The 60,694-nt window shown below is 40.6% G+C and overlaps 1 protein-coding gene across 1 annotated transcript; it reads right to left on the bottom strand.

Moving 5' to 3' along the window:
* Positions 1 to 29,446: 29,446 nt before the first annotated feature.
* On the bottom strand, positions 29,447 to 47,448 carry LOC139638488 (galactosylceramide sulfotransferase-like). Its single transcript, XM_071512632.1, has 6 exons — positions 47,333 to 47,448; positions 44,966 to 45,126; positions 34,542 to 34,689; positions 33,432 to 33,542; positions 30,990 to 31,752; positions 29,447 to 30,265 (listed from the first exon to the last, which is right to left on the bottom strand). The coding sequence occupies exons 1-6, from the start codon at positions 47,446 to 47,448 to the stop codon at positions 29,447 to 29,449; spliced, it is 2,118 nt and encodes a 705-aa protein (XP_071368733.1).
* Positions 47,449 to 60,694: the final 13,246 nt, after the last annotated feature.

Here is a 60,694-nt window from a genome sequence, read left to right as displayed (position 1 = left end):
TACCTTAACTACTAGTGGCGCTGGCTGGGTTCATGCCAGTACAGCAGCCAGAGCTGAAATCTGTAGGTAAAACACATACAATTCAGTCTAGCAAGGAAACTGATGATTGACGTTATGATTTCGCGCAGTGTTTATGCTGTGCTAGCATCAGGTTCAGTTTACCCTAATTGGGCAACTCAACCGAGCAGTCACACAATTTTTCCGGGGTAAAATAGAGATACATTTTATTGTCACGTTTCTGCCATTCAACAAAAATATAATCGTTAGGGGGTCTAGAAATGAAATCCGATCAGATTTTTTTCTTATCTCAACTTTCAGTGTCATTTGAAGTCAATGTCTGAAGAGCAGCGTCACGCAAATACACCAGTTTTTTCTCAGCTTTCAGACAAGGATATCTTTTTACAACATTGCCACCCAGTGGATATAATCGGCATTACACACTTTATTCAATGAGGGGAATAAGGACAAACAGCCAAAGATGGGTTTTGCTCTTATTACAGCAATTTGATCGCAAAAAAAGGTCAACCGTGCAGTTACAATGCACGTTAAAGGGCTAACCCTTTACTTAATAAGATATGAGCTAGTAGTACTCATTATTTCTGCCAAAGCCATCGTAGCTGAGCCTTATTGAATAACACTATGCATTGAATAGCTATAGCTACCGCTATCTAGATGGGTAGCACGGTTTGTCATTCTTGTGTATAGTAATGTTTATTATGTTCATCTCTTTCAGGCGTAATGGACTGTCACACATTTTATGGACGCAGCAGGCCTACAACTAGCAGTGTTGCACTTTTACCCGCTGATCCATGTGATTCCGAGGCTGAAGATCTCAGTGATCCAGAGGATGGAAATGATGCAGATTATGTCCCTCCATGCAGCGAAGATTTACTGCCACCGCCAAAGAAACGGAGGAACAAGAACAGGCTTGTTGAGGTCTCTTCAGACCTCTATCAAAATCCCTCCCCTCCTGCAAAGTCCAAACAGAGAAAGTGGGTCAAGAAGGAAATTCCAACTTTCACTGTGCCCGAGCCTGTCTTTACGGTTCCAGAGTCAGTCCAAACGCCCTTTGCATATTTCACAAGGCTCTTCACTGACCAGATGATTGAGCACATAACTGAGCATATTAACCAGTACTCAGTTCAACAGACCGGGGCATCTGTCAACACCACAACTGCTGAAATTGAGGATTTTTTGTCAGTTTTGCTGTACATGGGTGTTTTTGAACTTCCCTCTCTGGAAGATTACTGGGCCTGTGAGTCACGCTTCCCACCAGTGGCTGATACCATGTCAGTGAAGCGTTTAAAGTGCTACGAAGATTTGTCCACTTCAAAGACAACTTCCAGATGGAGGGCAGCACTGACCACTTCCACAAGATCTGCCCTCTTTTTAATATGTTCAGAGAACAATGCCTCCTCATTCCCCCCAGCAACAGGCAGAGTGTTGACGAAGTGATGGTGGCGTACAAGGGCACCAGAGCTGGCAAACTCCGGCAGTACATTCAAAACAAGCCGGATAAGTGGGGGTTCAAGATCTTCTGTCGGGGCAGCTCCTCTGGCATCATCCACGACTTCATACTGTACCAAGGGGCCACAACATTCTTCAACATTCAAGAGGAAGAGCATGCACATCTGGGCTTGGAAGACCTCCTCCTAGGCGCCAAGGTTGTCTCAATACTCTGCAACACTGTCACAAACAAAGAAGCAACTGTGGTGTTCTACGACAACTTCTTTACTAGCTTCAACTTGGTGAAGACGCTGCACACCAACCTGGGAATGAGAAGTGTGGGTCAGGGCAAACCGCTCAGGTAATGCACTTTCAATGATGTGTTAATCATTATACAATCACAACCACACACGTACACACACACACACCATGCATGTATGCACATACATTTTCTCTTCTGATGCTGATATACTATACACATTCTTGTGCTTTTTTTTAATAGGAATTGTATTAGTGTTATTAGGAGACATACTCACACAAACAAATGATCTCATATTTCCATGTCTTTCAGGTGGTGCAACACTGATGAGCGACAAGGAGATGGTGAAGCGAGGCCGAGGTGTTGTCGATTTCTGTTCATCAGAGGGACTCGTTGCAGTGAAGTGATTCGACAACAAGTGTGTCACCTTGCTGAGCAGCGCTTGTGGGGTGGAGCCGCTGTCTTCAGTGAAAAGATTCACAAAGGAGGCACAACAGAAGTTTGACGTCCCCTGCCCATCCATCCCGTCCTGGCATACAATCAAGCCATGGGGGGCATCGATCTCTCAGATATGCTTGTGCACCTCTATAAAACGCTAATGAAGGCACGGCGCTGGTACCTGCCTTTGTTTGGGTACATCATCGATGTGAGCATTGCGAATGCATGGCTCATCTACAAGAGAGACTGCGACCTTCTCAAAGAGAAACCGATGCCCCTCAAGAAGATCCGTCTGTCAGTGGCAGCTACGTTGAAGCCAACAAGGTACCAGCCAGGGTTGGCTGGCCCCCAAGTGCAAAGCACAAGCCACAAGTCCGTAGCCATAACTACATTAGTAACTTCTTCAAAATTACAATTAAATGTAACCACCACAGTTAACCTTATAGTATGAATGTTAATAAATGAACTTGATAATAAGCTTATCGAGAAAGGTAAGTAACCATAGTTACATAAAGTACAAGTTAATTACAATAACATATAAAATCCTCAGAGGCAGTAAGCTACAACAAGTCAAATTAGCCTACAATGCATGCAAAGCATGTGAAAATGCTAAAATTAGCTTCAACAATCAGCCTCACAAAACAACACAAAATAGTGGCTAATACACAGTCACACTGAGCAATTGGGTTGAGCTCTATTCAATTCCCATACGATCTACATGTATAGCAATCCTCTATGAGCCATGTTTCTTCTTATTTATCACCCGCTAGCAATGTTAGCATAGGCATATGGCAATTTGCATGAGCCACGTTAGCATTTTGGCTAGCAGACTTTTTTACCGATTTAGCTAGCTTATAAACTCACCGCTGGATCTCAGAGTTCACTGTTCGCCATTGACAGCCAATTCGGCCTCGATTCGGGTCGTGCTCTAGGTTATAATGAACCATAAATCAGTATCAATCACATTAAGTTAATCAACTTTGTTTAAGATAATATTTTTCTTACCGACAGGCGACGCGTTCTTGCTGTTCATTGCGTGCGAGAGCTCAAAAGAAATGGTGGAGTGTGGGAACGAGACATCAGAGGTCAGCAAGGGACGGCTGATCACTCCCATTGGCTGACAGCGTTCCAGACTCAATCCGATTCGCCTAGACTCCTTTCCATCAACCAGCAATCACTCTCTCTACTGCTGTCCATCTGCCCATTGTATTTCATGTTTGATGTCTTTTCCTTCAATAAAAATACGTAGGTGTCATGGACCATGTTTATATCTATTAATTCATTACTAATAAATTCAATATTTTGTAGCGTGATCTAATGGCCATTATTTAACCTGGTTACACAAAGGTGGAGTGTCGCGTTGGCGATGTTCCAAGTGTGGAGATGGGAAAGTTGTTCCTTTGTTTGAACAACAAAAAGCAGTGCTTTGTTGCATATCACCAGAGGTGAATGTATGTGTTTGATAGGGTCATAGGGTCACACGTTGTGTTCCAGTATGTATAATACATTTTTTATACAGATGTTGTTGTTGCATTTGAGCATTTTTGATTATATTCTATTCTGTTTCTATTATATTACATTGACTGTTCGCCTTTTATAATACATTTTATACAGATGTTTTTACTAGATACATTTGAGCATTTTTGATTATATTCTATTTCTATTATATTACATTGACTGTTTGCCTTTTATAATACATTTTATACAGATGTTTTTACTAGATGCATTTTAGTATTTTGATTATATTCAGTTCTATTTCTATTATATTACATTGACTATTTTTCTTTTACCATACATTTTATACAGATGTTGTTACTAGATTTATTATTTATCATTTTTATTATTATTATTATTTATTTATTTCGTTTTGTTATATTTGTTTATTTTATCATGTTACTTTTATTTTTAGATTTCTATTATATTACATTGACTGTTGCACTTTTTACAATGCATTTATTGTATGTGTTATAATAAGAAAATGTTTTTTTTTTAACAAATTGATGAATATTGTTAACATATTCTACTGTCTGTAATGTTTTTATATGACAAAACTTCAACTTTAGTTGCACAAATGAAAAAATTCCATTGATGCCTAATACTTGTTAGTTCATGCCTAGAATTACCCTAAGTGGGCAAGTCAACCGGCTGGTTGACTTGCGTATCCACTGCCTGAATGGGTCATCTGAAAAAAAAAAACTGAAAAGTTGCTAAATGTTGAGCCAGGAACACAATTTGACCAATAAATATTTTTTTGCAAATGTATTTCTTAGTGTGACTGTTAAAGGGTTAAATCATTAATAGATAAATGGCCTTAGGATGCTCCATTGTGGGACTCCACAAGTGATGGAAAGCCTCCTATTTACATCAACCTTTTGAAATCTGCCAATAAGATAGCATTGCACTCATTTAATAGCCATATCGCTAAAACCTACTGCTTTTAGTTTGACCTCAAAAAGGCATTCGACACGGTGGATCATCACCTATGGAATGCCTTTTGGAGGTCCAACATGACCGTAATACATTTGCCTACATCAGCCTCCTTTGTGATAAGGTCTGTTAGATACAGAAGGATTGTTTCAGGGACTGGGATCTTCTGAATCCTGACTGTATAATTTTGGCTTGAAATATATTCCTCAATCTGCTCATGAATGATCTTTTCCATGACCTTGGACAGTACACATAGGATTGAAACCGGCCTATAATTTACCTTATCTAACTTGCTGACCTTCTTATAAAGAGGAATAACTCGAGCACTCTTAAGCTCATCTGGGACCTTACCTTGCTCTATTGAGCGATTTATTATATGGGCTACACAGGGAGCAATAATTTTTGCTGAGTCGCTGAGAAACCTGGCAGGTATGTTATCTAAGCCAGTTGCTTTGTTGGGACTGAGTCTCTTGAGGACAGCACTTTCATTTACCTTTTTAAAAGAAAAAGAGCCAGGCTGAATCCTACATAGGGAATAATAACTCTGCACCTGACTTTCGTTATAAAGACCAGAATGCCTAGGGAGTAGACCTTAGATCAAAAAAACAAGCCTGACCCTACCCGAGCCTGTGCACGTTCTGTCTGAGCCCGGCACGGACCCGTCCCATTGGCTGCAGTTATGGGCCTGAGCCCGGTTTAAAACCAAAATTTTCTTAGTAAGTTGGCTGTTTATAAGTAAATTAATTCCGAGTTGTTTGAATGGCTATTTCCTCTCGCAAAGGACTCGCAAAGCGAGTGGTGCCGTAAGCAGCGAAAACCTGACACTTACATTTCAAATCATAACTTTTGATTGACTGGTGATAAAAACATAATTCACACAAGGAATTAACAAACAGACTTTGCGGGTTACAGAGAAATTTGAATGACAGAAATCTGTTCAGAATGATGCACGGGATCTTAATGAATAGCGACACGGAAGCGAAACTTGTTTCAGTTGGTTCAACAAACCCGAGCAGCCTTTGCACATGCCTATATATATATACAGTATATATATATCCGGGGTCTACATATAACATTCTGATTATCACACCAAATAGCTTACCCGAATTATAAAAAAAAAAAAAAAAAAGACGTTATATCTGACCACGAGACCGGCCCGGCTCTCGGGTTCGGGCAGAGAATCAAACCTCTGCTAGGGAGTTGCTCAATGAGATTACTAGCAACTGTAGTAGTGTAGCTTCATTTAAGCATTCAGCCACCTCACTCTTATCTGACATAACCTTACCATAGACATTTAGACTAACAGCACTAGACTTTAGACTTTACACTACTAGTTTTTAGATTCTTGATATAGCCCATAGACTGTAAAAAAAAAGATGGATGTAGTGAGTGTGACGTCACCCACAGGTTTCTGAAGAGCCGTTTTGAAGCCAAAAGTTGGAGTTTACAAGCGCTGTCATATTGACATTTTTTGGAGTTGGAGCTGGAGCAGTCAGAGCAAAGCCTGCTATTGGTCTGTAATCGGCGACCTGGCGATCACTGGACAGGCGACCTGTCAATCATTTTTGTATGCATGCAGCGTAGTTTACACTGTATAACTTTTGCGTATCTGAAATTGATGCGGCCCGGTTGTAGCACAGCATTTTAAGCTGTACCAGGTTTTATTCCGCCCACAGTTTGTTGGTTGTGTTGCATCTATCTGCACTTACCTACTTACACACAGGTATCTACACTTACCTGTGTGTAAGTAAACACAATTATCTAGTATTGCTTACTGTATTTTTCCATAAAAATGTATGGAAATGTATGTATTTTTATCCATAGATAACATCGCCTCCAAATTGATTTAAGTGACATTGGTTCATGTATCCTCTATTTTCTTCACTGACATGGTGATAAATGACTATAATAAGCGAAATGTTGGCATTTCTATACATTAATATTGCTCAAATACGCAACAGACCGCTGCGCAAAAATAGAAGTCATGCATTTCTCCAAAGTTGCAGCTCTCTTCCGGCTCCATTTCAGATCCTGCAACATGCTGCGTATGTAAATGGCTGTGTATCTGATCAGACCCTTCTGACACAAACAGCTGGACTTTTAAAGGTGCGTTTCACAGGGGTGTCATTGTATGGAGGGTTTTAAGGACAGAAACTAAATACATAAATAATTATATAATTAAATGTTTAAATAAATGAATAAAATAATTATATAATTTAATGCTTTCACTAATTAAATGAGACATTAAATATATACATGTTAAATTTATTTGTGTATTTATTTATATATATATTTATATATTTACACATTTGTATATTTATTTATTAATTTGTATATTAATTTATTTATTTACTTATTAATTTATTCACTCATTTATTTATCTATTTATAATTGTATTTATTTATATATACTTTAATTTATTTATTTATACTTTCATTTATCCATAGTGTAACTTGCTGCAGCGAAATAAATAAATAAATCTTCATTCATCAGTCATTAATTTATTTAAGGATTTAATTATATAATTATTTATGTATTTATATATTTCGTTTCGGCCCTTAAAACCCTCTATATAATTGGACATGGGAGATCACACTGCTTCCCAATATTGGACGCTTGATGGGCGTGCCATAAATTTCTCCTCCATAACTACAGACCAACAAATAAAACATACAGGCTACACTCCCTACACCCGCGCAAACACTTCCTGGCTGCACCTTATTGGACGAACGCTTTCACTTGTTGGGCTGTCCTAGGTATTTGGAAACTTTCTCTTATATTGCAAAAATAGTTCACTGAAATGTGTTTCTGAAAACATTTGAGACAAGAAATAAGCCATGCAGGTGCTAAATCTGAGTTTCAGGAGTTTTGAGAGCCAGCGAGTCACGTTGGACGCCCCTGATTTGCATAAAGTAGACTAGACCTCAACTTTTATGTGAAGTGGCCAACCTGACATGCTGTCTCTCGAAATGCACCAGAATGCATTGCACGGCTGCTTACATAGAAAATGAATGGGAAGTGTGGAAATGACGAAACCTGTGAAAACACACCATAACACCAGAAGCACATTTCTCTGTGCCGGCCAGCTGATCTCCTGCACTACAGGAGGAGAAACACCCCGTGAAAATAGGTTGTAGGCTACTTTATATAGTAGCTACTTTCCCCTAAATTATATTAATATGTAGTCGAATCTAATCTAAAAATTATAGGTAGGCCTATAAAATGAAATACAATATGAAATTAAACAACATTGAAATATCAAATTGGACCCTACCCAAGTAGTTTCTTTGTCCCCTGGGATACTACAGGGTAGTTTAAAGGAATAGTTCACCCAAAAATAAAAATTCTGTAATCATCTACTCACCCTCATGCCAAATGAAACACAGGTGAAATTTGTTAGTCCATATAACACACAGGGAGGTTGCCAGCACAACTTGGTGGCAGCCTTCTCCAAAACAACTGAAGTCAATGGGGACCTGTTTTGTTCCAAGACAAAAACAGCCAAACAATCACACTGTGAATAGAAAGACCTATACACCATTATTTGTTGCAACTTTATTATTTGATGGACTTTAAAAGGACTATTACAGTGTGAAAACTCCATTAGCCTTCATAGCTGAAATGTGTTGAGACTCACAGTCTCACAGCACAGTCCTCCATCCTTGAGCAGTTGAATGTCAGGGGTGGGGGGGCTGCCAAAACAGTATGGACCGGAAAATTACTTTTGAAAGCCAGAAATCTCAGTGGCTGGCAAAGTAAATGTTGAGTCATAGTATTCGCCTAGGAAAATATAAACATAACAACAACAAACAGGTTTAGAGTTGATGGTTTCACATAGGACATTGCAGATATTCTGACACAAGACACGTAGGGCAGCACAAAGATAGTGGCACAGTGACAATTAAAGGGGAACACCACCCAGCCTAAGAACCCATAACCCACGGCCCAAAACAACATATTCTAATTCCCAACTTTCAGTCATCAAGTTAATGAAAGGTTGCCAGATTTTCAAAAAGGTTTCCTCTCTAGTTGACATTGTGCATTGAATTTTCTCCAGGTGTAATACATTCCCTAGCTCTTTTAGCCACATTTCAAATGTAGGAACCTTTTCAGATTTCCAGGATTGTAGCAGTAGCTTTCTGGCTGGCAGTGTTGAGAGAGATGTCCCGAGCCTCATACCCATTCTTCACGCCACCTGGTTCGACGGCCCCAGATAGCCCGGCTGGGAAAACTCCCTGCTGAAAGACCCGAGAACGAATGTAACTTGGGACATAGTAAGAATTGATAAGACAGCGGTCCTTCCTCATTTAAACATTTCACGCAGAGGGGTGAAGTCTTTGGGAATATCTTTTGCAGTCTGGCCGGAGAGAAATGCAATCTATGTACAACCTTGAATTGTATCAAATTATGTCTTGTATTGGGTGTATATCAGGGCGGGAGCGTATGTACAAGGCCAATGGTTCCAGTGCTAAAGAAAACAGGAATGGGGAGATAGGGTCCCTCTGGCTTATCCCCCTATACAGGCGAAAGGGTCTTGATATGTTTCAATTTTGTGTATTATCTTGAGCCAATTAATAAATGATTCACCAAAACCCAATCTGTCTAGCATGGACAACATTTAAGGCCATTCTATTTGGCCTTTTCAGTGATATTATAGTGTTATATATATAACACTAACACTTTTTACTGTACTGTTGTGCTGTCTGTGCTGTGCACTGCTGAAACCACAATTTCCCTGAGGGAACCCTCCCAAGGGATTAATAAAGTTTATATCTATCTATCTATCTATCTATCTATATAGTGATATATTATTCAATAGTCATCTTTATAAATTATTAAATAATGTATAAATTAATACCTTAGTTAACATGAACACCATAAGCATGAACTAACCCTTAACTTAGTGTACCCTTATTGTAAAGTGTTACCAAAAATATATATATTTTGCTAACAAAGCCATGAAATTCTGGAATGCTAAGCTAAGCATGGCTAGATATTTTTTTTATTTTTTGTGACAGCTTCAAAACCCATCAGAATGCACCACCATGTAAGGCACAAAGAGGTTTTCATTTTTTACAAGCACTGTTAGGCAGCTTCCCACTCGTACACAGTTCAATCAGGAGAGACAAGTGAATGAAGTAAAGATAATAGTTTATTATAACAGATGATTTGGTGAGAATTAGGACTTAACAAGAGTCTTTGGTGCTTAGACTCTACAGGGAGATTTTGAAATCGAGGGGCACCAGCCCTGAGCAGCAGCAAGATAAATCCCCCCGTGGAGTCCAGACACTGGTGGTGGTGGCTGATGACTTCTGCTGAAACTGATAGCTGGTGCGGTTGATGAGTGACGAAGCTGATGAAGCTGATGAATCTGCAAAGACTGGGCGGAGACGGGGAGGTGGAGGGGTGCGTATAACAGCAGCATGGATGGACTACAGCGGAGAGAGAGACATATTTAAAAAGACAGCAGCAAAATGATAGGCTAACGATAGAGGTGTGTCGCTGTACTATTGGATAGATGTGACCAGCTGATGTGAACAGCTGATATCTCAATTGACAGCCCGGGAAAAGACAGCAAGGAAATAATGAGTGAGCATGCGTGAGAGAAGTGAATGGCAGTATGGAATGAGAAGTGAAACTACAGCATAAGCATGCAAAAGATAGTCTTCCTGACTGAACCTTCGCTAAAGCTCCATTTAATGAATAGCATGGTATTCAATGGTATTCTGATTTGGCCATTTTGGTCAAACCTTTAGTGAATCAGGATCCCTATATTCGTGTAACTTACATTATTAGTTTGATACAGCTTACTATGATGTACAGAATAAATTCATGTCATATAGGTTTATGATGGTAAACTGTATTCAGGGTTCCTACGCAGGTGTGTAAAGTCTGGAAAAGTATTAAAAATGAATTTGATCATTTCCAGGTCTTGAATAGTTTGGGAATTTGAAAACATGTCTGGAAAAGTATGGAAAATGTTGCGGTTCAGGTCCGATACACACATAATTCTAGCTTTTATGTTGTTGTAGAGCCACTTTAAGTCCACAGTTTTTGTTGATGTGAAGAATAATGTTCAGATAGAGGGACGCTCTTATTACCCAGCCGCTGTCAGCATGCATTATATCAAATACCGAGCAAAATCAAATCCAGTCAAGAACATAGGGTCTGGGAAAAATATGGAATTTTAAAATGGAAACCGTGTAGGAACCCTGCCAATCATCTCACATATTCTGATATTTGTCGCTGTGAAGAACAATCTTCATCTATACAGTGATATGACCTAGTTAGCAGGGGCAAGATGTCTGTCTGCGTAAATCATATTGAACACCAGACAAAATCTTCAAAACAAATAAAGGTCTGGAAAAGTATGGAATTTTTTAACTGAAAATGTGTAGGAACCCTGTGTATTGTGTAAAAGGAAAGGTAAACTGAGTTAAGGTGGGTTCACTACATCTCTGCGGGGGTGAAAACAATTCAGCTGCTTCTAGATGCTGGTTGAGGGAAAATACCAACAGCAGACGTGTGAGTTTTGATGTTTTACTGAAGCAGAGGAGGAGGATTTTCCTCTCAGTGGAGCTGCTTCATCTATCTGCCTACATACCTGCAGAGTACTGGAGTAATCAATTGCAAGTAATGGGATTATAGTAACCTGATAACAAAAGTAGTGACTGTAATTTATTATGCTTACTATAACAAACAGATCAGATTACAACTTCTAATGAAAACTCCCCCCCCAAAAAAACAAAACAGATGAAATAAGCGAGCACTCATGCATTCGCATTGGAAGAGGGAAATGCATTAAGATTGTGAGATTATGAACACAAACATCCTCTTACACATGATGAAATCATTTCTGATCCTGGTTGTGGTTGATAATCAAATTATAGTTTGTAAAATGGGATAGTTTGTTTCGTACATATTCAATGGATTTTCAGTGCAACAGTACCAAAAAGAAAATGAAATTAATCCGGGGGATTACATTACTAATTACAATTTTTAAGAAGGTAATTAATAATCTGTAATGAAAGGAACGTTTCCCATCCTGCCTGCCTATCGCCGATAGCGATATTTTTGGACTGAAGCTGCTGATAGCTATTTTGTGCCGATATTATACCAAAACATCCAAGTATTTACTGATTCTCACATAATTATATTCATTTAGACAGTGGGACACTAAAACTCCTCAAAGAAACCCAGGATAGTATTTGTACTACGACTACCACTACTAGTACAATAACTATTACTACTACTACCAATAATAATAATCAATCAAACTGTATCATATCCATATCAGAAGTGGACCACACTGACTGGACCAGAAGGACAATATCAGCTCCATATATCAGTGTAACCCTATTGGTGTATGTGTGTTAATGTGCGTGTTGTGTCGTGTGTGTGTGTGCTATGTGCAGATATGTGTGTGTTAAACCAAATGAAACATGGAGGAAACATAATTGATTGCTTTCAGAAGAAAAAGAGCAGTCTCTCCTCCTGCCTGGCTTTTACATTCAAGCTTGCATAGTGTCAGGGCCATCCAGGACAGCATCCAACTGTGTGTGTGTGTTCTACTATCAGTGAATGTGTGTGTGTTCTAGCATTGTGATAACTGTCGGACCGGGTCCAGGCAGGCTGGATGGATAGAGAGATGGATAGACGGACGAATGGAAGGATGCAGGGATGGATAGAGGGACTGATGGAGGAATGAAGGGATGGATAGAGGGGTGGATGGATGGATTGAAGAGTGCAGTGAGGTGCAGCGAGGCACAGCGGGGGTTGTAATGGTCCAAATGTGGTTGGTGAGGCGTGTGTGTGTTAATCTGGCCATCCTGGATAAGGAGGGATGCATAGCAAACACAGATTAGAGCAAGAACGTCCATATCTACCTGCTGCAGTCCAAACCAAGTCAGACCAAGCCAGACCAAGGCAGGAAGTAGAACTGATGTCTGCAGGGCTTTGAAGGGCTACTGTCTATGGCCGACCAATATAACACAATAGTGATTCACCCAGCCAGGACCTTTGTCGCATGTCATCCCCCTCTCTCTCTGTCAGTCTTTCCTGTCTCTCTCCTCTTCCATTTGTCTAATAATGGCAAAAAATGCCTAAAATATAATGTTCAAGCAAATAGTAAACATGTTGTCCCCCACCAGTGATGCAGTTCCACCAGTGATGCAGTTCCACCCTTGGGTCAGTCAGTGATTGCTGAGTGTAATTGAAATATGAGTGAAATTGTATAAGCATTTTCGTATGGAACAATGAAAGGACAGATTGACCATATATTTCTGTTGCCTACTCTCCTCAGAATTACACTTACAAGTTATATATTGAAATGTAGAACTGTAATTGTCCTGTTTTTACTCAATACAGTACAAAATATAAGAACTACAATACGCAATAAATACAATCCGTACATTACACAATGTATACTACAATACAATTTATAATACAATATACAATATAACATACAACACCAGGAGCGTGAGTGTTATGAGTAATATAAATGCTAAATGATAAGTGATATATGGTATTGCACAGTAGGTAAGTGGTAATATGATATAAGTAGTCAACACTGATGGCACAGTGGTAGTGCAGTGATGAGTGCAATAACAGTACAACAGTCCAACAACTGTACAAGAACTACAGTGTCTTGTGGTTAGAGGTTTGCCCAGAAATTCTCCATTGACTCTCACTTCAACACATCAACCCAGTCTGATGTCTCCAAGTGTGTAGCGTGTGTAGACTATTATGTTACCTATGATAACTTTAACTGTATTGCTTTACCACTGAGTCCCCCATTCATTGTCCCCCACATTGTATGATATTATATCGGACTTTGCCAACTCTGAATACAGAACAACAGCGAACAGCGACTGTGTTAACTTTACCTGTAACTTGCGGCTACATCCAGCGGCACCGTTCAGCACTCGGTAAGTTGATCCACAGAACGTAACTGACTCCAGCGCACTGGTTTGTTTTATGATCCTTTGAAAACAGGTGTGATTTATCCAGACTCGATGAGAAAAAACATTTTGTAAATGAAAATAAACCTCAGTAAAGAGATGTAATGCTGCTTTGTCTCTGCTAACTTTGTCTTTGGTGCTACACTGACCGTGAACGCACCGTAAGAGTCAGTGACGCGCCACGCATTCTGGTTGTTGTAGGATGCCCCCTTAAAAGCGATATGGGGAATCTACAGCCGTTTTCTCAGTTTTCTCTGGTCATAGGGCTCCAATTTCAAAAATAATTGCAAATTTCTACTACATGGGCGACCTAGTTTTAATAAATCATCATATTCACTGCAGTGAAATAGGCCTTTAACTGTATGACCTGCTTTACCACTGAGTCCCCATTCATTGTCAATGCCGCCCCCTAGCGGCACAAAGTCAACGTTACAGTGTGAATAACGAACGAACGAATGAACGAACGGACGGAGACTGATCCATAGTCCCCCCTTTGGTGGGGGACAAAAAGAAATACTAGTAGTTAGCATGAGGAGCGACAGCCACCATGACTGAACAGACAAAGAAAAGAGCGCCACCTACAGAAACTCAAACAGCCATGGTCTTTACATTACCATTGAGTCAAGGTGCTGCCTATAAAGAATATCAGTAAAGGGAACAAAAAAGTAAAAAAAAAAAAAAAAAAAAAAATTAACTGTATTTATTGCATGAAAAACATGACGTTTCATCAGATCCAGGCTTCATGTTTTTCATGCAACAGAGTTTTTCTCCTGAGCAAGTGTTGTGCCTAACTTTTTTGTTCCTTTTACATTACCATGAAAGAGAAGAAATGAAAAGACAATACCAGAAAGGAGAGAGAACAGTAGGTCAAAATGTCCAACCCGGTCTCACAGCAGTTTGTGAAATAGTCAAGGAGTCATTTAATCTATTGATTCGTGTACATGGACACGATTTTTCCATTTTTTATTCGTGACACTCAGCACGACTTTCAAACTAATGTATTTCAATTGGAAGAATCTTTCGTGCCTGCAACACGTTTTTTTCCTTCAGTCAGGACTCAGGAAGTAGTGTGACATTGAAATAAAACGGTGGCCAGTTAGGGTGATGTGGTCGGGGTGGTGGATGGGCGTATACGTTTGCGTTCAATGCCGACGACCGGGGTTCGATTCCGATGTTCAAAGTACATTTCAACCGTAAGCCACATTTAAATTTTAACGAACGTTTTTCTTATTTAACCATGACCAAACCATTTCTCTAACCTTAACCAAGTTGTTTTAGTTGCCTAACCATAACCGTAACACAAGTAGTTTTATTTGCCAAAACTTACGTTTTCAAATTTGTGGTGGAGGAACGTAATTAAGGTCGTTGTGGAGGCATGTTTTTTAGGTTGTGTTCATTTCACGAAAAAAATGTCAAAATCGTGTCCATGTACACAAATCGATAGATTACATTTTTGTGACTATTTCATGAACTGCCTTGAGACCGTGTTGAAATTTACCAGCGAGTATTGCCACTACAGTAGTATAGTACACTCCTATTCTCTCTTTAGCTAACTGACTGCATTCCTACTGTTCTCTCTCCTTTCTGGTATTGTCCTTTCGTCTCTGCAGACATGTACACACACACAAAAACACACACACCATCATTAAGGGCAGTGGTATTAGCAGCCGAGGCGGACAGATTGGCAGGAGACTGGGGGAATAGAGCAGCCAAGCCTGACCTTGGTACAACCTCTCTCACACACACACACACACTCACTCACACACACACACTTACACACAGGGTTGCCAATTCTCATCTATTTGTCAGGTTCTGTCTCACGCTCTCATGCCCATATGCCAAATCACATGCCAGTTTAAAATATAGCAAGCATCTAAGATATACAATATTATTTCCCCACATGATGACATCAGATTGGCTCACAGACAGTAAGAACAGACTGGGAATCGGCTCATTCTCTGCGCGGGACTGCTGTATGTTGCCTTCTGTGTGTGTGGCACTTTCTGAAAAAATACAGAGTTCTCCAGATGGTGGTTAGAGGTAAGAACCTCCATCCACAGATAACCTATTACCTGGGATATAGGGTATCATCGTTTCAATTGTTAGATAGTGCTGAGGCTGTCACCCGTCCCATATAATATGGAATCGTCATTAATGAAGAACAAGATGTAGTGTTCCTTACTGAGTCAATATGGACTTTGATTTGTTCCGTATTTCTCTACTTAAGGGATGAAAGTGAGAATAACATGACCAAATACTGTAGGAAAAGTCATGGAAGGACAACAGCACTCGCCTGCATTTGCAGTAGGGGAAGAATCATTTTCTTTGGAAACATCAGCGCCCAGTGGCCTCAGCAGCCATTGAAAATACAGCTGCTGTGTGGATTTTCTAGGCTGTCAACAGGCTGCTTGGAAGCCTCGCCGTACCTGCAGAGGTCTTAATGCGCATCAGCCAGCACACAAGCCCTCATTGGCTGCCCGCATTCCATGCACCACTGCTGCTGATATTGCGAAGGCCATCGATGCAGCAAGGCGTCTTGTCAGTCATTTGTGCCACTCAGCACTGGTAACCTGCGCCCTGAAGAAACGGCAGGAACAGCTGGGCATAAAAGCCGATAAACTCCAAAATTACTATCCAGTTTGCGGTGCGCCAGCAGATGGAAACTCGCATCAAACTGGAGTCCGATGGCCTGGCGGAATCCATCCCCATTGTGGCCTGCATGCTAGACCCCGCTTCAAGCGTCTTCAGTTCATCCCAGAGAGGAGAGCGTGAGAGGGGACGCCCGTGACCACCTGAATAGGCTGCTGCGAGATGAGAAGGAAGTGCCTGCAGCTACAGATAGGTCTACCCAGTGTGCTGGGCCAGCATTAAACCAGTCTATTAATCCAGTTTATGTCAAGACCGTGAAATTATTGGTTTTGCCTCAGTGACATGTTGAGTTAGTTCTAAACTGTCCAATAGGTTGATGGATTCCGTAGCCTTCGAATCAGACATATTATTTATGTGAATGTTTAGATCACCATTCAAAATTATTCTATCATATCTGGTGATAAGTGATGCCAATTCTGAGAATTCTGGGAGAAAGAATGGTAGTTGCCTAGGTGGCCGATAGAGTGTTAAGATAACAACTGGAGCTTCAGCCTTGAGGACAAAGGCCAGATAGTCAAAAGACGAAAACTCTCCTAGGTCAACCTATTCTACCCCCTTGTCTGCCCTGTCTTCTAACTGACTGATAGAAGTTGTAATTTGGAGGACATGCTTCAATAATTGTAGCATTGCTATTTTCATCTAACCAAGTGTCTGTTAAAAACATGAAATCAAATTTAAAATGAACAGTAAGATATAGTATTTATATGTATAAAGAAGCACAGATTGAAGAAAACAATATTATAAACGTAGAAATCTCAACAGCATCTCTGAGCATAATGGTAAGGTCCTCACATTGTCCTCACATCATCCCCATTTGCCCCCATTAATTTGTTTTTTCTTTTGCCTTCCTCTTATCAAATACACATAGGAAATTATGTATTAGGGAGGACGTCACCCCAATCAACCACTGTAATAAAATTCTATCCATCCAATCATGCGGGGTCCCTTTGAATAAATACACCAAAATCTTTAAATCGTTAGGAGTACTGATGAGTGAACTCTGGAATTTTAACTTGTGTCCCACGGCAGAAGGGTGGGAGACCCTACCTACCTAAACTAGCTAGCTATTACATAGCAAGCTATATGCATAATTCAGACGACATTGTGGGTTTTTTCTTGGCAAACCCATTCGATACACTGGAGTATAGGGAGAAAATTTTAATCAAAACTGCTGGAAGACCATGTCTGAGAATTAAATTCAAGAAGACCAGAAGCTGGGGGTTTTTAACACTTTGTGGTATGACAAATGTGCATGGCTCACTTGCAGCTTTGCTACCAATCGCCTGTATTATTGGCCCTGTCTTGTCATGGAAGAAGCAGTCAATTGGACTATCCAGGGATTTGGAGACATCCACAATTTGGACCGGGCAACGAGGCGCCATAACCAATGCAAGGAGCATTTGCATGCAAATGTGCATTATAGATTGCTTGGAACAACGCAAATAGACCAAGTCATTAACAAGCAAATAGTAAACATGTTGTCCCCCACCAGTGATGTAGTTCCCCCCTTGGGTCAGTCAGTGATTGCTGAGTGTAATTGAAATATGAGTGAAATTGTATAAGCATTTTCATATGGAACAATGAAAGGACAGCTTGACCATATATTTCTGTTGACTTCTTTCCTCAGAATTAGGCTTACAAGTTATATCTTGAAATGCAGTAACTTTAATTGTCCTGTTTTTACTCAATACAGTACAAAATATAAGAACTGCAATACGCAATAAATACAATCCGTACATTATGGTATTATATATATTATATATATGGTATTACACAGTAGGTAAGTGGTAATATGATGTAAGTAGTCAGCACTGACGGCACAGTGGTAGTGCAGTGATGAGTGCAATAACAGTACAACAGTCCAACAACTGTACAATAACTAGAGTGTCTTGTGGTTAGAGGTTTGCCCAAAAATTCTCCATTGACTCTCACTTCAACACATCAACCCAGTCTGATGTCTCCAAGTGTGTAGCGTGTGTATACTAGTATGTTACCTATGATAACTTTAACTGTATTGCTTTACCATTGAGTCCCCATCCACTGTCCCCCACATTGTATGATAACTTTAACTGTATGACTTGCTTTACCACTGAGTCCCCATTTATTGTCAATGCCGCCCCCTAGCGGCACAAAGTCAACATTACAGTGTGACTAACGAACGAACGAACAAACGATCTAATGGATGGAGACCGATCCATAGTCCCCCCTTTGGTGGGGGCAATGAGAGACAGCATTTGCAAACTGTACAACACAACGAGAAGGTAAGAAGAATCAGGGATGCTCTTATATGTTTGATCGACACTCCAGCTTTTCTGGGAATGCAGGAGTTAGCTTTTAGGGGAAACGATGAACGAGAGGAGTCCTCCAACAGGGGCAATTACAGAGAACTGGCAGATGTCATTGCAAGATATGGCGCTTTGCTTCCTGATCATTTGCAAACATCCAGCGCATTCACTCGCATGTTAAAAACCATTCAGAATGATCTGATCTCTGCTATTGCTACCACTATCAAAAATGAGATCAAGAGGGAGATTGCCGCTGCTCCATGTTTGTCATGGCAGATCGATGAGATAACAAACAAACTTTCTGTCACAGTCAGATATGTAGATGAGCAGGGTGCTATTCAGGAGCGCTTTTTGGGTTTCTTTGATGTGTCATGCATATGCGATGCCCAGACCTTTCGTTTGAATTTGTACAGAAAGAGATGGCAGAATTAAACTTTGCAGAAAACTTCTCATAACTCAAACATATGACAGAGCTGCTGTGATGTCTGAGCTCTAGAGGCTCATGTGCCTGATTGCCACAATTGGCGTGACATCAGAGCCACTGATACACACACTCAGCACATTCAAGAAGCATCTTAAAACACATATTTTGACCATTGCTTTTAATTAGGTGGTGGTAAATTGGTGTACATGTATTAAGTGTTTTTTTCTTTTACTTCTGTGTATTTAAATTTGATCCTTTGTTGTCCTTTTTACTATTGTTTTTATTGTTTTACTCCTTTTATTTGTTTGTTTTTATGCCTTTTTATTCTGTGAAGCACTCTTGTTAAAAGGTGCTATACAAATAAAGTTATTACCTCCGCCAAGGAGGTTATTTTTTCGGTGCCGTTTGTTTGTTTGTCTGTTAGCAGGATTACGGAAAAAATACTGGCCCGATTTTCATGAAACTCTCAACTGGTGCTCGCTCTTGTAATGTTTGTGCATTGGTGTGTTTATATTTTCTAGATAACCAGCCACCTATCCTGCTTCAAAGTACTCCTGTACTCCTTTCTAAAGCCTGTGGAGCAGAAGTAGCCGAAGAACTGATCCTTAATTAACAGTTAACTAATGTGTCTGGTAATCATTTACTAATGGAGTTCATGTTAACTAAGGTATTAAGTTATACATTATTTAATAGTCATCTTTATAAACTATTAAATAATATAATTAATACCTTAGTTAACATGAACACCATTAGTAAATTACACATTAGTTAACTGTTAATTAAGGGTTAGTTAATGCTTATTAAGGATTAACTAGCCCTTATTAAGCATTAACTAACCCTTAACTTAGTGTACCCTTATTGTAAAGTGTTGCCAAATCGATACAGTATCATGGAAAAAAATATTGCAATACTCAGCTGTATCAATTTTTTTTCACAGCCCTAGTTAAGTGGGCATGAGAGCAACTCCATGGGTAAGTCTTAAGGTCCCGGCCTGTTAATGGTGGACAACACAGACTTAAGGCAGAGGAGCTCCAGTTTTTGCAGCATCTCCATGGATTTAATTAGCTGCTTCTTTTCAGGCGGCAGTGCCTCCAATTGTTGCTGGAACATGGTATCCAGATCTGCATCCAGAGGGGAGAGGAAGATGCTCTCTAAGCTAAACAATTCTTCTCAGTGTCGCCTGTCTTCAGCTGAAGGTAATTGTTAACGGTTTTGATTTCCATCAGTACATCATCTCACTCAAAGGCTGTGCTGTATAGCAGTGTTCAGCATTTGATGCTAGAGTGAAATGTAGTTTGAGTGAAAATTCTTGATCAATGTAATCTGCTGTCACTAACCACTAACCTGCTTTCACACTTTGTGAAAGCAGTTTGAGCGGACAGCCCCCATTATTGTCTCGTCGATCAGTGATTCTCAACCTTATTCATATCAAGGACCCCTAATTTAGTCCACATTAGAGCTACGGACCCCCATTTGATGAGATTTTGTCTCTCGGACCCAAATCTGAGAATATTTTTATTGTTTGATATGATTTTGTCCAGAGATTTATGACTATTTGCGTTGTAGGTAGAGAGATAACAGTGAAACTATGATCAATACAATCATTCTTTTACATTCTCTAACTGTGTTAACTTCTTGTAAATGAAATAATGCTTAAGTTTAACAATTCATCAATTTGCTGAGGACCCCCTGGAACCCTCTCAAGGACCCCTGGTGGTCCCTGGACCCCATGTTGAGAACCACTGTCATAGATAGTCTAATAAACGTCTTGGCGCTTGGCTGAATGGGTTATTCCCTTTAGTTGTATGATCATACAATGCACTATAGAAGTCATGATTTTAAAATCCCAGCCAAATGATCCTAAACCAGCCCAATATTTATCTACTCGCCCAACAATTTTTTTTTCCAACCTATGCGATCAAAAGAAGCCCAATTGGGCGAAAAAACGCCAAAATACTTATATAGCCTACACATGCACCTTTATTACGCATTTGTAGTTAGACACTCCATCATGAATTATATTTGTAAAGGAGGTTCGCTAGGAAGATGCAGGACATCCATATTTGTTTGTCGTTTGCCTTGCAGGTTTGATTTTCCAACAGTCACATGAATGCAGTGCTTTTTAGCAGCCGATTTGGACGTCCGGGATGTCAGACTTCAGGGGCGATGTTTCAGCACAAGCCAAGGTATGGCAGTGTGACATCACAAAATACCTCAACTACCCAGAGGGAACGTGAGAAACATAAACTTAATTTCGAGCTCACCGTATGCTGTTAGTACCACTTTTAGCAGAAATAATGCTATCCGTATACCCCAAAACAAATGAAGTTATTATTATTATAACTAAGGTTCGGGAACAGAGAGCACGCCTCAAGCATACATTCAATTTCCTGCTCCACCCTACCCTATAACGCCAAGTGAATCATATTTGATACATGAGTTTTTGAGACCTCTACATCATCAGTGTGATAATTTTTTTCCTGAAAAACCTGATGTATACAATTAGATACATGCAGTGCACGGATAATCCACCAGGGGACAGAAGGCATGCCCCAGAGGACCTTCAACTGAGACATCCAAAATGCACACCGTCAGTCAGTGACCCAAACGTGATTTTGCAGGGATATTTTTACCAATTTTGAAAATGTTAAGGTAAGAAAAATATTCAAATTGTTACTGATACTTCAATATGAATATATACTGGATTGATGCAACGTATAATTACTTAATATTTTGTGACTTATTTTATAGTAAAATCGTGTTGGAAATGTGTGTATCAAATTAGATACAGCAGGTATATAAGGTAATTTATGTGTAAATCCGTCAGTCGTCATTTTATTGCATTTCATGCATTATGCATTCCATAAAGCAACATACACTCTTTTGATTATCTAAGTGAACTAATGGTTTAAATGACATAATTAGATATATTAAGAGTAGAAATTGAGATATTTATAGCCTATATTGTATTTTTTATATATGCAACCTGCTGTATCGTGATGATCGATGACTAGTTGGATGTTGCCATGGCTCACTTGCTAATAATTGTCTTTTGCTCACTAAAAACTGACCAATTCAGAATAGAAATACACAATAATTTGTTTTTGGTGTGTATTTTTTAGATGGCAAAAAAGTTCAGTGTTGAAGATGTCCTGAAGATGATTATGGATGGCGATGCAAGTGACATGGAGCAGTTAGGGGAAGATGATGATGATGATGAGGAATGGACTCCACACTCCTCCACAGTGCATTGAACCTCTACAGAAGAGACCAGAAAAAACTGAAGCCCAGGCAGAAACCCATGGCCCTGCGAAGATTTCAGGCTGCTGTTGGCACTTCTCTCGCAAGCGCAGGAAAGGGCAAAAACTATCCTCTCCAGAAGTATGTCCGTATATCTCAGTTTCCCCCCCCCTCCCCCCCAACCCCTTACTCTTTCCTCTCAGTACAGGAACCACAGGGGGAAATGATGGAGCCAGAAGACTCCCCATCAGCGAGACAGTGCCCCCACCCTGAGTCTCGATTCCCTGGTTACTCGAGCAAACCATCGACCCCAACTCATCCGACCCCCTCGATTCATCCCTTCATCTCGACCCCTGATTCATCCCTCCACCCTCGACCCTTGTTTCATCCCTCCATTCTCGACCCTTCTTTCCCTCAATAAACTGTCTAAATACATCTCATAGTGGCGTGGTCTTTGTTTGTGAACAAGGTGTTGTAATGAAATGCATTGATTACTTCGACATGACCCCTCTCTCTCTCTCTCTCTCTCTCTCTCTCTCTCTCTCATACCCCATTAGTGCATAATTCAGCAGCACCTTGGACAGCAAAGGCCTAATTATACCAATTCTAGAAAAAAAAGGGGCAGATATAGCATATGAGCACATTTATTGCCATTTTAAAACAATCAAGCATATGCTGAACAAATTTTTACAAAATTGCCTCCGTGCCTCGTTTCAGTACACAGATGAATGCACAATATTCAAATTTGGATGCTGCAATAATTACTTGAAATACATACCTTATGCAGTAGTGCACGATCTGTTTGTTTGTACTTCATGGAAAAATAGTATAATTTCTTTTTCAATACACTTTTAATACACAATATACAACTACAGAAACACTGCTGAACACATCTGAACATTAAAGAGACACTGAGGTGTGACCACACATACATACATACCAATACCCAGTCAACAGTTTGTCAGACTCATTTATGTGTGTATGAGTCTGTGATAGATGTGAAGCCAGAATGTTTGTTTGTCTGTAGCCTTTTCAGTTTGATTTGATTGATGAGGAAATGATAAATGGATCCCAACTCTGTCTGCAAGCACTGCACAAACTGATTAGAACTGCTGCTGTCAAGCATGCCTGCTCACACGCACACACACACACAGCTAACACAAATACATATACACAGATAATCCATCACACATTCACTGATGTCATTTGCATAAACACACATCATGCACACAGACGCTAATAATATGCAAAGCACATATCGGTTTGGTACAAACATCCAGAGACTTGAATGCACACACACATATACACATTACTAACTTTGCATTTATGTATTCAAGCAGAGAAAGACATGCCAAACCCTGTCTGTCCCTTTTGTCTGTCCCTTCCACCTTGTCTAAATAATAAACGGTGTAAATCTAATCAGATATTAGTGATTGGACTCCTTGGCAGAAAATAGTGTTCAGTGCATCTGTTATTACTGCTGGCAAACACAAGGGGTCGGACTTGAGCTTGGTTTATGACTGCAACAAGGCTACCAGAACATGGACAAGAGTTCCATCTAGTGGCTGAAGTATATTACTGCCTCATTCAGACCATTCATTCCTTCACTCTCTTTACCTTCTTTTATATGAATTTTATCTTTTAATCTGTCTTTTATCTGCCTTTTATTGATGTAAAGCACTTTGAGCTGCATGTTGTGGGTGAAAGGTGCTATACAAATAAAGGTTATTATTAGGGGTCCAAGCACGTAGTGCTGGGAACCCTATTGTTTTTGTTCGGATTATTATTCCACTTCTTCTTCTTCTACTGCCCTAAAAGTATCTGGATCTCAGAAACCGTAAGAGCTACAGCGACCAAACTTGGCAGATAGGTCCAAAGTCTCAGCCATTACTCAGGTTATGAAATCCACGTCAACTGGCATCATGGTGGCGCTATAGCAAGCAACTTTACCTTTTGGCCTATAACTTCTGAACCATATGGGCCACAATCAAAATTCCACTGTCCCTGGATTCCTTGGTTCATTCTGCATCCATCCATATAGGCCCCGCCCATTTCCGCCGAACTAGATTTTCCGCCATTTTGAATTTTGTCCAAAACTGTTTTTTCGCTACTCCTCCTACAAATTTTGTCCAATCGTCACCAAATTTGTGACACAGCATGTCTGGACTGCCCTGCACAAACGTTATTGAGCAGTTTTTTGATATTCCACACCGTTTTCATATAATCGACTTCCAAAGTTTGGTCAACTGTCGTGGGTGGGGCCTATTTCAGCCATAACTCAGGAACGCATTGTCCTATGGTAACCAAACTTGGTACACATGTGCAGGTATGTAGTCTGAGCTAATATTAAAAAAAATGGTGTCATTTTGCCTATAGGGGGCGCTATAGCAACATTTAATTTTTAAAAGGCCATAACTCCTGACTGTAGATCATAGGAACAAACTTCCTTGATTGCTGGATTCCTTGGGCCAAGTCGCATCTATCCATATAGGCCACTCCCATTTAAGCCCACAAGGTTTTCCGCCATGTTGAATTTTGTCCAAAACAGTTTTTTCGCTTCTTCTCCTACATATTTTGTCCAATCTTCATCAATTTTCGCTCACAGCATGTCTGGACTGTCCTGCACAAAAGTTATCAAGTAGGTTTTTGATAGTCCATACCGTTTTGCTACAACTGGCTTTCAAAATTTGTAGGCAAGGCCTAATATACAAAAATTGCCATAAGTCAGGAAGTTGTTGGCCTACCTTAAACAAATTTGGTACATATGTGCACAGGTCAACTCTGAGGTAGCATGCAACATTTGGTGGTATTGTAACCATAGATGACCATAGTTAAAATACTCTAAGGCTCTGATTAGCCTATAGCTTGGACAGTCTCATTACTTGGCCCTATTTTGTTGTGCTCCCACCATTTCCACCTGTGGACTCAGTAGCCTAATGGTTAGTGAATAGGTCTACCATGCAAAAGATCGTGGGTTCAAGTTCCCTCAAATCTTAAGTTTCAAATTTTTGGACAAATGACCATATGAAAAGATGAACTTGACAGAAGTCACGGGCCAACACAAAAGCCGGTGTTAGACTACATGTCCAAACATGTTATTTTTTGTTTGTGTCTTTCTACTTTCTGTAATGTTTTGTCTATCTGTCTGTCTATCAAATTGTGCTTGGACCCCTCAATCGCCGCTTGCGGCTATATTTGTCATTATTATTATTACCTTTTCATTCCTTTCCAGAGTGGCAGGGGGCTGGAGTCTATCCCAGCATATATTGAGACACCCTAGACCAGTGGTTCTCACCGTGGGGTCCGGGGACCACCAGGGGTCCTTAAGGAGGTTCCAGGGGGTCCCCAGCAAATTGATGAATTGTTAAACTTCACCATTATTTAATTTACAAGAAGTTAACACAATTAGAGAACGTAGAAGAATGACTGTTTTGATCATAGTTTCACTGTTATCTCTCTACCTACAATACAGATACAGAATACACGGAATTCTGGACAAAATCATATCTAACAATAAAAATACTGTCAGATTTGGGTCCGAGAGACAAATGGGGGTCCATGGCCCTAATGTGTACTAACTTAGGGGTCCTTGATATGAAAAAGGTTGAGAATCACTGCCCTAGACAGGTCACCAGTCCATCACAGGGCAAACACTGAGACGCCATGATGTCCTCATTCGGACCAGTCACTGGAAACATGTTTTCCAAAGAAAATGTGGTGAGGAGAGGAGATGTGTGCCTATATTCTGATACCAGGGGTTCTCAAACATTTTCATGTCCTGAACTCCCAAATAAAGCCACATTAGGGCCATAGTCCCCATTTGATCAGATTTAGTCCCAGAGAGCCACACTGGAAGATTTTTGTTGTTGATTTAGTATTGAATTGTAGAATTGTCAACACTGTACAGGGGGAAATAATAATGGTGATAAGTGTAATCTAGGATTGCGGTCATTCTCTAATTCGGATAAATTATAGGGAATTAAATTACATTACACAATCCAACTCTTCCTCATTTTGCTCTTCAACCCCAAAGGCTTCTGTATATACACATATCTATCGCCATGCAATGGTTAACTTGACCTTATTTGACATCTCATGTATATGGTGTTGGACTTCTATGATTATGATATTGTACAAAATAATTGCCTGATATGAAAGTCATACACCAGGGTTCCCAAACATTTTCAAATTAAGGATCCCTGAGAGACACTTTGGACCACATATCCCAATCCGATCAAGGTTTTCACACCAGGACCCCATCTAAGAATATTTTTGTTGTCTGTCGGTAGAGAGATAATAGTGGTGACAGTAAAATCTGTGATTAGAAGAGTCATTCTTACACATTCTCCAACTTTCTATTCAATTTAATTCCAGTGAAATTAAACTATTTCCCATTTTGCTGGGGGACCCCCTGGAACCTCCTCAAAGACCCCTGGAAAGTCAGGTCAAGGACCCCACACATCAAGGGACTTGGGAAAAGCAAAGCAAAGATTCAATCCAATGTCGCTGGAGAGCGTATTGGTACTCCTAGTTGTCCCCCACCAAAGGGGGGACTATGGATTGGTCTCCGTCACACTGTAACGTTGACTTTGTGCCGCTAGGGGGCGGCATTGACAATGAATGGGGGTCATACAGTTAAAGGCCTATTTCACTGCAGTGAATATGATGATTTATTAAAACTAGGTCACCCATGTAGTAGAAATTTGCAATTATTTTTGAAATTGGAGCCCTATGACCAGAGAAAACTGAGAAAAGGGCTGTAGATTCCCCATATCATTTTAAGGGGGAATCCTACAACAACCAGAATGCATTGCGCGCGTCACTGACTCTGACGGTGCGTTCACGGTCAGTGTAGCACCAAAGACAAAGTTAGCAGAGACAAAGCAGCATTATATCTCTTTACTGAGGCTTATTTTCATTTACAAAACGTTTTTTCTCATCGAGTCTGGATAAATCGCACCTGTTTTCAAAGGATCATAAAACAAACCAGTGCACTGGAGTCAATTACGTTATGTGGATCAACACAGTCGCTGTTCCCTGTTGTTCTGTATTCAGAGTTGGCAAAGTCCGATATAATATTCTGTCAGACAACAAAGTCAGGTTCAGCAAAGCACCGTGAAGTTTGTTGCAGCAGATTTCTGTCTATCCCCCTGACGATTGTCACAGGGCTTTCACAGGTGTTCAGCCCAGTGCGGGCGCATCTCTCTCGGCTGACGCTGTTACAGCTCCCGTGATCGCCCTCTCCTCCACACTCTGTTTTCATTATATTGTAAAGCTAGTTGTTTTTTCGTGTTAGATTCAGCTCTCCTGGATGAATCACGGAGAAACTTATCCGCTTAGCTTAGCTTAGCTGTGGCTGAAACGTCGCTCCGGTCCGGTGGTCGCTTCCTCTTCCCCGGCTGCAGCGCGTCTCTCTCGGCTGACGCTGTTACAGCTCCCGTGGTCGCCCTCTCCTTCACACTCTGTTTTGTCTGATTCCAAAGCTCTATATTCGGCCTCACAAATTGTAATAGTGGCGCCACATCTCCGCTCCGCCATTAATAGCTAGTTGTTTTTTTTGTGTTAGATTCAGCTCTTCTGGATGAATCACAGAGAAATTTAGCAGCTTAGCTTAGCTGCGGCTGAAACGTTGCTCCGGCCTGGTGGTCGCTTCCTCTTCCAGACTCTGTTGTGTCTGATTCAACAGCGCGATATTCAGCCTTGTATCATGAAACTAGTTTTCTTCCAAATATACTGATATTTTAAAGTATTTAGTAGTATGATATGTTAGTGTCTGCTTTTCCCTATCGCTAGCGTACCATGGGATGGGAGTGTTTTGGGAGACCCACATTTTACCGTCCTTGAAGGCACCACAACAGAAAATGCGGAAACGTAGTTTGTAGTCCAAGGCCGATCTCGAAACGCGTCATCCGGCGAACTTTTGCCGGCAAATGAACTGGGAGCTCTAGCTGCAGGCAACAACAACATGGAGGAAGTTAAACATTGTTCATTTGCATCTACTACTGACATTGTAATGATACAAAGCTGGTTGAAAATCCATTCCATTAAGTGTGGTTGTCCTACACTCAATCCCTGCCAAATCTGTGCTTATGAGTGGTGACATTATTACTGTCAATATTCAGCAAATGAAAATCACATACACAGACATAGACATATTTACAAAAGTATTGTGATATAGTCTCAAATCATTAAGATAAGCAGAAATCATTAAATATCCTTTCTTGATTATCATCCACAATTCATTTGTATTGATCAAACTCAAGTGCAGAAACATTTGGAAAACATACATAAAATACAGTAATTATTTGGTATTCTAAGAATTATAACATTATTTAAAATAATAATGCCTCTCTGATAATAGAAAGGACTCTCCTGCTAAGTGACTCTATGGTAAGTACTCCATTCTCAGTAATAATTCTTTCTTGTTGGAAAAATGGAAAGAATTTCCAGGAAATGTCTGAGTTCTCACCAGGAAACTCCAAGCAAGAGTTCTTTTGAGATCTTCTTGAGCTTATGTGACATTCTTCAACACAATCTTTCTTTTTTTGGAGCTGTACTGAGGAATTTTAAACAATGGTCGAGACAAAGAGTAGAGAGGGCAGACAAAGAGGGTCATCGGAAATAAATATCTATAATCTATATTTTCAATATTAACTCATGATGACAGAAAGATACAGATTAGACTGACTTGACTCAACTAACCACAAATGGTTAACGCCAGTCTTATTAACTGATAACATAAATCAATTCATGTATTGATTACTTGGATGTTGAAGGGCATAGTACAGAGCTTCTGCAGATAGATCTAGATCTCTGTTGATCTGTACATCAACAGATATCTAGCATAATTTTTTTTACATTTGGAAAGTACACTGTTTATTGCCTATTTTGGTCTTGAATAGGACTGGATTTACCCTGGTCTCGGTTTTAACTTGGTCTCGATCCCCTTTGGACCTGGTCTTGATTTGGACTTGACTAAGGTGCTCTTGATCATCCCTCTATTCAGCTCCAACTTCACTGTGTTTATGTTATTGGCATAAAATCAAACTAGAGGAATGCACTTGAAAGTACATGAAGAAAATGTTCCAACATGGGCATTAGACTGAACAAATAGTCATCAGTTCCAGTTACCAGTCATGGCATATTTCTGTTGTTTTTAGCTGCTGTGTGTGTTAACAGGGCACTTGTGGGGGCCTTTTGGTTCTTGGTATTTAGGTCTTTGTGTCTGACAGTTCTCCTGTGATGGGCTTCCCTGGCCCAGACCTGTCTTGTCATGCCAGTTCAGTTTGAGCCAGACTGGTGCTGCGGAGCAACCATCCTAGTTACTTTTCTTTGCTTTAGCGGCTAGCTCAGGAAACTGCTGGGAGTACAGCGTATCTGTGTACTGCAGTTCTGGAGTTATAAGATTCTGACATTTTGTTTTGGTTGATCCCTCTAGCACTGGGTTTAAGTTATATCCTTGGATGACAGCTGCTCCAGATTGCAACGGCTTCAGCCCAGCATCTTTTATTTGTGAAGGGTCTACCGCCCCACCATCTTTCAGGCAGGTTTTCGTTAGCTGGGCTCTGAGCTCTTTCAGCTGAGATACTTCCCGCCTCATCTCCTCCTGCCCCACCAGAGTGTCCACTTTATGCCAGAAGGTGGCATTAAAGTGCAGGTACAGCCTCCAATCTAAAGCGTTCCAAGCCTTGATCTTGTCTGCGGTGTTTGGCAGAAGTGGGTGACGGGTCCGTTCACTGCGGCTGTTGAGCTTAAAGGAAACCACATCATCCAGGGACCAGCAGAGGGCGTGCTTGAGCAAGACCATAGACTCATCAAAGTATTCAGAAATAAGAATGAGGTGAAAGTCCTGTTCAATGGCCGCGATAGCTGTGCTGGCTCTCGCCTCCAGGTCTTCAGCATAGACTGAAACATTGCTGCCGAAGCCAAAGTCGAAGGCCAGAATATTGTGAGCGTAGTGGTTGTAGGCCAGCGATGAGTTGTAGCCTCGCCAGCCGTTATCGAGGAAGTCGTCCAGGCTGCGAGCCTTGCGGAAGGCTGGGATAATCTTATAGTAAATGAAGATAGACTCCATCATGGCCACAGGATGCCTCAGGATGGAAAAGTAGAAGGTATCCTCAGGCATCACTTTTGCCACCTGGGACATGACAAAGGAAGAAATGTGTTTAGGAGAAAATATCAAGTTCTACTTCACTGTGACTGAAATTCGGAAAGATTTTACAGGAAGAATACAATCATTTTTCTTCATTGCTTATGTTTTTTCCAGTTAGCTGATGTAATTGCTGCTCAACATGTTACTTTAGAGCAGTGATTCTCAACCTCTCTCATATTAAGGACCGCTAATTTAGTCCACATGGGGCCATGGACCCCCATTTGATGAGATTTTGTCTCTCGGACCCAAATCTAAGATCATTTTATTGTCAGATATGATTTTGTCTAGAATTCCATGACTATCTGTATTGTAGGTAGAGAGATAACAGTGAAACTATGATCAAAATAGTCATTCTTCTACATTCTCTAATTGTGTTAACTTCTTGTAAATTAAATAATGGTGAAGTTTAACAATTCATCAATTTGCTGGGGACCCCCTGGAACCCCCTCAAGGACCCCTGGTGGTCCTCGGACCCCACGGCGAGAACCACTGCTTTAGTGGTTTTAGTTAATAGAAGTTTTACAGTGCCGAACTGTATGCAAATTGGAACTCGGTTCCTGAACAATTATGAAATATAAAGCAATAACCAAAAGGTGAAAGATGATGTAGCCTAGTTATATTACAGATGGATAACTCAAGGCATGCAGTTATAAACAGGCATAGCAACAGTTAAACCAAACAATGTGAGTAATTTTTTAATTAAGCTCACCTCAGATTTCCTAAACCTCATGTGGTTGCACATGATGTGGAACTGCCTTACGCTTCTGCTGCTGACGCCCTCCACAAAGTGCGAAGCAAAGAAGAATGGGTAAAAAAAATGGTTTTGTTTGCTCAGTGGCAGGGCAAAGGTCAAGTTCCTGCTGTTGCCATAGCGATACAGGATGTTGAGGATGGTGCTGCTGGCTGTTTTGTGTGTCTTTAGGAACACAATGTGATCCTTTGGCTGGCAGAAGCCTTTGCTATCGTGGATGCTGTTGAGAGGAACCTTGGAGGAGCTGGATGGAGTGGGGGTGTTCAGGATCCTCTGGTCAATGGCTGAAGTCAGATCTTTACTATTACTGTGGAAGTGTGGGATGTGATGACTCCTGCTATCTGAGCTGCTGCGAGATGGCACCCCCTGCTGGAGGACCAAAGAACCAGGAAGTCCTAGGCTTTGCTTGTTTCTTAGTGTTGGGTCTTTGGGTAGAATTAGCTTTCCAGCTGAAACTTTTCTTGCCTCTGTCTGAGAATTTATGAACTTACTGGTTTTATCAACATGTCTCAACAGGATCTCGTCTGAGGGCTTTAGATATCCCTCAAATCTCTCCCCTCTTCTCTCCACCTCATTTTGACGAGGACGTTCTGCTGTTCCTTCCTTGTCTACTAGTGCAGGCTCAGCGTGGAGGTTTTCCCAGACATATTGCACAGAGGGAAGTGGATGCTGGTTTTCAGCAGTGAACCTCAGATTCAGGAGTCCTGTCAGTTTGTCATTCCTGGGAGGAGACAGCAAGTTGTACACACAGTCAATATGATACTTCATATATTACCAATAAGGTCAGTGGGACAATACATTTATCTTGAATCATTATAAAACTTGAAACCAGTACATTTTTCTAATTTCAATGGTAGACCAGTTATAATACACTGATGAGTTGGAAGAGTGCTTCCTTCTCTTTGGAAGGTGAAAAAGTTAAATTGATTAGAATTTAAAGATGCCATATTTTCAGTGTTTCAGAGTTGAGTTTCAGAACTCAAAAAGTACAAAGTCCTAAAAAATGTATTGTGCATTTTTTAAGAGTTTAAGCTTCATTTTTGGCCAAAAGATAAAGCGTAAGACTACAAATAACCTCCTTTATCAGCCCTGAGGGAGAAATACTGCATTAGATCAGAGCTGAGCTTCAAGGAGCTGTTGACTATAACTCACACTCATCTGGATATCTGCCAGGTTGCTATGTTTACGTGTTGAAACGTTACTGGATATATCTGTACACATTCAATTCAGAAGCTAATCTGACATTTACGATTCTCTGCTGGTTTAGGTCAGTAATTAAAATCAACCTAACCAGAGTTGAATTTGTGGTCGTTGTGCAGGTTAGTTGGCAGAAGAGAAAAATAAAATGGAATAAAAGCATCTTGAATTTGGATGATGTTTATAACATCTGCATCATCACCATAAAATTTTCTGCTATCAAACTACATTGCTGCTGCACTGGAAATATCTGGACGTGCCGTCATGTTGTCTGCGTTTGGCCTGTTATCCACAGAATAAGAAAATATACCACCAAACAAAATGGACCCAGGAATGCACTTGGTCCATCACCAATAACTGTTTTTGTCCCCCACCAAAGGGGGAACTATGGATCGGTCTCTGTCCATTCGCCCGTCCGTTCATTCATTTGTTCGTTCGTTCATTCGTTCGTTCATTCCTCACACTGTAACATTGACTTTGTGCCGACTTTGTTCCATTGACAAGGAATGGGGACTCAGTGGTAAAGCAGGTCATACAGTTAAAGTTATCATACAATGTGGGGGACAATGAATGGGGACTCAGTGGTAAAGCAATACAGTTAAAGTTAGGTCATAGGTAACATAATAGTCTACACACGCTACACACTTGGAGACATCAGACTGGGTTGATGTGTTGAAGTGAGAGTCAATGGAGAATTTTTGGGCAAACCTCTAACCACAAGACACTGTAGTTATTGTACAGTTGTTGGACTGTTGTACTGTTATTGCACTCATCACTGCACTACCACTGTGCCGTCAGTGTTGACTACTTATATCATATTACCACTTACCTACTGTGCAATACCATATATCACTTATCATTTAGCATTTATATTATTCATAACACTCACGCTCCTGGTGTTGTATGTTATATTGTATATTGTATTATAAATTGTATTGTAGTGTACATTGTGTAATGTACGGATTGTATTTATTGCATATTGTAGTTCTTATATTTTGTACTGTATTGAGTAAAAACAGGGCAATTACAGTTACTAAGTGTTTTAGGGTGGTCCTTACCTTTAAAATGATTTCATTTGATTTATGTGTGATATGTTTAACACTGATTATTTCTCACATGTCAGCAAAACCTTAAGGACCCTCTAACTCCACTCATAAAACAGTAACATCTAAACCGGTAGGATCTGCAGCAGTGTGACTTTACCTGGCCTGGCGGACGACTCCCAGGATTTGAATGGCGACGCAGATCACAGTGAGAAGCATGAGCAGCATCCACAGAGAGCGACGCTGGCTGCACAGCACTCTCCTCAGACACCTGCAGGAGGCACACAACACGCAGACACTGATGAAACCTATACTGAGACCACTGAAACCAGAATTTCAACATGGGTCAGATATATGGGTCCAATATCGTCCTTTTATTAAAAATGGGATCTGGTCCAGTCAGTGTCGTCCACCTCTGATATGATGGATATGAGTATATGATATGATGTGGGTTTCATGGAGAGTTTTAGTGTCCCATGACCTAGATGCTGTTTCAGAGGATTTCCTACTCTGACTAAAGAATACAATTCTTGGGGGAATACTTCTAGTGGCGCACTTCTACGTGTTGGGTTTGGTGTAGGTCAGTGGTTCTCAACGTGGGGTCCGTGGACCACCAGGGGTCCTTGAGGGGGTTCCAGGGGGTCCCCAGCAAATTGATAAATTGTTAAACTTCACCATTATTTAATTTACAAGAAGTTAACACAATTCGAGAATGTAGAAGAATTATATTTTTGATCATAGTTTCACTGTTATCTCTCTACCTACAATACAGATAGTCATGGAATTCTGGACAAAATCATATCTAACAATACAAATATTGTCAGATTTGGGTCCGAGGGACAAAGTCTCATCACATGGGCGTCCGTGGCACTAATGTGGACTAAATAAGGGGTCCTTGATATGAAAAAGGTTGAGAATCACTGGTGTAGGTTGTCCCTTTTTGGGGGCAAAGTTGTCCGGCAACACAAAACAGAGACATGACTGAGCCTTCTATCAAACCATCCCGGTCTTCGGCCCGGTTTGAACACAGTTTATTTCCTTGTCTTACATCCAGTTAATTTAACTTTAGCAGCTGAGGGTATGCGGAGGGATTGGCTAACTGTTCACCTCAACCGGAGCCACCATGGGCTCTCCACAGGAAGCCAAAAACTCTGTAGCCTAGTTTGTCTTTTTATTGACCTCTGCTGCAGACAGACGGGCACTGCAGCGGGTGGGTAAGACTGCACAGAGGATCATTGGCAGCAGCCTACCCATCATCAGTGATATTTACAACAGCAGGTGCAGGAAAAAGGCCTCCTGCATCATGAGGGACTCTGCCCACCCTGCTAACGGACTGTCTGCCCTCCTCCCTTCAGGCAGGAGGTTACACAGCATCAAGGCCAGAACCACCAGGCTGAGGAACAGCTTCTTCCCGGATGCTGTGAGATTGATAAATTCTGCATCACACTGAATAACTGCTGCATCACACTGAATAATTGCTGCTATTATTACTATTTCTGCATCACACTGATCTGAATAATTGCTGCTATTATTACTATTACTCCATATCAGGGCATTGCTGCAATTTGAGACTGAGAATTTCTGCACTTTAAGACTGAAAATCCTGCAAATCACACTGAACAATTGCTGCTATTATTACTATTGTTTCATATCAGGGCATGTTGCAATTTGGGCCCACTTGGCACTTGTTTATTTTTCAGATTTTTACAGTCTTATTCCTATCCTCAAACTTTGCTCACTTTATATTTATACTTATATTTTATATTTATTTACTTATTTTTATAATGGTGTTTTTATTGTGTGCTTTCTTCTTGATTTTATTATTGCTATTACCTGAACCGGGACCTGAGTACCTCATTTCGTTCCCTTTCATGTACATGTTCTGGAATGACAGTAAAACATATCCTTATCAGAGATCCACTTTAGATCCACCTGGATTTCCCCAGGGGGATCAGTAAAGTACTATCTTATCTTATCTTATCTTATCTTACTATATTGTTACGCTAGGTTAGCTGTCTTTCAGTATCATGTAGCCTGTTAGCCAAAATGTTTCATTAGCATTGCCCAAATATAATAAATTCCACATCTGTTACAAAAAAGAAACTGCTCTGCTAGCTAAAGCATAAATTCCAAACACACCACTGCCATTTTGTTAGCATTGGGCAAAATTCCATTCCTTTTATGCAAAAAAGCGAGACTGTCCTCCCCCAAAAAACGACCCCATAGTTTGTTTGTTCCTACCCTCTAATACAGGAGCGTTTCCTAAATTAGCGCCCCTACCAGCGGCAGGAGATGGCTACGTGGGTCTGCGTCGACCACATATATATACGACCACATTACACCAGTTCTAAAATCCTTACACTGGCTACCAGTCACTCAGAGAATTGATTGTCTACAAATCACTCTGTGGCTCTGGGCCCAAATACATCTCTGACATGCTTGTGCCATATGAACCTTCTAGGACCCTTAGGACATCTGGGGCTGGCCTACTGGCTGTCCCAAGAGTTAGAACAAAACACGGTGAAGCAGCATTTTGTTATCATGACCTGGAATAACCTCCCAGATGATATTAGACAAGCCCCGACTCTGACCACTTTTAAGTCAAAGCTAAACGTTCTTATTTTACACTGCCTACTCTACCCTGTAATGGCTAAAAACGTATCTTTTCAGCTTAGCTTTTAAATAGCCTTAATTTTAACTGTTTCTGTTCAGGATCCCAACAGAGCTGACACGGGCAAGTACGAATTTTCATTCGTCTTGTCCAGGTAATGCTTACTTGCGCATGAGCGAACACTATATGTGGGGGGGACAGAGCTTTACCCTGTATGGTTCTCATCCATCTGTGGATGGTGAGGTTTTTGACCAAGAGGAGAATCTATGATTCTCATCTGCCTTAGGCAGTGAGATCTGACGTAAATATCAGATCAAGAGTAGAATCAGGAAGGACAGGGGAAAAGAAAATTAAAGAAAAACATATGGGTTCACTCACAATGTGCATGTAAAAGTGGGAGTATTTGTTGTGTTCTTTTATCTTTCTATTTCACTTGATTTGAACTGCACTAGTTTACTTATTAAGTCTTTTATCTTTTGTATCTCTTGTCTGTACTTTTGCACTTGTTAATTGTAAATCATTTACCTTTACTGTATTTTTATCACTCTATAAAGCACTTTGAATTGCCCCAGTGTATGAAATGTGCTATACAAATAAAGCTGCCTTGCCTTGCCTTGCGTCCACGTCACGTGACTGTCAAGTTTCTCTCTGCGGCGAAAAAAAATAAATGGCTGACATTCCTTTTATTCTCCGTGGAAAATGCAATATTTTAAGATAGTTTCGGCATTAAAATGCATTTTGATAAGATTTCTAGTGAGAAATGTGCATTTTATTTTCAGAATCTTCGTTCAGTGAATGTATATGATGTTTAGTTTGTTAGTTATTACGTGTGTGTGTGTGTGTGTGTGTATGTCAAATCTTGTACCATGGCCATATAAACGGGATGAAGACGGGGTTATCAAACTGGATTTTACATTTCACATCCCTCATTTAATCCCTGCACTTGTCACTTTCATATATTTCATCAAACTGGACTTTATATTGTGCATTGCATTCAACCTCCACTGTTACATAATTTAATTATTTATGCATATGTCACATTAAACTTTTGCTCTTGTCACCTTCATATATTTCATACACTTCATTTCTTTGTCCATAGCACAGTCCATTTCCTTTGTACAGTCAATATTTCATTTCAAGTTTTATATCCCATTTCAAAACTATTACTATTCCATTCTGTAAATAGATTTTAAATTTAATTTTAATATTACTTTGTTTATTTCATTATTATTATTATTACCTTACTTTTGTCTATTTTTATTATTCTGTGTTGCATTTTTTGGGAGCAAACGCCAAGACACATTCTTTGTATGCTTGCATTGGCTAATAAAACAGATTCTGATTGAATGGGCTATGTCATGCTGACATAAAATCCCAAAACCAAGAATCATAAAGATACAAAAAATCTCCAGGGTTGTGTAAATAGTAGCCTATGGTCTTTTCAGCCCTAACCCTAACCCAAGCACTTCAGGCCTTCCTTTAAGCCTGTACTAATGCCATAGATTGTCAGCAGTATTGTAATCTCTGAAGGTGACTCATTTTGGTCACTATTTCCCCTAAAAAAGAAAAAAACAAACAAAAAAAACAAACAAACAAAGAGCTTCATTTTATATATTGGGCCTTGGGGCTTGTGTCCCTGAAATGAAAAAAATAAAACTTTGTCGTAGAGCTAAACCAAATACATCGTTGGAAAGGTCTCGACCTGGAGAGTAACATATGTCAGTATGAAGATTCTACATGGCTCCTGCTTTGAAATACTGACCTTTGAACCTTGACCTCATGTATGTTTGAAGGCTTATAATTCAGCAACAAAAGGGGTTACAGACATGGGACCAACTGTTATAGAGAGCTCTTGACCTCAGCTATCATGTGAGTATAGTCAGCAACTGGGGCGATGTCAAATATGGGTAAAATATGGTTAAAATTCATTTTCACCCATTTAACAATTAGATATTTAAAATCTGATTACACAAATGTGTTTACCATCCCCTTAAACTCCTCAGTGTACTCTCAATTCAGTATCTACAACTTCCAATTCTAGGAAAAACACTAACATTTTTTAAAAACTACAATTACCTGGAGCCGTGCCATGCAGCTTGATACAAATCTCCTTGATACAAAACTCCTGTTTTGGCTAAAATATCTGAAATAAACCAACATCTTTACTTTTTCTTAACATAGATCACCTATATGCAGTGTAATTACTAGTTCGGCTGTAGATATTTGATGTATTCAGTAGATATATCTTTTTACGACCACTTTGCAAACCGGAAGAACTACAACTGTGGTTTCAGCGATAGTAGCATGCATAGCAACCACCATAGCAATGATAGAATGCTCGTAATAACTAACTAATAATAACTAAACATCATATACATCCACTGAACGAAGATTATGATGCCGAAACTATCTTAAAATATTGCATTTTCCACTGAGAATAAAAGGAATGTCAGCCATTTATTTTTTTCCGCCGCAGAGAGAAACTTGACAGTCACGTGACGTGGACGTAGACCAAAGTAGCCATCTCCTGCCGCCGGTAGGGGCGCTAATTTAGGAAACGCTCCTGTGGGTCGTATTAGAGGATAGGAACAAATGACCTATGGGGTTGTTTTTTTGGGGGAGGACAGTCTCGCTTTTTTGCATAAAAGGAATGGAATTTTGCCCAATGCTAACAAAATGGCAGAGGTGTGTTTGGAATTTATGCTTTAGCTAGCAGAGCAGTTTTTTTTGTAACAGATGTGGAATTCATTAAGTTTGGGCAATGCTAATGAAACATTTTGGCTAACAGGCTACATATTTTAATACGAAGCCTCCTTGTTTTCTGATCTGCTTCTGCCGTTTTTTTGTTACTGCAATGCATTACTGATAATTACGGTAATCGACGACGGCACGCTCCAGAGACTTCCGCCGGCCGAGCCGTCTTGTGGCATACTGCCATCTTGTGGCGCTTGTACATTACTACAAACTACAGTTACATTATATAAAAGGCACCAGGAGTTTACTGGTATCCACCGTTGTTTTTTCCTTTGTTTTTTTCCCCGGCCTGTATTTGGGGCCGGCCTTTATTTGTTCATGTTGACCACGGCCCCGGCCATTATCGGAGACCCGGCTTTTAATTGACTACCGGCCACTATTAGAGGAAATACGGTATACGTCATAGTAAGTAGTACCAAACTGATCAACTGTTATATAACTTTGATTTTTGCTCATAGAGGTTGTTGTTTGCCTTATGTTGATCATTGACTGGATGTCATAGACCCTCTTTTTTTTTTTAGCTATTTAACACTACATCACTGAGTATAATACACATACTGCACGCCCCTACACAACTCTATGTATATTCAGTGTCCAGGGCCCATGTTGCTTTTCAAGATGTAATGTAGTTTTCCAACTCTCAGCATTGGCAACCTGGAACAAGCACTTTGGGTGCTGACAACACAGATCAAACCGGAGGCTGACAGCTCCTTACTTTCTATGGATGTGGGCTAAATAGTAGAAAATGTTCCACCAAAGTCAAATATCCCTTTAACTCTGAGAGAGAAAGAGAGAAAATATATGTTAAATAATGGAGTAACTTGAGTTGGTAGATGGATATAGCTTATAAAAGGAAATCAAAAGTTTGTTATGTTTATGTTTAGTATGTTAGTCTATTCAATCTTAGAATTAATTTGCAGGGAATAAAATTAAGAGTTAGGGTTCCAAAATTCAGATTCAGATATCCATCAAAAAAATATGACACCCACTCACTCGCTGGTACAAAGGTAAATCTGAAAATGTGACATTGTTGTTGTGTTATAAGCCATCTAGAACCATTCCCTTAGTTATAAAACAATATTTCAGGGTTTTTTTTTGTTTTGTTTTGTTTTGTTTTTCTATTGAGCAATAAACGTTTTTGGTTTGTGTCCAAATGGACCTGTAAGGTTTTGGAATGGAAACCTTCAAACGTATCAATGCATCAAGAGACCTTTTCCACATCCACTGAGATCCATCTATTATGAAGTGATTTCAAAGGCCACTGCAGATGAATGGGATTCCTCTGGGGAGATTTTGTTCAGAGAGGAGGTAATGACAGTTTGAGAAAACACTCCATAATCTTTTGCCACCGCAGCTCTTCCAGGTGACTCCTGGTCCTGCCTCCAAGTGAAACAAGATATCAAACTTAGATGGAATGAATTTTCCTTTTTAGCAGACTGACTAAAAACCACAGTCTCGATTCACAGTGTCTTGCCAGCAAACTCTCTCTGGCTCTCTCCTGAACACACTCACAAAGATACACTCGACTCAGATGAAGATTTTGTAATTTTTTTCATTTTTCTTCTATAATCTTAATTTCTTCTTATTATTGACACTTCTCTCGTAAACTGCATTTTTCATGAACTAGTCATAAGATTGTGGAGTGAATAAATACAGCAGCCCATGCTTGTCAGCTATAATAATAATAACAATAATGATAATATTCTCTGACAGTCATGGATCGTGACAACATCTCTAATCAAGACGACAAAGAGTTTGGACTAGAAATATGTTCCATGTGATTAGTTTACAGCCTTAATACAGCATTAATTATCGGTAATGCATTGCAGTAACAAAAAAACGGCTACCTAACGAACTTCCAAATCTAACCAAAGCTACAAGTAGCGATCCCAAGGAGTGTCTCTACGACACACTACCCATGATTCCTTGCAGACATCAAGCACATGGAATAGCTGCTCTTTATTTTTATCATGACATCATGCAAATACAGTTGCAAGCTGCTATTATCAAAACACATTGTACACTCCATTACAGTTATACACATCATGAAACTGACTCCTTGGCAGAAAGAGACAGATAGAAAACCTTGGTACTGCTACTATTGCAGATTTGAATTTTAGTTCTACAAGCATTTCTCAGAGGCAGAAATAATCTCACTGGCTGAATTAAACCTCAATGAGCAGAGCGACCTCCTCTCTTGTTCCTTGTAGTGATGGATTTGTAACACTTTACAATAAGAGTCTCTAAGTTAAGGGTTAGTTAATGCTTAATAAGCATTAACTAACCCTTAATTAACAGTTAACTAATGTGTCTGGTAGGGCTGAACAATTAATCAAAATTTTATCGAAATTGCAATATGGCCTACTGCAATTTTCAAATTACAGGAGGCGCAATATTTGTTAAAGGCAAAATGTGTGTCAAAATACCATTTTAAATGAAATATTGTCGTGTTGCAGAGATGTCCTGGTCTACACATCATATTCTACAGACTTAAGAAAACATCTTTGTTTGGTACAGATCCCCGCAAAAATCACACCATAATCATTTTAATAGCCTATGTTTTTCAATGAAAATGAGAATAATGATGTAAAAATTATCATTCCCTCTAATATCGCAGTAGTTAATGCTTATTAAGCATTAACAACCCCTTAACTTAGTGACCCTTATTGTAAAGTGTTACCGATGGATTGATACACGAATCAATCATTCATTTGAATGATAAGTGAATGAGTTGAATCGGTTCGCCAGCGTAACTGAATTGAAATTTCAAATGGGTTCAGTGTCCGTGGTTGAACTGCGCTCCATACAGTGAGTCGACATGCTTGACACAAAACGAGTGTTCGGGACAACAGTTACCTGTCTTCCTTGGGAATGACTTCAATGTTGGCTGGCTACTTTCCAAAACACCCATCCAGGTCTTTCTAGGTCTCCATGTTAATCCAGACACCAATTCCTCTATATTCTCTCTCTTTCTCTCTCTTTCAATTCAATTCAAGGTGCTTTATTGGCATGACAGTTCACAAACAATATTGCCAAAGCATGTAACAAGAGATTAATCATCAATTAAATTATTAAATAAAAAATAAAAAAATTAAGTAACAGAAAAATAATTCCATCCCCTCCCATGTATTATTGTGTGTGTGTGTGTGTGTGTGTGTGTGTGTGTGTTGCTGTGCCTCCACTGTCTACTGACTATCATTGTTTCTGTGTTTGTCACTTGTGTTTCTGAGGAAACATAAACCAGCAAAATATCACCTTAACCAATTAAAAAACAGAACTTTTCACATACATTCATATATTATTCTTCAAATTTCTCATTCAACTGTGTGTCCCTCTTCCCTTAAAATGTGAAAGTGTAAACTCTCTCTCTCTCTCTCTCCCCCACTGGATTTTGGACTGATACTAAACCTCCTCTGCCAAGATGGAATCCTGGAAGCACTCAACAGCTGTGGGTACTGCTCGAATAAACACAACATTCACATACACACAAATACACACACACACACACACAGTTCATCTCCGCACACACAGGGCTCCACTCTTGCCACACTTTGACTTGAGTTGCTCATTTGGTGGCAGTCGTTACTAGGATTGGGGCCAACATTGGCCTTTTATTAAAACTTTATTAAAACAGCAGACAACAGAATCCCATTAAGTTCAGCAGAGAGAAAGATAAAGCACAACCATATAACAGACTATTCATGTTCAGTATATCTTCTGAATGTTTGAATGTATTTTCCTTTTGGAGCCTGCCTGTTTCAATATGTGAAGCCTACCGGAGATTGTCAATTTCAGCTTTCCCCACTTTGTTTTTGTTATCATAACCAGAAATAAACTGTATCATCTATTGTAATAAAAGAAATGCACAAGAAATTACATAAACAACAAAGGTTTACAGCTTACTGGTGTCATAACATATTCAAAGATCGAAAGTGAAATTCATGTTGTGCTGACAATAAAACATTTCCGCAAAATATCTATCTCACCGACCACTGCCACAGGCTTCTTGTGCTGAATCCTATTCCATTCTATTCTCTATATATTATATTCTATATTCTATATTCTATTCAAGCACATAGTCATATTATTCCCATAGCCAGAATAAAACATAATCTGAGTGGAAAACTTTACACATCACATGTCCAGTGTAGACACATACAGGGCTGGGCGATATGGTTGAAATCAATATCATGATAATCATAAGGATTTTAATCGATATTAATATATATCACAATATGGTTAATGTATGCAAAATCACATTAAATAATCAAATTAATGTTCATCTCATTGAACCGAATGGTAATGTGTTTGTCGCATCAAATACTGTAAGTAATGTAAAATTGATGTTGTTGTGTTGCGTTGTTCACCCCAATATTTTATATGAATTAAACTAAAAAGTCGATTTGAACACTCCTGGTGTGCGCTGGATTACTTTGATCTTGAATGTTGTATTGTTCCTGCTCTAGCTGTACCCTGGATGAGTAGCACGGCACCCATAGATTCTCAGCAATTAGTGGAATCATATCGTGATGATATGAAGATATTTTGATATCGTGACACACATTTCTGCACAAGGTAATGATAACAAATATAGCCGCAAGCGGCCATGAAAGGGGTTCAAGCCTTTTCTGAACGGTACTGACGCCGTGAAAAAAGTGTCAGTGGTTCTGAGGACATGGTCCAAATATATCCCTTGATATATCTGCCAAGTTTTGCAATAATTGAACAAACGGGTGTAGAGTTACGGCCGTTTTTGTGTTAGGCCACGCCCATTTTTGGTGTTTGTGGCGCCTCCTTTTGGTCGAATCGCACAAAATTCGGTACACATGTTTGAAATGCCATTCCAGACGAGGCTGAGAAGTTTGGGACCGATCATGCAAATGGACTTTGATTTACCGGCTGTTACATGGTTATTACACCATAGGCCCCGCCCACTTTCACCAATGACGACAAAACTTTTGATTTTGACTAGTACACCCACATGTGTACCAAATTTCATGCAATTTCGTCATCTGGATTAGGAGATACAGTTTTTTGTTCACCAAGTTTCGTGATGATTGGGCAATCGGTCATGAAGTTATAACAATGTAGCTGACAGGCCACGCCCTCTCACAACTTTAGAATTTATATCTTCAAACCCTACTCTGCTCTAACCCTTAAATCAGACTAATGGTGTAGGAGTTACAGTCTTTCAAAGTTTGAAATTTTAACCTTTAACTATAGCGCCCCCATCAGGCCGATTGGGTAAATATTTCTTGAGCAGAAACTAGCCACCAATATCTGTCATTGGGCCAAATTTCATGTCTCTGGGATGTACCAGCTCACGGCAATTTGCGTCACGGCAGAAGAACAATAATAATGAATAATAATAAACCAGCAGAAAAACAATACGGTTTCAGCCCTACGGGCTTGAACAATACAACAGCTCCATCCTGAACCAATAACTACTCCAGGTCCCTTCCACACTGTACAGTCTGCTCATTTGTAATATACTTTGCCTCCTGTCTCATTTTTGTCATCTGTGGATCTGAGCTGCTTACGCAGTGCCCTCCTTATCCTCTCTGAACATTCAGCTTCAGTGAATGCTTTCCTAGAAGCATGTAAAGCTGATATGTGTTCTCCTACCCTAGCACTTACAGTAGTACCCTCTAGAGCAGGTAGCTTATCCACTAATACAGAGGGGAGGTTAGGATTCTGTCCAAATACTAGTTGATGTGGACTGTAGCCATGAACATTGAGCATACTGTTCTTAGCCCAGTCTAGAGCAGTGTGCCAGTCACATCCATTTTCTCGTTTCACCTTCTGGTTGATCTCGGTGAGTGTTTGATTGTGTCTTTCCAGTAGCCCGTTGCTCCAGGGACTGTATCCTGCTGTTGTTCTTGTCTCTATGTTGAAGTTTTCTGCCATGTCTCTGATCTCTTGATTATTAAATTATCCACCATTGTCACTGTATAGTCTCTGAGGGGGGCCATGGACACTTATCCATGTGTGAATGAAGGAGTTGACTATTTCAGAGGACTTCTTTGTTTTCACAATGTTTCCTGCGCTGAAACGTGTGAAATGGTCGATAATATGGAGATACCATACACCTGGTTCCAACTCGTGCAGGTCCACTGCTACTGTTTCATTATACTCTGAAGCTAAAGGCAAACCCACAGCAGGCTTTGGCTTTGCCTTGCTGTACCTCCGGCATATGTCGCAGTCATGTACTATTTGTTGCAAAATAGTAATACATTCTTTGTCTTTATTTCCTGAGCTGTGAATGAGCCTCTGTAGTCTGTCTGCGGATGCATGATCAAACTGTTTATGAAGCTTCAGAAGAACTTTGCGTTTCTCATCTGGAGACATGTTTTCTGTCACTGTAAGGACCTCATCTTCAGTTTGACCCTTTTCGTCTGAGGACATGTTTTCTGTCACTGTAAGGACCTCATCTTCAGTTTGACTCTTTTCGTCATCTTTGTCTCTGATGTCTACACAGTAGCGCACGGAACTAGTGAATTCAAGAGGTACAGGTTGCTTGAACATCACAGCTTTGTCATTTTCCATGTCCAAAACAGTTCCTGCCTTTTTCAAGGATGTTTTACTCAGCAGTAGTGGGATATCAACATGGACTACTTCAGTTTCAACATGACATTTTGTCTGTCCTATTTTAGCAGGTAGTTTCACTTTTCTGGTGGAATATACTAAATTTCCATCTCCAAACCGAAAAGGTCTACATCTGGGGATTTCTGTTTGCAACAACTGATCCACTTGGTCTTGGCTGAGGTCATTAGCGTAGCTTTCTAGCCATTTCTCTCCACATACTGTGCGGGTACAAGCAGTGTCAACAATTGCTGATCCCAAGGATTCAGCCAAGAAAATTTCTGAGTCAGACATGGAGGCTTTTGTAAACAGCGTGATGTTACATTCTTCTACATCTTCAGTTAGTCGTACTTGTTCACTCTTCTTGTGGGGGCAGTCTTTAGCCCAATATAATGTGCTCTGACAAATGGCGCATCTTGATCTCTTACCGAATTTGTCTAATGGATTAGTACCTGGTAATGGTTGCCTTTGTTGTCCACTCTGTAACGTTGCATTCCGTTTACCTCTTCCTGGCAGTCTTTGTTCAGTGAAGAACGCTACGTCCTGGTTCACTTGTATTCCGTTTGACGAGCCTGTCATTTTTCCTCCAAAGATTCTTTTCAGTGCTGATTTCATAGAGGAGAATGTTAATTCCGTGCACGCTGTCAATGCTAGTTGCCTGTTTTTTTCGTCTAGACAAGCCGTGTCCAACAGCTTAAAGGCCAACACAGCATCAGGAAGTGTCATGTTATACTTTTTCATCCAGTTGTATCGCTGTTCAAAGTCGATAATATAGTCCGCCATAGAAACAGAACTGTCTTTTGTAATGCCATCAAAATGAGAATACGCTTCGTATGCGCGGTCTTTTTCCTCCTTCAGGAACACGCCGTCCAATTTTGCTAACAAAGTTGCCATACCGTTATCACTGTCCAATTCTTCTGCAGGTATTTCCATGGCTGTTTCCCTGGCTCTTCCTTCAAGCCCCAAAGCAACAACAAGGGCCTGTTTCTTTTTGTCGAGTTCTGTAACCCGCGTCCAGATATTGACTTCATTTTTCCAACATTCGTATGGCCTGGCTTCGTCAAACTTTGGCGGAACTTTATAACTAGCAACCATCCTCTGCTACCAATGTTAGTCCTAATAAACACGACATTTATTCACTTTACAGACTTTATTTGGTTCACAGCCACAACATTCAAGTAACCGCCATGGCTTCCACAACAACAAAAGCCCCTCCCTGCGCATGCGTCTCTACGATCAAGGGAAACCACATTTTACCGTAACGAACAGAATAAAGGGGAAATACATGTTAACACCGCCGACCCGCCTGGGAGGACCCCACCGGATCGATTAGACGGACTGAAAACACACACCAATCACTTCAGAGTGATTCCCCAAGTAAGAGGCTTTGGTTCTGGGCAGAGACTAGCATAGGTGTGTTGAATTAAGCTTAACTGATCAGAAGCTACAACTGTGCTTATTGGGGAGCGCATCGGACCGCCGTGTCCATATTTATGCTGTGTAAAGATACCTCAATCATTGTGCTTGCTGCTCAATTTGATTGTGTTAATTTGAAGCTGATTGTGTTCAGTTGCATGTCGCTGGAGTTGCATTTGTGTTGATAGTCACCGTAGAGAGCCAATATAATGCATTTTACCAGTTCAAAGACCAGTAACTTGGTGTACCACCGCCGAAGTCGTATCCCGAGCCCCTGCGTGGTAAAAGGCTGCTATTTTGTCTCTCGACGGTGAGTAATTAATAATAATTAATAATTGATTACATTTATATAGCACTTTTCTAGGTACTCAAAGCGCTTCACATATGGGGGGGGGGGGGGGGACTCAACTCATCCACCACTGATGTGTAGCACCCACCTGGGTGATGCACGGCGGCCACTTTGCGCCAGAACGCTCACCAGACATCAGCTATCTCAGTGGAGAGTAGAGGACTGAAAGAGCCAATGAGGTAACAAGGGATGATTAGTTGGCCATGATGGAAGGAAGGCCTGTTTGGGAATTTTGCCAGGGCACCGGGGTTACACCCCTACTCTTGCGATGAGTGCCGATGGGATCTTTATTGACCACAGAGTCAGGACCTCGGTTTAACGTCTCATCCGAAGGACGGTGCTCACTCACAGGACAGAGTCCCTGTCTCTGCCCTGGGGCATTGGGGATATCATGCACGAGACCAGAGGGAAGAGCACCTCCTGCTGGTCCTCCAACACCACTTCCAGCACCAGGTGGTCTCCCATCCAAGGACTAACCACAGCCAAACCTGCTTAGCTTCCCAGGCAAGCTAGCGATGTGATGCAGGAGCTATGGTGCTGGGTAGAAGCTCTAGGTTTACCCTGAGTGCCCCCCCTCTATTCTCTCTCTCTCTCTCTTACTAACCACCACATACACACACACACCCACATCTCATTACACAGTCATTACTACCTAAGGATTAGATGGTGTCGGTTTAGCTGCCTAACTCCTTTGTTCAGATTGCGCGATCACGGCCGCCATCTTGAACTCTCGCAAGACGTCCCACCCACGTGGTCATGTCCGCTATCTTGCTCTCTCTCTCTCTCCACTCCCTCTCTCCTCTCTCTCTTCCCCACACGCACCCACACACACACACACACACACACACACACACACACACACACACACACACATATCCATATATGCCATATGCTGCTTGTGCCTTATGCTTGCTAGTTCAGATCCATAGTTATAGTTGTGTAATAGTGATTGATTAACTGAAGTGCTATTGATTATTGATTAATATTACTAAAGTTAAATAAACACATTTTTAAAGAGAAGTTGTCTGTGATTTCTTATGCATATGTGTTGTAGTAACTGCTGGTTGTGAGGGCCTGTGTACGAATTCACCCTTCACTGTTCACTCATAAATGTACAGTGGTACTTAAACACTGTCATTTGGGAGTGAACAGCCATTTTGAGATTGTCTTAAAGGTTCAGTTATTGGTCCCTCCAGGGTGGTGCCCCGTTAATATTGACCCCGTCAATAATTTTATGAATATTAATAATTTTATAATTATTAATTATTAATTGCTAATAACCAAACCTGCCCCTATCAAAGCCCAACATTGGCAATCATCTTTTTAGGATGGTCACTCTGAGCGTGAAGGATAGTATTCCTGTCTGTCTCTTTATGAAAAATGGAAATGTCCAATTCCCTCTTTTCATTGACTGATATCAATAGATCTAAAAAATATATTTTTTCTTTATCATACTGCATAGTGAACTTCACGAGGGATAGGTGTTATTGATATAATCACAGAATCTGTGGAGATCTTCTTCAGGGCCTGTATAACACATAAGGATATCATCAATAAATCTCTTGAAAAAACAGAATACCATGACTAAAAGGGTTGTTATTGAAAACATATTATTCTTCCCAAAATCCCATGAAGAGATTAGTGTAATTCGCCGCAAATGGCGACCCCATGCTTGTTCCTTGGCATTGCAAGTAATGCTTCTTACCAAACATAAACTAGTTAGAATTCAAAATGAACTTAGTTAAAGTCAACAAAAATTCAACAAAAAGGTATTTCTTCTTTTTTTGGTTCAGTGTGTTTTATATGAATTAAACTAAAAAGTCGATTTGAACACTCCTGGTGTGTGCTGGATTACTTTGATCTTGAACTAGGGCTGAACAATTAATCAAAATTTTATCGAAATCACAATATGACCTACTGCAATTTTCACAGGAGGCGCAATATTTGTTAAAGGCGAAATGTGTGTCAAAATACCATTTTAAATTAAATATTGTCGTGCTGCAGAGATGTTCTGGCCTACACATCATATTCTACAGACTTAAGAAAACATCTTTGTTTGGTACAGATCCCCGCAAAAATCACACCATAATCATTTCAATACGTTTTTCTATGAAAATGAGAATAATGATGTAAAAATGATCGTTCCCTCTAATATCACAAATCATATCGCAATTGCAATATCAGTCAAAATAATCGCAATTAGATATTTTTTCAAAATCGTTCAGCCCTATCTTGAACATATAATTGTTGCTTCAGCACCTACTAAATTACACACATTCCAACACTGATAAAACTGTAGCTACATACCCAGGTAGGAGACAAGCCCCTCTGTTTCCAGAGCAGGGAGACATCCACATTCCTCAAGTGGCACAGAGACCGCCTGCCGGTTTTCACCCCAAGCCAGACCAAAAAGCCAGGACCTTCACACTTTCCACTAATGCTAAAATCAACAATGCCGGGGCTCCTGATCTACTTATTGCTGATAAGCGATTCAGCCAGCCCAGCATGACTAACTAACGATTGACACTCAGCACTGGCAATAAAGCTGCCATAAAATAGTCAGCATCTGGTCCTATTTGTAAGCTCATAAAGTTAGAATGTCTGAAGTTAATGAACAACACACTATTACTTCACCAATCTTGACACGTCTACAGGTCCCAAGTTTGGTATCAATTTATTTGTTCTGATCTTAACTTTTCAAATCTGCCACCAGAAATGTGTTCTGACAATTTCGGTGAGAATAATAGAGAATTCTAAGATTTCAAAGGTGCTATCACATGGATCAAATCAGCATTGGCTGAACGCCATCTGAAGGTAGAGACACCATATACCTTATAAATCATTCCCAGAGAATAGTTCAGTGAGTTAACCCTAACCCTAACCCTTGATCAAGAGTTTCTCCACCCCAGTCCAGTCTGTCCAACTTGGCTCCCAAAGACTCTCTCACCATCCAAGTCCAGCAACGTCGGCCGCAGCAGACTCCAGGACACAAGCAAGTATCACAGCAATCCATTCACTTTGCTTAGTCCCCTGGACCCTCATTTATCAAGAGTGCGTCAGTACAAATATGTGTGTAAACCATGCGTACGACCATTTCTAAGCAAAGAGCCGGATTTATTCATTTGTACTTATGCTTGAGAATGTGCGTAAATTTAAGCACAGCTCTGACCATGCTTACGCACAGCACCAATCGGTTGAAAATGAAAGACCACCAAGAACGACAGGAACAGACAATCAAATGAATAGGCATTTTCATAATTATTAATATAAAATTCCTTAGGCTTCAGTAGTTGAGACTAAAAGTGCATGTTATACCATTCATATACAATTTCGTTCAACTATTTATATTATCTAGTCCATTTAAGCATACTGAATTAAATCGACTAATCATCATTTTAATTATTAGTATGGGTGATGAAATTCAGGGTATAGGCAATCATAAAAGGCAACAATAAGACATTGATAGTTGTGTGCGTAAAATGGCTCATCTTGCTTTGATGGATGATTTGGAGCATTATGCATTGCGCATGGAGCGTGTTCTCAGAGAGTGCACCAACTTTTTAACTGAAAGCGATGAGGGGCGACTCAGTAGATTTTGTTTTATTGGACCTCTGCCCCACCTTCTCCATCAGGGAGGACCTGCAGGCTTAGAGAAATATATTCAAATGAAAATTATCAATCACAATCCGTTGTCCAGAGTGTCCGGTCCACATCGGACAGGCTGGTCTCAGTCTGTTCTCCCCCTGTTGCAGCAATGTTCCCGTTGCTGACTAGAACTATTTTGGATTCAGGTCAAAACTTTTTTTTTTTCTGCCACTGCTCTGCTGATAAAACTGTTTAATGCCGCCGCTCACACCTGCTGACAGGCTGTATGTTTTCGCTTGTTTATCAATCTACCATCCAGTGTTCCAGAAAGTACTTTGTGGTGCCACAACCTCAGTTACCAATTTTTAATCCTTTTAATAATTCAATGTCTGCATCTGTAAATGCTTCCTCCTGCGTTCTTTGTCTGAGCTGTGTTCAGCACAGAAGAGATATCAATGACATTTCCTGCTGCATTTAAAGGGATGGTTGTCTTCCATTATCCCCCTCCCTCTGTTTACTTGGGGACCTGTCAGTAATTAATCCAGCACTCAACTCCAGACCCATACTTATTGCTTTAGCCACTGCCAAGAAGACCATACTTATGAACTGGAAAACTAGACATAAACTCAACACAACACATTGGTTTAACCTGCTCACAGAACACATCTCAATGGAAAAGCTCTCAGCCTCTCTCCAAGACCAAATTCAACTCTTTGAAGCAACCTGGACCCCTCTTCTTCTTAAAGCACTAAACTTACAAACAGCTTTGCCTGTGAACTAATGCCCTCAACTCAACTCAACTAACCAATTTACCAACACATACTATATACTACACATACTACACACACACATACTACATATACTCATACTTATTTTTGTTGTATGCATTTATTTATTTTATTTATTTTTGTATTAGTTTATTAGTTTATTATACTCTTTGCTTTATTATTGTTTTTGTTTTTTTTTCCCTTGTTTTCTTTCACTTGCTTTAAATTATATGTGCCTAATATTTGATGTTTGATCCTCATTACTTAGACTGGCCAGTGTTTATTGTAGTCATTAATTTTGCATTGCCATTTCCCCTTTGCCAGCCCAGACCACCTAGCTGACCGAATATCTGAATCTCAAGCACACAAGCACATGAACTAATGCACAGCTGCCATCATACTCATTAATAGTCTTACCTGACATCTTACACACAAACATGTGTATGTATATATATATATATATTATATTTGTTTTTTTTTGTTTTTTTTCCACCCCCTCATTATTTATTTATTTATTTATTTATTCACTTTATTTATTTATTCATTCACTCATTTACTTATTTTGTTACAACTAGCTAGTTTTATTTAGCTATTACTTTCCTTTTTTTTTTTCTCGCCTCTCTCCCCTCCTTCACGACGAGGGATGCTGGCGGGGGCTCCCTGGGTGTGATGTGCGGCGGCCGTCTCTGGCCTGGGCCCCGCCCTGCGTGGGGTGGGGGCCACGGAGTATGAGTGTTGTGAGACGATACGAGGGGAACTGGGATCTCTCTGGGAAATATCCCCACATCATAGGAAAGGGAACGATGACAATAATAATAATTATAATAATAAATAAATGAATACAAAATGATATACAAAAACAAAAATACAGAAGGAAGAAAAAAAAAAAAAAAAAAATCTGACCAAGATGACCATAGAGCACAACATGGGTGACCGTGATGGGCATACTCCCTCCTAAGGGTCTGGGGGTTGCCTCGGATGGGTGCACCCATGAATGCTGGTCCCCTGACCTCTGTCCCCCTTGTCTTGCTTTCTCCTCTGCTTGTGCTTCGGGGCCGCCCGCCCTGTGGTCGGGGTTCGGGGCTGGGGAGGCCGGCGGTCACTGTATCTGGGGCCCCCCCCCCGTTTCCCCCTCCCTCACTCCCACCCAACCACGCTACCAACTAAGCAACCCCCCCCCATATTCTGACACTCACCACCACTTTCACTAGCATATTCATACATAGGTAAACATACATAACACAAACACAACATACCAGCATACCTTTTATACTTTTGTCATCAGACCCCCCCCCAATGTCTGCCCAACCACCAGGTTTACCACTGTCTCTGTTTTTGTATGTTTTGTATACTGTAAGTTTGTTTTGTTTATGTCTTTGACTTATTTGTACTGTTAACTGTTTGCACAATAAAAAAAAATAAAAAAAAGGGATGGTTGTCACCATATATGGTCAATTGGGGGCGTAAATTTATGTTAATGAGTGGCTGTGCATGAGCATGATGGTGGTTTAGAATGTGTGGTATTTATCAAGGCAGGTTACTTACAGGTGTGCGTATGCACATTTGATAAATACCAATTTTTTTGTACTTAAGCACATTCTAAATTTTATTCATAAGAGATAATTTAGAACCTTTTCTGTGCAATGTTGATAAATGTGGGCCCTGGTGCTGTTAGAGGTCCGTTTATCAACTGCCATAGCCTCCAAAGCTCTGTTATTTTGAACTACTCACTCAACTTTCTGTTTCTCTATAATTGTCTATTTGGGATATGTCTAATAACTCATAACTCGACTTGACTCTACTCGCTTTTGGTAGTACCACTTTGGTTTTCCACTGCAGATAGTACCCCCTCAATGTGCCCCACCCCCCACAACTGGTCGTCATAGCGACGCCGCGACGCCACATGAAACGCGACACACACAGCAACAATGGAGGATATGGAAAGGATGGTGTTCTTGATTCTCGGTATGTGGCTGTTAGTCACAGCAAGGAAACTGATTTTATTTCAGAAGAGGCTGAAGGCAGCGAGATAGAAGACTGCTCTCTGGCTGCTCAAGGCGACACAAGAGGGTAAGCTAACCTGGTAGCTAACGTTAGCATATATGTCCCATGTCGCGATGACGATTCTCTCTGACCAATCAGTAGTCTGCAGTATTTTCACGTCACCTTTTGGTATCGCCTCAGCTCGCTTGGAACCTCGACGGAGGTTACAAAGTTAAAAGTACCAGGTACCAGGTAATATGGTACCTGGTACCTGGTACCTGCCCAATGGAAAACCAAAAAAGGCGAGTAGAGTCAAGTCGAGCCGGTACCATGCAGTGGGAAAGCGGCATTAGTCCCAGAGGCCCATATGGGAAGATTTTAGTTGTTGATTTAGTATTAAATCGTAGAACTGTCAACACTGTATATCGGAACATAATAGTGGTGAGAGTGAAACCTAGCATTACAATAGTCATTCTTATACATTCTCCAATTGGGGTAATTTCTAGTGAATTATATAGGGAACTGAATTTATCCCTAATTTCGCTGGGGGACCCCCTGGAACCTGCTCAAAGACCCCTGGAACCCCCCAAAACAACCCCTGGGTGTCCTTCGGCCCCATTTTGACACTGCACTATATTACTGTGGTAGGAGGGTAGGGGAGAGTATGCTTGCGGACATCAGGAATGAATGAGGAGACTTTTTAACAAAGGCTACAGCAACATCTGGAGCATGGCCTGCTCTCCTTCCCGGCCTTCCTTTGCAACTCTCATGCACAACCACACATTAACTTTTGCCCTCTATGTATCAGTTAAGAGGTAGCTTCAGGTAGGCACTTTGTCTTCTGAGGAATTCCAAGCATCCCCTCTGTCAAACCCAGCAGTGGGTTGGGGCTCGGTCAAATGCACGGTCAGTCACCCAGTCTATCTGGAGATCAATCTGTCGTTCCAACTCTCTCAGGACTGACTCTGGCCAACAGTCTCTAATCTCTCCCTGGATAGCGATATCCCTCAAAGCGAGGTCAGCCCAAGCACAGAAATCACATCTAGGATCTAAACCAAACACTGGGGCGTTGATATGAAGGCTGATGACAATGTGAACCCAGCACATTGGATTGCACTTGCAACTGTTAAAGCTGCACTACAGGCAAGATTTTCATGTAAATATCCACCCATTTTATTAGCTTAATGGAATAGTTCACCCAAAAATTAAAATTCTGTCATCATCTACTCACCCTCATGCCAGTTGAAACACAGGTGAAGTTTGTCCATATAACACACAGGGAGGTTGCCAGCACAACTCCATAGCAGCCTTCTCCAAAACAACTGAAGTCAGTGGGGACCAGTTCTTCAGAGTTCCAAAAAGACCTACAGTATATTTACACCATCATTTAGTGCAAATCTTAACTACAGTTGATTGATTTGCTACAAATAATGGTGTATAGGTCTTTCTATTCACAGTGTGATTGTTTGGCTGTTTTTGTTTTGGAACTCTAAAGAACAGGTCCCCATTGACTTCAGTTGTTTTGGAGAAGGCTGCTACCAAGTTGTGCTGGCAACCTCCCTGTGTGTTATATGGACAACACATTTCACCTGTGTTTCATTTGGCATGAGGGTGAGTAGATGATGACAGAATTTTCATTTTTGGGTGAACTATTCCTTTAAAGCTTGCATGTTCTACTCTGAAACATGGCTGTGAGCCTTTGCTCTGTAACAAGACTCTATATCGAATAGGGCTAAATATCATTGCACAGCTGCCTTACAATCTCGCAAAATGGCAAGTTGAGTCTAGCTGTGAAATTTGAAGCATTGAAATGCTTGCTTGACCCAGAGTTCAGGGGCTACAGCTGTGCCATCCAAAGAGTTCCACTGTGCCAAAAAGTGGGAAGGATTTCAGAGGGTTTGACCCGGGTCACAAGAAAGTCTTCATGTCTTCCCGGATGCTCTCGTTCACGTGAACCAGAACGCAGTGTGTCAAAGTCAAACGCTGAGCGACTGGGGTGTATGTGTGTCTGCAGAGTGTGTTCCAAAAGCCTGTTAGCATTGATTAAAAAGCATTGTCTGTTCATTTCTAAGGAAATTTACAACACACCATGATTCAGGACATTCCTGCGCTGTGTACATACAGAAAAAAAAAGCTCCCTCACTACAGGACTGTTATTGTTTTTTGTTTTTTTTGGCATGTAGCAACTGAGATGGTGATAACAGCCAGATAATGTACTGACTTAATTTAACTTAACAAAATGTAATAAACTATCCCTCTAAATGAGTCAAAAATGAGTATAGATTTCCAGATAATGTCATAACATCACATTTTTAAAGAGGCATAACCTGAATGCTATCAGTTCTCTGAAGGGAATTGCGGATGGTGTAATATTAAGAATATCACATTGTATTTCACAATATCTGATAAATGAGTGCTTCGCCCGTGTTCCTATCCGAAGGTGTTTCTTTATTGACCAAATCAAGCTCTGTATTGACCCATTCATATTGCCCCAAGATAACACTACACCACAACCAGGCCTGATAGCACACACAGGTCTGCAGGTCAAGCTACACTGAGAAAGTGACAAGAAAGTCATATTTGCACATCGAGCATGAAGTTAGAGGTGGGTGCACTCACCTAATGCCAGTTTACTCCGTGTTCCTATTTGTGAAAGTGTTTATCCAACATGGTCAAGTCATAATGTGACATTTTCATATATATGAATGTATGTTTTGCTACTCTCTATTATTGATTGCTTTAACAGAATAGTGATTCACCCTATTAGTGATTCAATAGTGACCCCTGGTGGTCCCCGGACCCCACGTTGAGAACCACTGATCTACAGAATGCTTTTTGACAACTCCCAGAGAGGGGGTGTGCGCTTGCTGCTTCAGTCAAACGTGGGCGTATGGGCATATAACTATAACTTGCTGGACAACTACTTCATGTACATTGTGGTGTGTATCATGTGTATGTCTTGTGGCTCCATGGCATTGTGGTTTTTGAGGCTACTGTTAGAGGAGAAATTGGTAACTGGCAAGAACAAAAGGGGAACTGATTCTACATCTGATGCTAAAGCACATTCAGTGGATCTGAAGTTTGATAGATTCTACACCTAAATGTCAAGATTTAACAAGGAAGTCCGGCTGCAAAAATGACTGACATTCCTGCAACCTAAAGGGAACGCATCTGTGAAAAATCCACAAGTTAAAGCTGTCACATGAGTAGGCAGTGTTAGATTATATGGAGGAGACTTTGCAGCTTCTGTTCTGCCTTTGACTGTCAAAAAGGATCTGGCCTGTAAACCTGCCTGACCTTGCACCAGCCTGAAGGTAACAACACCAATCCACATCCACATGACCTGGCCTAATGTTACAGCACGCAAGCTATCTGATCAAAATCACCGGACTGTAATAGGATGCTGATAGGTTGCCATCTAACACCGCCTGCAAACTGCAAACTGTGCTGAGTTGAGTGAAATTAGCCAGCAGACGCTGATTTGGACTTGGTGTTGTGTTTTCACCTGACAGTTTGAAGCTGGACCCATGGGGTTTTAAGGCTCATTCCTTGGCAATGGAATAATTTAACCCTTGTTCAACCAGGAATGTTGACTAAGAACAGATTATGGCATTAACCCAAGGGAGGAGTATAGCACATATACACCTACACCCAGTGGTGGAAGAAGTACTCTGATCCTTTACTTAAGTAAAAGTACCAATACAGCAATGTAAAAATACTCCATTACAAGTAAAGTCCTGCATGAAAAATCCTACTTAAGTAAAAGTACATAAGTATTAGCAGCAAAATGTAGTTAAAGTATTAAAGTAAAAGTAGTGGTTTGGTCCCTCTGACTGATATTTTATTATATATGACATCATTAGATTATTAATACTGAAGCATCAGTGTGTAAGCAGCATGTTACTGTTGTAGCTGCTGGAGGTGGAGCTAGTTTGAACAGTTAGCTAGTTTATACAGTTAGCTAGTTTAGTCCAGTGGTTCCCAACCTAGGGCTCGGGCCCCTCCAAAGGGTCACCAGATAAATCTGAGGGGTCGTGAGATGATTGATGGGAGAGGAAACAAAGTTCTGATACACAAATCTGTTTTCAGTTTTTGGACTTTTTCTCTAATCTTTGATTTTTGCTGAAATATTAGATCATTTGAACATTTATTGAAATGAAACCATGTGAGGTTTAGAGGGAAAAATCACTATTTGGTGGAGCTGTTAACAACTCATAGACATCTGAAATGTGAGACATCTGAAAAAGCCAGAAAGGTTGGAAACCACTGGTTTCATCCTTTGTCATTTGGTGGTCTGTATGTAATTAGTAGAAATTGTGAATTAAAAAAAAACAGAAAATAGCAATGCTACACTTATGTCCTCCAAATTACAACTTCTATCAGTCAGACAGGGCAGACAAGGGGGTGGAATAGCTGCAATCTACTCAGATCAGTTTAACTGCACAAAGGTTGACCTAGGAGAATTTTCGTCTTTTTACTATCTGGCCTTTGTCCTCAAGGCTGAAGCTCCAGTATTTATTTAACACTCTATCGGCCACCTAGGCAACTACCATTTTTTCTCCCAGAATTCTCAGAATTGGCATCACTTAATATCACCAGATATGATAGAATAATTTTGAATGGTGATCTAAACATTCACATAAATAATATGTCTGATTCGAAGGATACGGAATTCATCAACCTACTGGACAGTTTAGAACTAACTCAACATGTCACTGAGGCTACACACCAAACTGTATCATGACAAAACCAATAATTTCAGTCTTGACAAACTGGATTAATAGACTGGTTTAATGCTGGCCCAGCTCACTGGGTAGACCTACCCATAGCTGCAGGTGGTTCCCTCTCATCTCGCAGCAGCCTATTCAGGTGGTCTCGGGCGTCCCCTCTCACGCTCTCCTCTCTGGGATGAATTGAAGACGCTTGAAGCGAGGGTCTAGCATGCAGGCCACAATGGGGATACGCCAGGCCATCGGACTCCAGTTTGATGCGAGTTTCCAGCTGTCGTCGCACCGCGTTCGTGAAAGAGCGAATACCACCCAGGTCTGATGCCTGGACACGCAGAGTGGTGTTGATCACGTTGAAAATCACGGGACAGATGAAAGAGAGCCCAACATGCAACTCGCCACACATTACGTTGGTAGCCTTTGCCAGGGGTCACAGCACGGGAATCGGCTATTCCACCAGCTCCACTGTGACGTTCTCATGGCCAGTCATTTCTGGACACATGGCTTTGTGACCATTTCATCCGCGAAGGACAGATCGCACGGGTATCCTCTGCTCAAACAGCCACTCGAGCATGTCAAAAGTCGAACCGCCGGACAGTCATTTTGGAGTTTATTGGCTTTTATGCCCAGCTGTTCCTGCCGTTTCTTCAGGGCGCAGGTTGCCAGTGCTGAGTGGCGAAAATGACTGAGAAGACGCCTTGCTGCATCGATGGCCTTCGCAGTACCAGCCGCATTGTGAGCTCTGCAGGTGCGGCGAGGCTTCCAAGCAGCCCGTTGACAGCCTGGACAATCCACACAGCAGCTGTATTTTCAATGGCTGCTGAGGCCACTGGGCGTTGACATTTCCAAAGAAAATGATTCTTCCTCTACTGCAAATGCAGGCAAGTGCTGTTGTCCTTCCATGACTTTTCCTACAGTATTTGGACATGTTATTCTCACTTTCATCCCTTACAGTAAATAGAGAAATACGGAACAAATCAAAGTCCATATTGACTCATTAAGGAACGCTACATCTTGTTCTTCATTAATGACGATTCCATATTATATGGGACGGGTGACAGCCTCAGCACTATCTAACAATTGAAACAACGATACCCTATATCCCAGGTAATAGGTTAACTGTGGATGGAGGTTCTTACCTCTAACCACCGTCTGGAGAACTCTGTATTTTTTCAGAAAGGGCCACACACACAGAAAGCAACATACAGCAGTCCTGCGGAGAGAATGAGACAATTCCCAGTCTGTCCTTACTGTCTGTGAGCCAATCTGATGTCATCATGTGGGGAAATAATATTGTATATCTTAAATGCTTGCAATATTTTAAACTGGCATGACGATTTGGCATATGGGCGTGAGAGCGTGAGACAGAACCTGACAAATACATGAGAGTTGGCAACCCTGTGTGTAAGTGTGTGTGTGTGTGTGTGAGTGTGAGAGAGGTTGTACCAAGGTCAGGCTTGGCTGCTCTATTCCCCCAGTCTCCTGCCAATCTGTCCGCCTCGGCTGCTAATACCACTGCCCTTAATGATGGTTTGTGTGTTTATGTGTGTGTGTACATGTCTGCAGAGATGAAAGGACAATACCAGAAAGGAGAGAGAACAGTAGGAATGCAGTCAGTTAGCTAAAGAGGGAATAGGAGTGTACTATACTACTGTAGTGGCAATACTCGCTGGTAAATTTCAACACGGTCTCAAGGCAGTTTGTGAAATAGTCACGAAAATGTAATCTATTCATGTACATGGACACGATTTTGTCATTTTTTTTCGTGAAATGAACAGGACCTAAAAACCTGCCTCCACCACGAATTTGAAAACGTAAGTTTTGGCAAATAAAACTACTTGTGTTACGGTTATGGTTAGGCAACTAAAACAACTTGGTTAAGGTTAGAGAAATGGTTTGGTCATGGTTAAATAAGAAAAACGTTTGTTAAAAATGTAAATGTGGCTTACGGTTGAAATGTACTTTGAACACACTGGGAATCGAACCCCGGTCATCGACATCGAAGGCAAACCCATCCGCCACAGTTTTATTTCAGTGTCACACTACTTCCTGAGTCCCGACTGACAGGAAAAAAAACATGTTGCAGGACAAAAGATACTTCCAATTGAAATACATCATTTTGAAAGTCGTGCTGAGTGTCACGAAAAAAATGGCAAAATCGTGTCCATGTACACAAATCAATAGATTCAATTCCGTGACTATTTCACGAACTGCCGTGAGACCGGGTTGTAAATTTTGACCTGCTGTTCTCTCTCCTTTCTGGTATTGTCCTTTCATTTCTTCTCTTTCATGATAATGTAAAGGGAACAAGTTAGGCGCAACACTTGCTCAGAAAACAATTAACTCTATTTATTGCATGGAAAACATGAAGCTCGGATCTGATGAAAGGTCATGTTTTTTATTTAAGAGTTTATTTTTTCGACTGAGCAAGTGTTGCACCTAACTTTTTTGTTCCCTTTACTTATATTCTTTGTAGGCAGCGCCTTGACTCAGTGGTAATGTACAGACCATGGCAGTTTGAGTTTCTGTAGGTGGCGCTCTTTTCTTTGTCTGTTCAGCCGTGGTTGTGGCTGTCGCTCCTCATGCTAACTATTAGTATTTATTTTTTATACATTATAGGTAACACTTTACAGTAAGGGTCACTAAGTT

The sequence above is a fragment of the Centroberyx affinis genome, unplaced genomic scaffold (genome assembly GCF_046629955.1).
Source record: "Centroberyx affinis isolate AG114_WGS23_722 - 3 ecotype Tasmania unplaced genomic scaffold, CSIRO-AGI_Caff_v1 ptg006403l_1, whole genome shotgun sequence".
NCBI lineage: Eukaryota > Metazoa > Chordata > Actinopteri > Beryciformes > Berycidae > Centroberyx > Centroberyx affinis.
Note: the sequence above shows the minus strand (reverse complement) of the source record. Positions and strands in the feature narration are given on the sequence as shown.

Bases quoted from the DNA above. Each gene is read 5' to 3' on its own strand.
- LOC139638488 (XM_071512632.1), bottom strand. From the start codon at position 47,448: ATGGGAGACCACCTGGTGCTGGAAGTGGTGTTGGAGGACCAGCAGGAG. The intron at 31,753-33,431 runs GTAAAGTCACAC...GTCTCCTCCCAG, and splicing joins GGAGTCGTCCGCCAGGCCAG to GAATGACAAACTGACAGGAC. The intron at 30,266-30,989 runs GTGAGCTTAATT...GTCATGTCCCAG, and splicing joins TGAGGTTTAGGAAATCTGAG to GTGGCAAAAGTGATGCCTGA.